Genomic DNA, 72,089 nt, shown 5'->3' with positions numbered 1-72,089 from the left:
ATCCGGAAACCCATTATCCAGAAAGCTCCGAATTACAGAAAGGCCCTCTCCCATTTTCCATTATTATTCAAATAATCCAAATTTCTAAAAATGATTTTCTTTTTCTCTGAAATAATAAAACAGTAGCTTGTACTTGATCCCAACTAAGATATAAGTAATCATTATTGGAAGCAAAACCAGCCTACTGGGTTTATTTAATGTTTTTATGATTTTTCAAATCCAAGATCCAAATTGGTCAAATCGATTATTTGGAAAGCCCCAGGTCCCGAGCATAATGGATAACAGGTCCCATACCTGTACCTGCAATGCAACCATATTGACTTAGTCCAAACTAGATATTTTGCAATGTTGTTTTCTGAAGACTGAACAGCTTTCTCCTGGGATATACGTTAAGACCCAACACAGTTTCTAATCAGAGTGGTGTTAATTATCTAAATGGTCATACTGATTGTAGATAAGTTTTTCATTTGAATAATCACTCTGAATGTACCACTTAGATCAATTAGAAAATGAATTGGTTCTCCTGTGTACATGCAATGTTTTCATTTACTTACAAAAACTCTTTGGGTCAGGGCACACGCTCAGATTCTGGGAGATTAATCGCCCTGCAACAAATTTCCTCTTCTTAGGGGCGGCTAATCTCCCCGAACTGCCTCCCACCAGCTGGAATGTAAATCGCCGGCAGGATAGCACTCGGAGCGTTTCGTTTCCCAAAGTCGCCCGAAGAAAACGTAGCTCTCCTAGTGCCATCCCGCCGGTGATTTACATTCTAGCTGGCGGGAGGCAGTTTAGGGAGATTAGTCGCCCCTAAGAAGAGGAGATTTATCACCGGGCGACTAATCTCCCCGAAATTGAGCTGGTGCCCTGGCCCCTTGGGGCAGATTTATTAAAGGTCAAGTTGTTTTTTCCAAACTTCAATTTTTGAGTTAAAAAAAAATGGAAAAATCTTTTTTTAAAAAAACTCAAATTTTTCAAGATGTATTATACGCCGAAGTTGGAAATAGCTTGAATCCGAAAATCGAAAACCTTTCAAGGTCATGTAAAAGTGAATGGCAGAGGCCCTGTAAATCATTTGAAGATGTTAATACCCTTCATGATGTTTGAGTTTTTTGGTGGGTTTCACTCAAAAACTCGATCAATTCAAGTTTTTTTTTTCACCAAAAACACTGATTCAAGTTTTTTGCATTTACATTTTTTCCTAAATTAGAAGCCAATTGAGGTGTGAAATTATTAGGTTGAATGGCGTTTATGCACTTTATAACCATTTAAATTAAATTCGACCTTTTAACTGAATAGGGACAATGGATTAAAAAAGCATAAATACATTTTTGTGTTACTTCCACACCTGGCATGCATGCTGTTTCACTCAATATCTTATATTTGCTTCGTGCAGTAATTGCACATTTATGTGTTTAAGTAGAAAACGATGCAGAATTCTCCATGCACTCTGATTTACTTAGCTATGGGGAGAGATAAGAGGGTGTAGGGACTGTGCAAATGTTACAGCAGGTTAAAAGCTCTCACATTATGAAGATATTTGTATGGTTATTTTATTTATATGCCAGAGGTGTGACTGCTTATTGTTAATACTATTTGCTCTGTGTATTTATATGTAAACCACTTGCTCTCAGTGCACCATGTACAATTTGTTGCTCCATGTGTTAATTATTTTCCTGGTTCTGTTTCCTAATTCCCATTTAGGTTGAAGTGATTACAGAATTGAGTGTGTTTGATCTTAGGTGAAGCAATCTGTCCTTCTGGACCATAAAGCGGTAATAAAAGTAAAGCCGCTTCCAATATAATTGCTGCTTATAAATGGCATGTCCTTCTGCTAATATAACAGATCTGTTCAAAAGGAACTTTTTTATTCCCTCAATAATTAAGTTAAATTTTATGCCAAAAAGAATACTTAAGCAACAGATAGTTTATATCATATTAAGTGGCCTATTAAAGAATCTTACCCAACTAGAATACATATTTAAGTAAATATCTGAAGCAAAGAACTTTGTCCATTAATTGGCTCATGTGACCTAACATGTTTGGTATGTTTGTGTGCACTGTGAATCGTAGGATCCCAGAGGGTGGCCCTTAGTTCTTAAAATGGCATTTTTCTATTTAGAATTACCCAATGGCACATACTGTACTACTATATAAGTATATTATTATGAAAATTGTTTATTAACATGAAGCAGGGTTTTACATATGAGCTGTTTTAAGAGCTGTAATTTCTTTTTTAAAGAAAATAGGAAATATAAATCCTCAAGCTAATGTTTAGAATGCTCTTCTACATGGACTTTTTCTAGTTATTAGCAGCTATTACACTGTTACTATAATGAATTTGAAACGAAAGCACCGCCTGCTGTTCATTTCCATTGACCAGATACAGTCTGCAGAATATTAAGTTGGTGAGAAGTGGAAAGTCTTGTTATGCTGCGCTGATTACAACTGACTAGTTCATTTGAAACTTGTTTCGAATTCATTATATTAGCAGTGTAAAAAGTGCTATGTTTTGAAAACTAAATTTAAAAAGCTCAGAAGAGCAGGTTGAGCAATTGTATATTCATTTATTTTGAGGATGTGTACTTGCTTTAAGCAAAAAAGTTATGCACCCTGTCTCCAAATTTGCTGTAGTTTTATATAGTTATAATATACTTGAGCCAAGAATATACTATAAATCACATCCTTATAAATGGTGTTTAGTGATGTCATCAGTTACTGTATAATTAGTGCTTAGTGATGTAATTTCTGTCACATGATTCACTGAAACTTGTGTATTATAATAAACAATGTACCCCCTGTTATGCAATATGAGGATATTAGTAGTGATGGGTGAATAAATTCGCCAGGCGCGAATTCTCGTCAGATATCCGTGTTTCGCCGATGGCGAATAAATTTGTGAAACTGCAGCAAAATTGATGCCCATTGCCCTCAATGCATTTAAACCATATAGGCGCACATATAAAAATTGTTGCGGGCATCAAAATTGACGCGCGTCAAAAGAATTTTGACTTCAATGTGTTTCGCAAATTTTCCATCATTTCGTGAATTTTGCAGTAAATTCGCACATCACTAGATATAAGATGTCATCTCAGAGTTCCATGACCTGTATAAAAGAACTCAGCCTCTAGGCTTATGCTTTTATATGGTTTTGAAACTCCTCGATGATTTATAATAACCTTATGTTTTACATAAGGGGGTACATTATTCACTATATATCAGTTTGTCCGTGTAGCTCTTTGCTTACCTTTGGATTAGTAAATATTCTAATTGGCTTCTAACACTTTCCCTGACATTCTAATCACGTGCTTGTGATTTATTTCACTTGGAATATGTTTGACTTGTCTGAGCCGGTTTGATACTTTGACAAATTAAGGTGTAATGAAAAATTTACAGGTCCTCAAACATGACTGATATATTTTATAGGGTTTAAAATGTAATTACACAAGGTACTGGTTAACCTGTGGGACAAGGTTTCATTGGCAGTTCCTGGATTTTATGAGGAGCTTCAAACTCTGACCTCTTTTTTCCTTGTATTTTCTTTGTTCCTCCGCAGCCCAATGTATGGTACTTTATTCATAGTTAATGTGAAAATGGGGGGGGGGTGCTTGCCCTGTGGAAGCTACAAGAAACTGTGAACATACATTTTCTTCCTCACATGGGTCTCACGTTCCTTAAAAATAGCCCCATGCTCAATACAAAGCCAGCACTGGATTCTCCTATAAGTGGAGGACATATAAGAGCCACAAAGACATAAAGTGTGGCCCTACTTAGTGAGCATTTTCAGTATATCATGATAGAATAGGCCAACTTACCAGAGCTTTGGAGCCCTATATTGAATTTGCTGTGGGGCCCAGTAATATCTACTATTGCATTCCATTACACAACATACCCTAGGGTGTTATCAGGAATTTTTGAAATGGCAAATTGTTATTTTTATTCTATTCATACCTTCATTTCTATGAAAGGTTGCTTTTGCAGATACAGGTATGGAACCTGTTATCCAGAATACTTGGGACCTGGGGTTTTCTGAAAACGGATCTTTCCGTGATATGGATCTTCAGTCTACTAGAAAACCATGTAAACATTAAATAAACCCAATAGACTGGTTTTGCTTCCAATAAGGATTAATTATATCTTAGTTGGGATCAAGTATAAGGTACAGTTTTATTATTACAGAGAAAAAGGAAATATTTTTTAATATTTTGGATTATTTAGATAAAATGTATCTATGGGAGTCGGTCTTTCTATAATTTTGTCCTTTTTGGATAACAGATCCCATACTTGTACTTGTGCTGCATACTGTTGCAATGGTTGCTATCCACCAAGGCATTTAAATGACAGTTAAGGAGACCCCAAAGAGCAGTTCAATTTATATTACAAATAGCATGCATCTTTAACAGCATGCATGACCTTGCATTTATGAATACTGAACCTTATTTGGCATTATCTGTCCAATTCAGTTGGACATAATTTAGTGCTAATGCTACTAATGCTAGATACCAATGTGTAAAAGAAACGGATCCGCACACACACCGATTAGTGCAGTCGGGGATTATCCCCTTTTATTCAGCCACCAAACATCGGTAGGATAATAACATTGTAATCAACTAATGCTAGATATACATTTGCATTAGTTGTAATTGGTTGTTGGTTCACAAACAGCTGAGACAAAAAAAAATCCTTATGCTTCTTTACCTTCTCTAATTTAGTTACTCCATTATATAGAGGGTCATTTACTAAGCTGCGGTCAGGCTTTTTAGGGCAAAACTCTATTTATTTATTTTTTTTAACTCAAACTTTTTGAGATGCAGAAAAAAGCCTGAGTCAGAAAATCTGCCTTCTCAGAGCTGCTGAGGTTGTATATAGTCAATGGTAGAGGTCCCACTGGAATAAGCCCGAAAATTCGACCAATTTGGACTTTTCGGACAAAAATCTGGTTGAGTTTTTACCCAACCTGATTAAATAAATAAGGCAAAATCAGTTATGGGAGTTTGTTTTTTATTTAAATAATGAGATAAATTCAGAATTTAGTAAATAATCCTCCCCGTGTCTGTGGAGCTGAAAGCCTTATAATTACAACTAGAAATATGTATTATGCATTTTCTATGTCTGACAGCAGCAAGGCCTCTTTTCTGATTTATATTGGCAAGTTTTCATCACATTAGCTTTAAGGACTATGGTATATGGGCACTGCCCTCCAGTGAAGAACAGTGATGGGCAAAATGCCCCTGTCTGCCTGGCACTATTTCTGATGTTACTGACTGATGGAATTAATGAGAGGCAGAATGCTGCCTGTTTCTTATCGAGTAGCCTAAGCAGTGGTGACAGAGGGTAGGGGTCAACCGCTTCAGAAGTCAAAATGGTGTTGTTCCATTGGCCTAACATTAGTGTAACCCCTACACACTCTCCCAGTGGGCATCAACAATTTGTTGAATGCGCAACTTACATTCAGGCTTTACATAACAACACACTCCATTTCTTTCCTACAAAAGTGTAACAATCCAGCTGTGTCCTGTCCAACCATTAGCCTCATCTTTCCACCTGAATTATATTAAAAGGCTCCCTGTAACAGACTAATATGATTAACCCAGGATAGAGCCCAAAGGAAACAGCATGTTTGGCTTTTTCAAAATAAAACAGAGACTTCCGTGGGTGCTGACATTGCTCAATTGACCAGATGGACAAGTTCATATATCTCACTGCTGAAATACAAGAGATTCCAATGTCTTTTTGGAGGACTCAGGATTTTTCTGCTGCAACCCAGTCAACCAGAAGGATGAGCCAGTGAAGTTGCCAGGCAGGCAAAGATCAGAGCAGACAGCTGAAAGTAAGTTTCCAGTAGGGAATCATTTTCAGAACACACATTTTATAAGTAAAAAAATAATTATTAAACAACCAACTGAAGCCTTAACCCATTTATTAACAGCTACAGAGTGTGACAAGGACCAAGACAAAGTTTTGGGGATCCCTTGTCATACAGTGTCTGCACAACTGAACAAGGTTTTTAAAGGCCTAAACCTTTTTTTAAATAGACGCGTAGGGGATCCGTTATCTGGAAACCCTTATCCAGAAAGCTTTGAATTGCAGGAAGACCATCTCCCATAGACTCAATTTTTAATAAAAAACATTCTATTTTTCTCTGTAATAATAAAACAGTAACTTGTACTTGATCCAAACTAAGATATAATTTATTCTTATTGGAGGTAGAACAATCCTACTTAAGGTAATTGAGATCCAAATTATCCAGAAAACTCCAGGTCCCAAGCATTCTGTTAATGCAAGTTAAGATGAATCCTAACAAATTACCTAAAATTAAGAAGAATCCTACAGGGAATACTACATTTGGCACATTTCAGGTATTTTTGTTATTTAAATTTAAGTAAAAATCCCCTCATATTATAATTTTTACTTTCAAGTACCATATATGCCCTAAGTCTCTCCTCTGAGGGCTGTGGATAATCTTATATCATTTGCTGTAATATTACAGGCTCCGTTGCAAGTCAGGCACAGTAACATGTTTTGTGCAGCTCCAAAATCAGAGAGATTAACATTTTTTCACTTGCTGGGTAACAGAGACGTCTAATGACCGGGAGGGATCCAATGAAATGGAACGGCTGTCAGCAGGAACATCACATCTCTCTCTGCTATGTCAGCTCCTTATTTTATGGGAACTTGTCGGATCTCTTCAACAACTGGTTCATTTATAAAAAAAAATACAGAGATAAATTGTAATGTGTAAGTAACAAATGAGATGGCATAACTGATCTTATCTATCATCTATCTATCTATCTATCTATCTATCTATCTATCTATCTATCTATCATCTATCTATCTTCTTTCTATCTTCTTTCTGTCTGTCTATCTATCTATCTATCTATCTATAATATCTCTCCTGCTTTATCTATTATCTATCTATCTATCTATCATCTATCAATCTATCTATCTATCTATCTATCTATCTATCTATCTATCTATCTATCTATCTATCTATCTATCTATCTATCTATATCTATCTATCTATATCTATCATCTATCTATCTATCTATCTATCTATCTATCTATCTATCTATCTATCTATCTATCTATCTATCTATCTATCATCTATCTATCTATCTATCTATCTATCTATCTATCTATCTATATCTATCTATCATCTATCTATCTTTCTGACTATGTACAATATGCCTCAAACTTCTGGCACTCAACAGGGTAAGATTTGTTGGCATTTACCCAAAATACACAGAAACTGTCTATCCAAGAACAGAACCGTGGAGGTTAGATTCACTGTCCATGAAAATAACACAGGTAAAAGCTATTGTTACTTGATAGCGTTTGTGGCCATTTGAGGTTTGCAGGTTAGAATATAGAAGGTGCCTGCCTCCTATGTCTTATTAATACATCTATTGGTGCTATACAGTATATGCTGCCGGTATTTAGTTTATGGCCATTCACCATTGAACAGACCATATACAGGTATAAGATCCATTATTCAGAATCATGTTATCCAGAAAGCTCTAAATTACACGAAGGACATCTCCCATAGAATGCTGTTTAAGCAAATAATTGTAATAGTGATATTCTTGTCTCTGTAATAATAAAACAATAGCTTGTACTTGATTCCAACTAAGATATAATTAATCTTTATTGGAAGCAAAACCAGCCTATTGGATTTATTTAATGTTTACATGATTTTCTAGTAGATCCATTATTCCAGAATAGACTTCATTATAAGCAAATCATTTTCATTTTTGAAAAATGATTTCCCCTTTCTTCCCCCATCATATATCGCTGGCAGTTATAAAGCTCTAAGATTTCCAGGCGAAGACCAAGCATTTCTGTGGGAAGAGGAACTGCTCTCTGGAACTTCCTGCACAAATTGGCAGCAGAGCTAACAGCGCCAGATTCTGGGATGTCCCGAAAAAAACAGCCATAAACACGACAGAACTCAATGAGCAAATAAGCAGGCAATAAGTATATCAGAGAAATATTTCTCCACTTGTATTTGCTCTGCACATAGACTGCAGTATATGTAAATTTAAACTTATTTTAAAGGGTTTGTTCATGTTGTATGATGTACAGAGTGAAATTCTGAGACAATTTGCAATGGGTTTTCATTTTTTATTATTTGTGGTTTTTGAGTTATTTAGATTTTTATTCAGCAGCTCCCCAGTTTGCACTTACTGAAATGTGGTCGCTATGGTCCAAATTACCTTAGCAACCTTGCACTGTTTTGAATACGAGACTGGGATATGAATAGGAGAGTTCCTAATTAGAAAGATGAGAAATAAAAAGCAGCAATAACAATAAATGTTTAGCCTTACAGAGCATTTATTTTTTTGATGGAGTCAGTGAGCTATCTATCTATCTATCTATCTATCTATATCTATCTATCATCTATCTATCTTTCTGACTATGTACAATATGCCTCAAACTTCTGGCACTCAACAGGGTAAGATTTGTTGGCATTTACCCAAAATACACAGAAACTGTCTATCCAAGAACAGAACCGTGGAGGTTAGATTCACTGTCCATGAAAATAACACAGGTAAAAGCTATTGTTACTTGATAGCGTTTGTGGCCATTTGAGGTTTGCAGGTTAGAATATAGAAGGTGCCTGCCTCCTATGTCTTATTAATACATCTATTGGTGCTATACAGTATATGCTGCCGGTATTTAGTTTATGGCCATTCACCATTGAACAGACCATATACAGGTATAAGATCCATTATTCAGAATCATGTTATCCAGAAAGCTCTAAATTACACGAAGGACATCTCCCATAGAATGCTGTTTAAGCAAATAATTGTAATAGTGATATTCTTGTCTCTGTAATAATAAAACAATAGCTTGTACTTGATTCCAACTAAGATATAATTAATCTTTATTGGAAGCAAAACCAGCCTATTGGATTTATTTAATGTTTACATGATTTTCTAGTAGATCCATTATTCCAGAATAGACTTCATTATAAGCAAATCATTTTCATTTTTGAAAAATGATTTCCCCTTTCTTTGTAATAAAAAAACAGTAGCTTGTACTAAGATATAATAAATCCTTAATGGAGCCAGAACCAGCCTATTGGGTTAGGCGACTGGGTTGCCTAGGGCGCCCGTTCAGCTTGGCCTGGACCTGTTTTACATACTGAACTTATTGCACCAGCCTAAAGTTTCAGCTTGTCAACAGCAGCAATGATCCAGGACTTCAAACTTGTCACAGGGGGTCACCATCTTGGAAAGTGTCTATGACACTCACATGCTCAGTGGGCTCTGAGCAGCTGTTGAGAAGCTAAGCTTAGGGGTCGTTGCAAATTATAAACGGAAAATGAGGTTGGCCTGTAATATAACCTGATGCTACAGGGCTGATTATTAAATTCTGATGCTAGTTGCATTGGTTTCTGTGCTGCCATGTAGTAATTATCTGTATTAATTACTAATCAGTCTTATATTGTGACATTTCTATTCTATGTGTACTGTATATTGTAAGTGGGTCCCTAAGCTCAGTAAGTGACAGCAGCACAGAGCATGTGCAGTGAATCAGCAGAAAAGATGAGGAGCTACTGGGGCATCTTCAAAGACACAGATCTTTACTGCTAAAGGGCTGTGGTTGCCTTGGGCTGGTACAGAAGCCTAAAACATAATGTTCAACATTTCTAGCCTACTTCTTTAGTTAAGCTTTAGTTCTCCTTTAAGGCATGGAGATCCAAATTAAGGAAATATCACTTATCTCCAGGTCCTGAGTATTCTGTATCTCAGAATCACTTTATGGGTCAGGCAGGTAAACTGGCACATTTCCCTGCAGTCAAAGCTCCATTTGCTTGATAGAAGCCAAGCCCAGGCTTATTTGATAAATACCCTGTTAACCACGTTGTAATTTTAAAAAGAAATGTTGGCCTGTTCTACGTTTGGCTCAAATCAAAGTGCGTGCTGTTGCTGGCATGGAATTCAAATTGCAATATGTCTACTGTAACCTTCTCCTTTTCCAATTTGCCGACATTCAGGTTGTGAAATCCTAGTGCTCACGAAACCTCTTGGTATTCTAACACATTCTATCAGGGCTGATACATGAACTGACTCAACTACTCTGAATACTCTATGGCCAATGATACATGATCTTTACTGCATGGAACCCCTTCACTTGACATAAGCAGATCACTGCCACCTATTTTCTAGCTGAGATAACCTTTAAAATGCAAAGACATCTGGAATTCAAGTCAAAGAAAACATGCTTTCACAGAGTGATATTTTATGCTTCCGCCAACATTCTATTATTTATTATATTAGCTGTCAGGTTTAAAGCTATAGCAATGTGTATTTGTCTTTTGTACATAAGTCATGAATAAATGTCAGCTTATTGTGAATAATGAATGTAGGTTATGTAATAACCCTGTTGAACCTATGCTCTGTACAGTAATACAAGCGGGTTAGTATTTAATTGTCTGGGCAGTCAGAATAATGGAATATTTCTGATTGGTCGCTGTCAAATAATTTACTGGGGCAATTTTTTGTCTCTGTTGCTTTAAAGGGTTTTCTTGAGATAAATTCACAAATCTGAATTTGAATTGTTTAACTTTTAGTATCATGCGAGAGTGATTTGTGATTTTTTAGTTATTTAACTTTTAGTTCAGCAGCCCTCCACTTTTCCATCTCAGCAATCTGGTTGCTAGGGTCCAAAGTGCCCTAACAACCATGCATTGATTTTAATAAGATACCAGAATATGGATAGGAGAGGCCTGAATAGAAAGATGAGCATTAGACAGTAGTAATAGCAATTAATTTGCAGCCTTACAGAGCATTTCTTTTTTTAGTGTTTTAAAGCTGGAAGGAGTCAGAAGAAGAAGGCAAATAATCCAAAAACTATTGAAAACTTGACAATTGAAAAGTTGCTTAGAATTAGCCATTCCATAACCATAACATACTAAAAGATAACAAAGGTGAACCACCCCTTTAATCACAAAAGCTCAAATTTAAAAATTCAACATATTAAAGCTACTGAGTTCATGTAGTCAATGGGAGTTGTGATTCAGTGATTTTTTTCAATTCAGGGTTTTGGTTCTTGTATGTTTGGATCTTTGGATGTTTTTTGGATCTTGTAAACACACACAATTTAGTTTTTTTTTGTATTTGGATTTTTTAATAAATAAGCACACATTCAAGTTTTTTTTAAATGTGGATTTACTTGAAGTAGAAAAACCTCTAAAAATATACAAATTTGAATTTTGATAAATAGGCTTTCCAGAGTCAAGGGAGATTCTGGCACCTCTGTCATCTGAGGGAATTTGCTGCTGCCGCCCCCTCCCCCGCGCTCTCACTTTTTTGTGCCTGAGGGGGTCGAGACAATGTCAGCAGAGGGGTCCAGGGGGATTTAGAATGCTAGCGTAGAGCATGCAAATTTCCAGCTTGAAAAACGGAAATTTGGCTCTTAAAGTTTATGGGAGCCTCATTTTTACCACCGCTGGTAGCCAGTGGGTTTCTAAACTCACTTCATTAGTGCAGCGCCCCTGCTTGGAGTATATTCTACAGAATCACAAGTTTCATGCTGGTGATCCAGAACCTCAAGAAGTAATGGTAGCATGGGATCCCCCCTATGAACATGACCCTCTTGTTCATGGATATTAATACTATAAATACCATTCCAGTCCAAAACACTCATCACCAGTTCTAGTTAGTAAAAGATCAGCAACCTTATTTTATTGTATTTTTATTGCATTTATTGCACCATGTATTTAATTAAATTAGAAAGGAAAAAAGGATACTGTAAATTTGGAGATAACAATCAGTCTACTCTTATCTTTGGGAAGGGCATGTATTGAGTCAGACCTCTTGTTTAGCATAACTGCCAAGTTCAGAAGTGAGAATCAGCAGAGATCACAGAGTCAACCAGAATTGAGGCCAAAGGTTACTAATGGTAAAAACAAACAAACAGATGCAGCATAAAGCTACTGTTGGTCACCAGACATGCTAGATTAGTGATCCCCAACCAGTGACTCGTGAGCAACATGTTGCTGTTCGACCCCTTGGATGTTGCTTCCAGTGGCCACAAGCAGGTGCTTCTTATTGAATTCCTGGCTTAAAGGCAAGCTTTAATTGCATAAAAATCAGATATACTGCCAAACAGACCCTCCTGTTGGCTTTAAGTCCACATAGGAGCTACCAATACCCAAGCACAACACTTATTTGGAAGCCCCAAGAACATTTGCTTGCTTATGTGGCTCTCCAACATTATTTTACACTTAAATGTGGCTCAGGATTAAAAAAGGTTGGGGACAACTGCGCTAGATCAATATAAGAGAAGACCTACTGTAGTAACAGGAAAGATTTACATTAAGCAAACCAATTGATAACTGGCTATAGAAACCTTTTAGGGCCCCCACATACATCACCACATAACGCTCCAATTGGATATAATGGCCAAGTCATGGAAAAAGCCAAAGATGGATGAATGACTTATGGATCAAAGAGCCGTGTAAGGTTTGGAGCACTTCTGGGACAGCTATGAGTAACCTCATTATATAGACCCTCATAGTGTGACTAGTGGTATAACTGGTGTCATTGAGCCCCGCATAAATTTAAATTTAGTGCCCTAAAACATTGGTAAGTTGATCTATTTTATCATGATTTACTGAAAATGCCAACTAAGTAGGGCTCCTCTGGGCCCCCCATGTCCACAGGATCTGCTTCCTCTGTAGTTACTCTCCTGGATATAACATTGGACTTGACATTATAAACTTTTAGTGAGATTCACATGATGGCTATTCTGCCCTATAGTAGTTTGCCAATAAAAGGGAACTATCATGAAAATGAAATTTTAAAATTAGCTTCAGCATACTGGAAACTTTCTAAATACAATTAATTAAAAATTCTGCACTGTTTCTGAAATAATCAAATTTATCTTCACTATTCCTCTCTCCTCATTCTGTCTTCATGCAGGAGTTGGGTGTCAGATGAATGATCCAATATATCTTATAGGGGGGCTCCTTTTGCCTAGAAGATGTATTAGAGCTCACTCTATTAAAATCACCAGACATCATGTCTCTCTATATGCAGAATTTGTGCAAAATACAGTTATTTTGTTTGTACTGGAATCAGTTATTTGAGTGAGCTCTAATTCATCTGATAGGAAAGGGAGCCCCCTTCCATAAGATATATTGGATCTGACTATCAATGAATATCTGACAAATGCTGAATGAAGACAGAATGAAGAGAAACAGATGCTGAGGGAGGAATAGTGAAGATAAACTTGAATGCAAAATTTGTAATTGATTGAATTTAAAAAAGTTTCTTACAGTATGTGGAAGCCTATATTAAATTTTCATTTTCGTGATAGTTCCCCTTTAAACATAACCCACGATCAAAGATATTGTATCTTTGTTGGCTTTAAAGGAGAAATTAATATTTTCATTAAGTTCACTATCAACCAAATAAATTGGATTTACATAGAAATACTTTCTTCTATGAAACAATGAAGAACAGGTGAATAACAGATCTCCATATGTAACGCATTTCTCAATATTATGTAGCACTGAAGTGAATTACATTAAATAAAGAGAGAATGAAACAAAAAGCACATCATATATCGCTGGCAGTTATAAAGCTCTAAGATTTCCAGGCGAAGACCAAGCATTTCTGTGGGAAGAGGAACTGCTCTCTGGAACTTCCTGCACAAATTGGCAGCAGAGCTAACAGCGCCAGATTCTGGGATGTCCCGAAAAAAACAGCCATAAACACGACAGAACTCAATGAGCAAATAAGCAGGCAATAAGTATATCAGAGAAATATTTCTCCACTTGTATTTGCTCTGCACATAGACTGCAGTATATGTAAATTTAAACTTATTTTAAAGGGTTTGTTCATGTTGTATGATGTACAGAGTGAAATTCTGAGACAATTTGCAATGGGTTTTCATTTTTTATTATTTGTGGTTTTTGAGTTATTTAGATTTTTATTCAGCAGCTCCCCAGTTTGCACTTACTGAAATGTGGTCGCTATGGTCCAAATTACCTTAGCAACCTTGCACTGTTTTGAATACGAGACTGGGATATGAATAGGAGAGTTCCTAATTAGAAAGATGAGAAATAAAAAGCAGCAATAACAATAAATGTTTAGCCTTACAGAGCATTTATTTTTTTGATGGAGTCAGTGAGCCTGACGGCAAATAATTCAGAAACTTCAAAAAATAAGTCATGAAGACCAATTGGGAAGCTGCTTAGAAATGGTTAGGGATGTAGCGAACTGTTCGCCGGCGAACTTGTTCGCGCGAACTTCGACCGTTCGCGTCCGCCGAATGTTCGCGAACGTCGCGCGACGTTCGCATTTTGAGTTCGCGTTCGATTCGAATACAAATCGTTCGACCATTCGACCATTCGAATTCCTTCGACTGCTAAAAATCGAACGATTTCCATTCGTTCGAACGATTGTAAGCATTCGATCGAATGAAAAGCATTCGATCGAATGAAAAGCATTCGATCGAATGAAAAGCATTCGATCGAATGAAAAGCATTCGATCGAATGAAAAGCATTCGATCGAATGCTTCGATCGTTCGATTCGAATGAAAATTGTTCGATCGAACGATTAAAATCCTTCGATCGTTCGAATCGAACGATTTTAGCGGGTGTTCGAAGTTCGCGAACTGTTCGCAAACGTTCGCATTTTTTTTCCGGTGTTCGCGAACGGCGTTCGCGAACACCAAATCGGCAGTTCGCTACATCCCTAGAAATGGTCAATCTGTAACATACTAAAAGTTAACTTAAAGTTGAACCACCCCTTTAAAAGTAATTTCTTTTCTTACCTCTATTTCTTTTCTATTATAAGGCCAATGCCACATGGAGCATCCGCGTTCTCCTGTGTCTACGTTCAGAGTCACACATAGCAGGCAGATTATTGTAATAATGGCTAAATGGATGATACATCAATGTTTTCATGTGTTCTATACCCTGTGTTCTAACCTCTGAGCCACCTGAGGCAATGCTTATGATTCCGCCCCCTCGCTCCCCAGCATTTTACCTTTCCTGCACCAGAGCTGGTCCAGTGGGGGAAGGGGGGGGAACATCGCTAGTGCAGAGAGTGCAATTGCATTTTCTGAACTACAAGTGCCAAATTTCTGGTTTAATAACCCAAAATTTGTCTCAGGAGTGGCTATTTGCCAACCAATTTGTGAGACAATGCTCCAGATCCAGATCCATATATTGGACCCCAATGATTAAAGCACTGACCTCTCTAGATAAATATCAAATATGGACATAAAACACAAAAAAAATATTTATCTACATAAATATACATGTATACAAATATCCAAAAATAAATACAGTGTATATAGATAAAATATGGCTAGGCAATGACAACTGTCAGAGTATATCAAACATACACCACGTTTTTGTTATTAAAGTGAAATACACAATATAATATAATAAATAAATAAGATAAAATAAAGAGATTTAAAAAAAAACCCATATATATAGATATATATATATATACTGTATATATACTGTATATATACAGTATATATATACATCAACGTGTTTCGGTTCCTCTTGAACCGTCAGGATTCTTGACGAGGATTCAAGAGGAACTGAAACACATTGATGTGGGGGAACATGTGAAAATGTAAATACATTCACCACTGATTAGGTCTGTGAGTGCCTCCAATCACTACAATTATATCTATATATATATATATATATATATATATATATATATATATATATATATATATATATATATATATAGATAATGCAAGGATCAGCACACTCGTTTGTAGAAAAGCAAAGTGTATTTTATTTCAACACAGCATTGTGTCCAACGTTTCGGTTCCCGTTTTATCCTTGATAAAGGTTCCCAGGAGGAACCGAAACGTTGGACACAATGCTGTGTTGAAATAAAATACACTTTGCTTTTCTACAAACGAGTGTGCTGATCCTTGCATTATCTGTATCATTAATTTGATCCTGCACCTCAAACTCATACAAGTATCGAGTGCTGATACCCACAGGACGCATATATATATATATATATATATAGATAGATAGATATAGATATACAATCCATCCAAAAGTCGGCACTCTCGAAAAACAGAAATAACTTGCCTGGGTGCAGTATCAAAAACCAAAATAATCGTCCATCAATTAGAAACTGCACTCACAGGTCTTAAGTATGTTTAAAAAAAATTAATTTATTATCAAATTATATTATATTACCGGCCAATGTGATAATAAATACATTTTTTAAAATATACTTAAGACCTGTGAGTGCTGTTTCTTGTTTCTATTCGATGGACTATACACACATATATATACAGTGGTGTGAAAAACTATTTGCCCCCTTCCTGATTTCTTATTCTTTGCATGTTTGTCACACTTAAATGTTTCTGCTCATCAAAAACCGTTAACTATTAGTCAAAGATAACATAATTGAACACAAAATGCAGTTTTTAAATGAAGGTTTACGTTATTAAGGGAGAAAAAAAACTCCAAATGTACATGGGCCTGTGTGAAAAAGTGATTGCCCCCCTTGTTAAAAAATAACTTAACTGTGGTTTATCACACCTGAGTTCAATTTCAAAGGTTATAAAGCTATTTCTAAAGCTTTGGGACTCCAGCGAACCACAGTGAGAGCCATTATCCACAAATGGCAAAAACATGGAACAGTGGTGAACCTTCCCAGGAGTGGCCGGCCGACCAAAATTACCCCAAGAGCGCAGAGACAACTCATCCGAGAGGCCACAAAAGACCCCAGGACAACATCTAAAGAACTGCAGGCCTCACTTGCCTCAATTAAGGTCAGTGTTCACGACTCCACCATAAGAAAGAGACTGGGCAAAAACGGCCTGCATGGCAGATTTCCAAGGCGCAAACCACTTTTAAGCAAAAAGAACATTAAGGCTCGTCTCAATTTTGCTAAAAAACATCTCAATGATTGCCAAGACTTTTGGGAAAATACCTTGTGGACCGACAAGACAAAAGTTGAACTTTTTGGAAGGTGCGCGTCCCGTTACATCTGGCGTAAAAGTAACACAGCATTTCAGAAAAAGAACATCATACCAACAGTAAAATATGGTGGTGGTAGTGTGATGGTCTGGGGTTGTTTTGCTGCTTCAGGACCTGGAAGACTTGCTGTGATAGATGGAACCATGAATTCTACTGTCTACCAAAAAATCCTGAAGGAGAATGTCCGGCCATCTGTTCGTCAACTCAAGCTGAAGCGATCTTGGGTGCTGCAGCAGGACAATGACCCAAAACACACCAGCAAATCCACCTCTGAATGGCTGAAGAAAAACAAAATGAAGACTTTGGAGTGGCCTAGTCAAAGTCCTGACCTGAATCCTATTGAGATGTTGTGGCATGACCTTAAAAAGGCGGTTCATGCTAGAAAACCCTCAAATAAAGCTGAATTACAACAATTCTGCAAAGATGAGTGGGCCAAAATTCCTCCAGAGCGCTGTAAAAGACTCGTTGCAAGTTATCGCAAACGCTTGATTGCAGTTATTGCTGCTAAGGGTGGCCCAACCAGTTATTAGGTTCAGGGGGCAATTACTTTTTCACACAGGTTTGGATTTCTTTTCTCCCTAAATAATAAAAACCCTCATTTAAAAACTGCATTTTGTGTTTACTTGTGTTAACTTTGACTAATAGTTAAATGTGTTTGATGATCAGAAACATTTTGTGTGACAAACATGCAAAAGAATAAGAAATCAGGAAGGGGGCAAATAGTTTTTCACACCACTGTATACATATCTATATTGTGTTTTTTTTTTTAAATCTCTTTACTTATTATATATCACTAAGGGGGTTATTTATCAAAGTCTGAATATATCTCAATATTTTCTAAAACAAACGCTGACCAAATCTGCACGCAAATTTTATTTTATTTGCGGGAAAAAATCGTTGCGTTTTTGGAAATAACCCGGAGTTTTTGGAGTTTTCTGGCAAAATTCTGAATTTTTGGGTGAAAAATCCGAAAAAACGTAAAAATCAAATGAAAAATCCGAAAAAATCGTGAAAATCTGATTTTTTTCCCTCAAAGCTAATTTTCAGGAAAATGTACCGTAATTATAAATAAGCATAAAAAAACCCGAGCGGATTTGATCGGAGTGTGTAGCAGAAAATATTGAGATAAATTTGTACTTTGATAAATAACCCCCTTGATGTGAATATATATATATATATATCTTTGAAGCCAGAGGTTTTGGCTCCACATGAATTGGGGGGATGTCACATCACCTTTGAGTATCATAATACTTCCTACCCAGTGAAAATGTTTCACCCAGAAACAGATAGATAGAAAATTACTGTTCTGATATCTGTGTCCCAGTCCATGATTATTTCTGCAGGCAGCAAGAGACAGAAATACATCACCAGCTGTATCCAAACTTGGAAGTTTCTTAATCCTAACCCAGGTATAATCTGATTTATGCTCTGAGAAACTTCCTGTTTTCTGGTTCCCAGCTATGTTTTATTTTTTACTGTCATGAAAGCAAAGGTTCAGACTGCAGAAATAAGACCTTTACTGAAGTTTTACAGCAGCTTCACATTGGCATCTCCTAAAATAGAGAAAAATTTCTCTTCTTTGGGCAATTTGCCGCTTTATCAAGATAATAAAAGCAGGCCACATCGGAAAAGAATGCAGATAGTTTAGAGGATGAAATCACACGGATCAGCTATTATGAACCTGAATGGACACATGGAATGTGCATAGATAAACACTGGTTGGTGGGACTTTTGCTCATCACTGTTGTTTGGCTGCAGTTTCAAATGACAGCACACATGCATGGCTGCCTCCTCAAGTCTGCTTTTCACTGTGTGTATAGGGCTTTGGGGGAATTTAAACGCTAAACCACCAATCATGCAGTTTTCAAGTGTTGTAACTTTTGCCCACGCCAAATATTTCCAATTTTAAATGGCCAGTAAATATCATAATGGTTCATTTGATTTACCATACAGTTTATTTTTATCCTGTACATGTTACTTTTACGCCAATGGCAGGTGGGCAGCAAAAAAGCATACTTTAGCATTTCTGTATTGAAATCCGCTGTGTGTGTGTGTGTGTATGTGTGTGTATGTGTGTGTGTGTATGTGTGTGTGTGTGTGTGTGTGTGTGTGTGTATGTGTGTGTGTGTGTGTGTGTGTGTGTGTGTGTGTGTGTGTGTGTGTGTGTGTGTGTGTGTGTGTGTATGTGTGTGTGTGTATGTGTGTGTGTGTATGTGTGTGTGTGTGTGTGTGTGTGTGTGTATGTGTGTGTGTGTGCTCTGAAGGGCTGATCCTGTGTTTGGCAACACGCACACATGTCAAGCGGCAGATCAACCCTTGATATTGTATGGCTTTCTGTGGCCTTGTATGGAGCAATCCCAACAGCCAGCCTGACAAATATCTGTGTGGTAATCGTCCAGATATCTAGCAGACAGAGAATTACATGAGGTGAGGATCTCTTCCTAGGCTCCTCCTATCTTGACACGTGGTTTTGGTGGCCAAATCAAGTAATCTGGTTGTTTGTTGACCTCTCCAAACAAGCTGATCTTATAGTATATGTCCTGCTTTAGTTTTCATCAGATGTAGTATTCCATAGAAACCAAGGAGAAGTGTGTCTACCTCTAGACTCACACAAACCACCCCCTAGCACCAATTCTATACCAAAATTTCCTATACCACCACAGATGTGGCTTGTGGGCAACATGTCACTCCTAAAATCGTGTGTCTTAGGCCCAGGCCTTTGTGTCCTTCCCATAGATCTGACCTGTCTACAGCATTTGCCCAAAACACTGTCCTGCAGGCGCCACCAAGCTCAGCTAGTGTGTTCCCTAGTTGCATGTACCACCAAATCTATGTAGGCTTGTCTTACACTAAGGGGGATATTTATCAGAGAGTGAAGTTAGAGATCACCACAGTCCGCTAGAGTGAAATTCCGCCACTCTCCATTCATTTCTATGGGATGTTTAGAGAGTATTTATCAATGGGTGAAAGTGAAAGTTCATCCTTTTATTAATACGCCTTTCAAAATCCCATAGAAATAAATGGAAAATGGGGGAATTTCGCTCTAGCGGACTGTGACGATCTCACTGTGACGATCTCTAACTTCACTCTCTGATAAATATACCCCTAAGACCAGACTAGGTAGATAATGTCGGCCTCCAAAGAACTAGGGATCATGTTAACTGCCCCCACCCCCAAAAAAACTAAATTTCCAGTTCCTCTTGATTTACTTTCAGCAAAGGTTTCTTAGCAAACAAGCTCTCAATTACTCTTACTGGTATATCTACCCTACTAAACAGTTCCAACTGGTTATGCACTGGAGGATTACGCAGTACATTTCGTTTTTTTATGAGCAGGGATGGGTAGAAAATGGAATCAGCGGGATTTAATTGTGTCTGTCATTTCAGTCTTGGGGACAATGATGAATCATTTGTTTTACTTCAGGCAAGGCTGACATATAGATTTCATTATGAATCCACAAAATGTTTTTGTTTTCAGATATTCTATTTAACCAATACACCCTCTATAATGTATTGACAGCTGCTATGACGACTGTGCCAGTGTTTTGCGCGGTTTACATTTTTAGTATTACTTGTTGTTCCGTATGAGGAAACTGTAATTGTATTCATTCCTTCAAGACTCTGTGTAGGATGCTCTATATATACCAGAGCCGAATAAAAGAAAGCGCCTGCTGATTTCTCTGGTTTATTTTGCTGTCACAGAAGGGAAAACCCTTTTCATAGAATTCTACTTTGGTGAGCACTTGGAGAATAAAGGTTAATGAAAGGCATTTTTAGTTTGCAATAGAAGCTGAAAATGTTCTGCGCTATTCATTGATGATGACTATATGATACTAATACCATCATGGTTGCCTGGTTATGAATATATAGGTATGGGACTTGTTATTCAGAATGCTCGGGACTTGGGGTTTTCTGGATAAGGGATCTTTCCATAATTTGGATCTCCATACCTTAAGTCTACTAAAAAATAATCTAAACATGAAATAAACCCAATAAGATTGTTTGTATGCAATAAGGATTAATTATATCTTAGCTGGGATCAAGTACAAGGTACTGTTTTAGTATTCTCAGCTTTTTGGATAACAGGCTTCTGGATAATGGATCCCATACCTGTATGCTAGTGCCACCTGAAGTCACATAATGTATCACATGGTGCATAGCCCAAAAGCCAGCCATGAGTTTTACTGTTTTGACAGAGGACCTAAGCTGTGTGGGTATGCATAAAGGGAAAGTATACCTCCTCTTTTGACATGAGCTCATTCTGTTGGGTTTGTATAGAAAAAGGTGCATAAACACTGAAATGCCAAATAAAGATATCAATGTTTTTTTTTTTATAAACAATCTGTGGAATCAAGTATTGAAAACAAAATACACATTTATTTATTTTTGAAAGTTTATATATATAAAGAACCCAACACCTATTGGGTTTTGTAATAAAAAGCACTGCTTGCCCAGGTGCAGTAACCTATCAGCATATAGCATTAACAGTCACCTGTTTAAAAGCAAACATAGTATTGGTCTGTAGGAGTTACTGCACCTGCCTGGGGGTAGATCTCATACCCCTTCTCCTCTTAGATTGTAAGCTCTTTTAGGCAGGGCCCTACTTACCTCTTTCATTGGTTATTGGTTGGGTTTGTATGTAAATCTTTGTGTTCAATGTATACACCCATTTATTATATAGAGCTGTGGAATATGTTGGTGCATTATAAATATGTTCTATTAATAATAATAACAGTGATTATGATGATATGATAAAACCTGTCCTTTTGCTGTGCAGACGGGAGGACATGGCAAAGTAATAGAGCTGCTCACCCTCCCCCCAAATAAATGGGAAGTCAAACCAGCTTCACCAGAATAGATACCAAAATAAAATAAAATTGACCATGACATTATATAAGCTTGGAATTAGCCTGCAACTTGTGATCAATAAAACAGCTCCAAAGCGACTGCAAGTATAACTTTTTTATTAAGGTATCCAAAATACATATATATTGTCATATATAAGTCATCTGCTAATTGAAGTTAAGACAGGTGCCAAAGAAGCACCGATATTAAGACATTTTATATTAGCTCTATAAATGTAAGATTTGTATATCTCTGTTAAAAGCTGTGTTTAAATAAAACAAATGTAAAATGTGCATCAGTTCACATTTCTAATACATATCAGTGTATGTACCTAAATTCAAGTTTCGTTGTTGAAGAGAGAATCCTACTATGATTCTTGGAACTCGAGGGGGGAATTCACGCAAGTGGAACTTTTACGGGGTTGTTTCTTTCCCATTACAATATTGCTCTTCATTCAGAATTATAAATGGCTGTTTTTTTACGAGAGCAAAAACATCACGTCAAATCTAAAAAGTTAAATGATGTTGTAGTAATCTGTCATCATACCACATCTATTTTGGTTGCTACTACACGACCATTTTTTTCCTCGTTTGACGTTGTGTGTTTTGGTGAATTCCTCCCTAGGATCGAGACCGTTTCCTATCTTGTCAATATAACAGTGCAGCATTTATTTTAGCAAGGGGATAAAGGCAAATGCTAAGCTAATAGGGATATATTTGCTTCGTCCAGACGCCCTTCACATTTCATTAATCAGCATCTCACTTGAGGGCATATTTATCAAAGGGTGGAAATAGAGCATGCCAAAGGGAAATTTCACAGCAGCTTATTCACTTACAAAGGCTTTTTAGAGACATATTTATCATACAGTAAAAGTTCATTCTATTTTCACCTTTTGACAAATATGCCCTAGAAATCCTAGTGAAGTGAAGATAGAAATGGGGAGGGTTTCCTTCCTAGTGAACTGTGACATACTCTATTTTCACCCGTTGATAAATATTAAGGAACAAGAGATACTCCTAATGCGCAGGCAGCGAATGGAAATTGAGCATTTGAAAGTAGCTGGAGGAGTCTCGTCCTACTGGAATGAAGCTCTAATGTGACGGCCCTTCAGAGGCTGAGTTGGGCGGAAGTTGTCAACCATGGAACAAGGGGTATCTCCTTCAGCATTAAAGAAAAGGCTGCGCAGCTGTGTCAGCTGAATAAAAAAAAGAAAGAAAAAAATTAAATTTGCTTCTTAGTTGCGATTGACACATAAAATTAAATTTAGTTGCATGGATTGGCCTAACATTACAAGGTACTTAGATGACTCAACCAATATTTTAGCCCCTTTCCTTCTCATCTGTATTGTAATGCCACTTGGTAACCTCCCCATGCCACTTGCATGTGCTGAAAGGTAGCCTTAGAGTGTGTAATAAATATTTTTAGGGACCTCCAGCATCACTGGGACCCTTTTGAAAATCAGTTGCTATATATTTACAGTATGTACATAAGGGAAGTCCAATATGAAGCCTAGTTGTTGTTGAACTGCCAACCAAAACAGTTACAGGTTATTTTCCCTGTTAGATATGGGCCTCAACCCTCCTACATTGACAGGGGCCCTATGATCTCTAACTCTGGCTGCACAGTGTACTCTATTGTATATACTCAGTGACATGCTATACGCTGATAGCCAGCAAGTCATCTGCTCCAGAGGCACCCAGTGTCTGTATTAGATAACTGAGGCCTCCTCTAATAAAATATGAAAGTCACCTTGGATACAGAATTTCAGACACACACTCAAATGCTGAGTTTTTATCACTAGCAAAAATATTTTCCTAATTCATGGTTCCATTTTTATAGAAAACATATTAGGGTCCGTGTGTATTCTCCATGCATTCAATTTCATGCTATACTTTTCTATTAAGAATCCTACATCTATAGCATAATGAATACGCAGAGAAATGTCGCCCTAAGCTTCTATACTATATATGTACAGTATATGTCCCTGTGTACATTACAGATAACACATACAGAAACAGCAACTTTATTGTAGAGAAAAAAAAGCAGAAAAAAGCATAACAGCTAAGAGTTAATCATCTATGAGGCAATATGCTGGAAACAAAATGGAAATATTCATACAACAGTGTAATCTGATTTATATAAGGCAAACAAACGGAACACAGATACTAGATGACTTACATTTACTATTACTCTCCTTTGGTAAATAAAGGTGCATGTGTCATGTAACTAATACATCAACTACGTGGAAGTGTTGGTTCAAAGGGTTTAAGATACAACTTTTCAGGGATTTTATAACAGATTTTTTTGTCCAGACTTATGTATGAACTCTACTCCACCGTAATAACAGCCTCACAGTCTGCCAACCAACTATGCTATGAGTCTAGCAATGTTTATTCAGAATATATGGACATATACCCTGTCAGAACCATCTCCCAAAGACTCATCCCACATTCCAATCTGGACTATGGCATTGGAGTGGATTTCAAAACACCTGCATCTCTAACATGCACCAGGTTTAAAATATGCAAACTTGTGAGGACTGTATTTAAATTCCAGCTTTTCAGGGTGGCTTTTCTTCTTATCCATACTAGTTTTTGGCCTACAGAACGCCTGCCCTTCATTTATAAATAGCCCACTCAGGAGTATGGGGTGTGTCTACATGGAGACTAGACTGGCAGGGACATTCCATCTCTTCCTAACACTTTTGAGTCACTGGGCAAGTCTATAGGCAATGATATATTTCAAGCAATGATCTTAGCTTGACCACCCCACCGTATCCCTGAATTCCAAGGAGCATAATGCTCAATGTAGAAATTGAAGGTGTATTTTGTGAAACTGGTTTTTGTTTTTGATTTTTATGTCATTGTGTAGGAGGAGACATTGTTAACATTCTTTTAGCTTACAAAAAACCCAGCTACATACACAAAGTCTTTCCTAATAGCATGCTATGGACCCTTTAACTGGTGGATGCCGTACCGTGGCCTTCCTTAAAATAGCATTTTGTCTTCAAACCTTTAATTGTATAGGGGGAACGCATACTCTAGTTTTATGGCTGCCTCAAAAGAGGCTATGAGCAAACTTTGAGAATGTGTCTATCGTTCACAAGGTGACTGTTGTTATCCTTAACCACACACTTAGGGGTTATTTATCATAGGTCGGTTTTTAGAGTTTTTTATACCTTGAAATAACTCACAACTCGAATGATTTCTAATTTAAGAAAAAAACTCAAATGGAAAAAACTTGATTCAGCGAGTTTGGGGTTAACAACCTGAAACTCGAGTGAATCGAGTTTTCATCAGAAAAAAAGAACTCGAATCTCTCTAGTTTTCAGGCAAAACCTTCCGAAACAACTGAAACATAATGGAGGCTATTAACATCTTCATATGGTTCAAGGGTCCTATGACTCCTATGTGACCTCGACAGGTTTAAGATGGTGTATTTTTGGATTCAAGCTATTTCCAGGGTCGGGGTATAATAAAGCTTGAAAAATTCTAGTTTTTTTTTAAAAACTCGAAAATGTTTCCTTTTTTTTTAACCCAAAAATTATTCATGGAAAACACAACCCGATCCTTAATAAATCTGCACTTATAAAGCCATGCCCACTAATGATTTCTTTGGTATAAAACAAGGTGAATATATGCAACACTGCTCTCACTCCCCTGCTTAAGCTCAGCTTGTCCTAATAATAATACACACAATTTATATATAACATATAAGTGAGGCATACCTGCTGATTGCTCACAGTTATTGGCTCCTTCAGGACATGCCACATCACACACTGGAGCAGTGGGGGAGTAGTTAAAGATCCCTTATAGGTCCAAAAATCCAGTGATTTGGGAAGTAGCACAGAAGGATCAAAATCATTAAAGGCTGCTTCATTTCCCTAAAAAAAGAAAATAGCCGGAATGAGTTTTGTTAATTCATGTTTGTATGGAGCACCTAATTGTTATTCCCTTCCCTGCAGCCTGTTCAGACCTCAACTGCTCGTACAGATGGTTCCTAGAGTGTTGTTACATGATGGCAAATGCAGGAGCTGCGTGGAAGATTTAAACAGCTGTCATGATGAAACAATCCCCACTCGGATCCTTGCTTTTGCAGTGAATTTGAATGAAAGCAGTAAAGAAAGTAAAAGAAGGAATGGGGGACAAAACAAAACAGGGAGGGAGCAAAATGGTACTAGAAAAAGATAAGGAGTTGGAGACATAAAGGAGAAAAAATGGAGAATGACAAATAAAGCTTAAAGTAGATTATGAAAAAGAATAAAACTATGTGCAAGCTTTGAGTAAATGCCATTATGCTAAGTTGCTTGGGGGGAAAAGTATAATAAAAAAACAAATTTACAGAAATTTAAGTTCCAAATATAAAACTAACAAGTGCTGTATAATATATTTGAGATATATACAGCTGTATTAAAAAAAGCAGTTACCTTATTTGGTATTTGATTTAGTGTATCAAGCACTTTCTGCAAGCCTGGATGTGCTTCTCCCACCTATAAAATATTTAAACGAAAACAAGCTTTTAAGCATTCTTCCATTTATTTATAGTGTGAGAACTATTCTGTGTCACAGAGCAAAGATACATTTTTCACTAGGGCTCCATGTTAGTGTAACACTTCATGATCCATCAGATTGAACGGTAATCAAGAGAGTTCATTATAATAAGGTGCTTAATTATAATTTTACCTACAACAAACACCAATTATCGATTGCTGTTTATACCTACACAGGTGCAATGGAGCACTTCCTTTGCTATATTAGCCCCAAAAGGTAAATGTACTAGCACCCCCACTGTGATTCTTCAGCTGTGCTTCTGAAATATGGGTTCTCAGGTGCTGCTGTAGTAAGACATCCGTCATCATTTGCCTCTAGACTATACGTTGGAGGATTCTAGGAGTTACATTCCAGCAACATGAATGGACTCAACATCCAGAGTCACTTCTATTCAGAGTGCTGGGGGTCGGAAAACAATTTATGTTCTATGCGTACTGCTTAGTAGAAGAAGGATACTTTACTCTGAGTTTATTAAGTGATTTATGCATTTTAATTTTAGAACTTTTATTAAGAATTGAACGGGTAAAATATGAAGCAGCATTAAGAGTAGTAAGTAGTAAGAGCAGGAATGGGTGTTCTCATTGTGTTCAGGTAAGCAGAGAAATTCTCTACAAAGGCCATTGGAATATTACAGTGTATTCTAAGACATAATGGGTGCTGTAATATTGCGGTCTAAGCCACCCACCCCTGACATGTTTAATGCAAATATGGGTAGGATAACAGTTCTATTCACATGTCATATTAAAGAGCAATTAGTGCTGTACTCTTTATTACAAGAAAATTAAACACAAAATTATATGTATACATACAAAGTGTAGAAGGAATCTGTGATTAAATCTTTTTCTTACCTTTAAAAAGACTCCAACCACAGCAAGTCCATCACAGTGTTTTACGGCTTCTGCCATGCTGCCATATTTTGTGTTCCAGTGAACCAAATGAAGCTGAAATGAATAGTAGAAACCCATATAAGAAGCACAAAACACACAGTACAGATCCCCCTTTTCCTGGTTCCCAACCAGTGGCCCATGAACAACATGTTGCTCACTAACCCCTTGGATGTTCCAGTGGCCTCAAAGCAGGCACTTATTTTACATTCTTAAGTTAAAGGAGAAGGAAAGGGTTGCAGCACTTGGGGGTGCCAAATGTTGGGCACCCCCAAGCGATTGTAGTTACTTACCTGAAACCCGGGCCGGTGCTCCTATCAGCAGAAAACTGCACCGGCCGGGGTTATACCAATGAGTACCACGGAACGATCTTCTTCTGTCTTCCTCCTTTTTCGTGCATGCGCAGTAGAACAAAAAGCCGAACTTTAAAAAGTCAGCTATTTCATTCAACTGTACATGCGTCTGCCCCGGGAAATTTGAAGACAGAAGAAAACCCCTAAGTGCTGCAAGCCTTTCGTTCTTCTTTAAAGGCAAGTTTAGTTTCATAAAAAAAACAGGGTTACTGCCAAAAAAGCCTTCTGTAGACTGCCAGCCCACAAAGAGGCTTCCAGTAGCCAATCACATGTCATATTTGGCACCCCCAGGGACTTTTTGCTTGCTTATGTTCAACCTTTCTTACATCTGAATGTGGCTCAGGGGTGATATAGGTTGGGTACCCCAGCCCTATGGTATTCTTCATCACCTAGGAATTGGTTTCAAGAAATAACCACTTTTACTTTCTGGAGTTTTTCCAATGATTATGGGATTGCTCACTGTCCCCTCTGTTCTACCTTTCCCCTCTTGTTCCATTTTCCATCCTTTATTGTCTTTTGCTTGCTTTTCCACCTTTGCTCTTCTCCCACCTTTGGCAGCTAGTTTTCCTGTTTATCTTTGATGGGCATTTTATACACATTATTACATTTCCTTACCTCTGCTTCATATTTGACTCCATTGACTGTATGCTCTGAGCCATGACCATCACAAGATCCCCAGTGGAAGTGGAACTGCTTAAGGCGGTAGGGTTCAGTCAGTGCTCCCCCAGTAAGGACTGCAAAAACAAAACAGAAGAAGAGTAATTAATTACCACGTGTTAGAGATTCAGGCTTTATCTGTGACGTCTGGTTCAATCTAATCCATTTAAATACATTAGCAAAGTCCCTATCAAGCAGGGGAAATGTCCTTCCATGTGTGATATAATTAAGGGCAAGGAGACTGGTTATTTTCTCTCAGCTGTGTCATCTAAGTTTAAGAGATCCTCTTTTAATCTCAAAATGAAATGTGCCATCTTATCCCCCTTACAAACCTAAATAGAGTTTCTTGTGCAGGAATACCTATCATATGCACAAACAAATTCTTCAAGCAGCTATGTATCCATTCATGATTCATGATTTATAAACATCTTCAGAATATGTGAAGTATTCCCGCCAGTTGAATCTAGTGTTGGGCTTTTGGAGACACGTTCCATTTAGGCCAGACAGTAGCCCAACAGATGAAGAACACCAAGAATGTTATGTCAGATACCAACTACATCCTCATAGAATTTTCTTGATTCTGGCCTTCTAAGGACAGTATGTTACTCCAAACCAGGGATCCCCAGCCTTTTTTACCCGTGAGCGACAGATGTAAAAAGAGTTGGGGAGCAACACAAGCAAGAAAAAAATCTCTGTGGTGCCAGATAAGGGCTGTGATTGGCTATTTAATAACCCTATGTGGACTTGCAGCCTACAGGAGGCTCTGTTTGGCAATACATCTGGTTTTTATGCAACCAAAAATAAGCACTTGCTTTGAGGCCACTGGGAGCAACATCCAAGGGGTTGGAGAGCAACATGTTGCTCACGGGCTACTGGTTGGGGACCACTGCTCTAAACATATATTCCAGCCTTCCCTACACCAGTTAAGTAGTATTTATATGGAGAATATAGAGCCCTGCTCTGTAGGTGATATTGTACTTCTTATTTGCCTGCTTTGCTACTCCTATTGATGTGAATGTGTGTGTGTGTGGTTGGGTGGGTTTGTTTATTTACTATTTGAAAACGATTCCATTAGGAATATGGCTAGAATCATGATTAGTAAGTGGCTGCAGAGGAAATTTCGAGCTTGATATCTAAGAGCTCAAAACTATTCTATTATGTCTCAGCATTCCTTCATGTTATCTTTAGATGACTTACAGGACCTAATAACAATACTCATTCAGCTATTACAGATTCATACATGAGATTAAACATTTTAGTATCCGCTGGTTATGTACAGCTTCCTACAGTCCATGAAATACTGCTCTAGCAAAGGCATTCTTAGGCAGGACTATGACATATTTGAAATCTTTAGATGCCTATAGAATCATCTATTCTAAGCGACTTTTCCGTTAGCCTTCCTTATTTATTTCATGTGGGTTTTGATTTACTAGCCTACCCATGCAACCTATTTCCAGCCATGCATCTTAAAATGCTGTCTGGTTAGAGGGTCACTGACCCCAGCAACCCAAAACAATTTTGGCTTCAGTTTCACTGTTATTCTTATTTTTCTATTGTTTATGTTTCTATTCAGACCCTCTCCTATTCATCTTTTATTCTGAATAGCAAACTGTTGGCACATTGGTAGAGTCAAAATTTAGACCAACTGCAAACTGTCTTAGGCAGGACTATGGAATGCTTGAAATCTTTAGATGCCTATAGAAGTATCAATTCTAAGCAACTTTTCAGTTAGCATTCCTTATTTATTTCATAAGCTTTTTGATTTACTAGCCTACCCATGCTGCCTATTTCCAGACATGCAGCTGAAAATGCTGTCTGACCCTAGCAACCGAAAAAAATGTTGGCTTCGGTTTCATTATTTTTTATTATTTAATAATTCTGTTATTCTTACTTTTCTATTGCTTATGTTTCTATTTAGACCCTCTCCTATTCATCTTTTATTCTGACTAGCAAACTATTGGCATGTTGGTAGAGTCAAAATTAAGACCAACTGCAAACTGTCTTCATCATACCTCGGGTCATCTTCCATTTTAAACACAAAAGGATGCACACTATAGTAATTAGCATAGATTTGTTGCAGCTACCTGTAGATGAGCAAAGTCAAGGTGACATACAGTACACTGTTAGCATTATATATATATATATATATATATATATATATATATATATATATATATATATATATATATATGTGTGTGTGTGTGTATATATATATATATATATATGCCTTTTCTTATGATGTATAAATAAAAATCTTTGTTAATAATCGGAGTGCGTGTCGCAACATTTGGATTTTGATTACCTCAACATTGACACGGCACCCGGCAATTGCTTTAACCAGATGAGCGAGTGCGGACGCCAGGGACAGAGTATATATATATATATATATTACTACTATTTACAGGGCAGAAGGCCGTTGTTGAAACACACACACACAGTCTACAATAACTGCATGAGCCATAGAGTGTATTATTATTGAATGCAGCATTTTCTCATTTATACCCAGAGCAGGGGTTCCTGTCTCTATCAGTCTGCTGTCTGACTGTTTTATCTCCCCATCCTGCTGGCGGATCTAGCAAATATCACACAGCGGGAGTTTCCTGCTTGGAAGGTTTCTAACCAACTTGAAACAGAAAACAAAGTGTCCTTGGAACCTGTAAAGCATAAAACTGAACCTGCGACCCTAGTGGCTTCAGAACTACAGCTCCCAGAATTCTTAGCCGGCTGTGGTAACAGGTTGACTGCTATGACTCTTTAAAGGGATTTTGTCATAATTTTTATGATGTCGTTTTTTTTTTCTTAATTACACTGTTTACACTGCAAATAATTCACTCTACCATATAAAATTTAATTCCTGAACCAGCGAGTCTATTTTTAGTTGTAATATTGGTGTTTATGCTCCATCTCAGGTCATTTTGCCTGGTCATGTGCTTTCAGAAAGAGCCAGCACTTTAGAATGGAACTGCTTTCTGGCAGGCTGTTGTTTCACCTACTCAATGTAACTGAATGTGTCGCAGTTGGACCTGGATTTTACTATGAGTGCTGTTCTTAAATCTACCAGGCAGCTGTTGTGTCAGGGAGCTGTTATCTGGTTACCTTCCCATTGTTCTGTTGTTAGACTGCTGGGGGGGAGGTAGGTGGGTGATATCACTCCAACTTGCAGTACAGTAGTAAAGTGTGACTGAAGTTTATCAGAGCACAAGTCACATGATTGGGCGCAGCTGGGAAACTAACAATATGTCTAGCCCCATCTCAGATTTGCTCTTTTGAGACATGGATTTCAGTGCATTATTCTTTATAATGGCTGTTGTTGTTGCATGCTATCCACAGGCAGGTAATATGACTAACCTAAGGCTTAAAGTAACTACACAGAAACTGAATTTCTGTTCACACACATACATTATAATTTTATCCAAGGCAATCCAGCGTTGAGATTGTAATAATAATTCTACACATGATAAACTCTACTTGACATATATGGCTGTGGTTTGTGAGATGACTAATTTCTTTGTATCCAGTGGCTGTGTGTGTAGCCCAGGATAACATCTCATTGTTTGGCTAAGCTCCGCTGGTAGAGCAGTCACGTACAGGCCTGACACTTTTGTTCCTCAAAATGCGAAATACACAGGGTGATAGAGTGCAAAACCGACACGGCAAGAATGTTTCTACCAGAACAGCACAGACTGTGTATATTCTAAAGGTTATTGCTTCTGCTACAAAATAATCATATTTACAAGACACAGGTTCACATAACAAACATAATCAGAATGCGTAAGCCCATACTGCCCTGCTGTATGCCATAAGCTAAACAAATAAGAACTGACCGGGCTGCAGGTGGCACCTATACAGCAACTGACATTTAGTCACTACAAGAGCAGTAACAGCAATAAAATGCACTGAGCTGCCTTAGTTCAAGGTTTAAAGCCAATTTCAATGTTTTATAGAGCCTCTGTATTTATTAGAAAGCCACTAAAGTCACTACTTGTTCTGCAATATAATGTACATTACCCCCATGCCAATCACAGATACAACGGCAAGGCTTTCCCAAACTCAATCTCCATGCCCTGTGTCAGCCTGCATTGGGGGTTATGGGACCATGATCTCCATTAGCACAATGAACTGAAAGAAAACAATGAATGGAGCTCATGGAGGTTCTACAGGGCTTGGGTTTAATGAAAATAAAGTCAATTCTTATATTTAACTGCTATTTACGTGGCTCAATGGAAATCCCAGCCAAAGAGAAGTTATAATTAGCATAATTCATTGGCTGAGTTTAGAAATAGACTAATTATTATTGAATAAACTCATCTGTGTGTCTGATACTAGGAGAAACATAATCCCAGTGAATTTATCATATAACGGTGAAACGCAGATATTCTGTGCAAATTTGCGCCAGGCAAATAAATTTGGCCATTACTAGTTGTCTACCTTCATCATACAGTTTTAACTTGCAAACTTTGTTTGTATATAATATGATTCTGTCTGTCTAAACTGTCAGTTAAGTGTCCATACCAATGCAGGTATGGGACCTGTTAAACACAATGCTCGGGACCTGGGGTCTTCCTGATAATGGCTCTTTCTGTAATTTGTTTCTTTATACCTAAAGTCTACTAGAAAATCATATAAACATTAAATAAACCCAATGGACTGGTTTTTCTTCCAATAAGGATTAATTATAACTTAGTTGGGATCAAGTACAAGGTATTGTTTTATTATTACAGAAAAAAAAGGAAATACTTTTTAAATATTTGGATTCATTTGATAAAATGGAGTCTATGGGAGACGGCCTTTCCATTCCAGATAACAGATCCCATACCTGTACTTATTCCTGGATGCTAAGGTCAATATTGGCCCAATTGCAAAAGCACCACCAAACTAGTTTAAAATGGCTAAAAAATTGGGAATTTGGGACATCCAATCTATGAACCTCCAATCATTAGCGTATGAATGATTAAGTGTCTCTTGATGACATGAAACAAGTAAGGCTTTTTTGTTTTTATACATTATGTAAAATTAAAATTTTGTACTATTTAAGCTACAAGCTCCTGTATTCTAATTTGGTGCCTGCTTGTTGCTCAAACTTGAAGCATGCTTTTCAGTCACCAGCCCCACTGACAAGGATACCCCTTGAAAAACTAAACGTTGGGTTCTAGGGGTTAAACCCACGTGAAAAAAACCCACCTGACTGTGCCTATCTGTATAGCACATGGCATATGAACAGCACCGAATGAGTTAAATGAAAATGCAGCAAAGTGACTATTAACAGAGAGGATCATGTTGGTAATTTCATTTTGATGTTAAGCAGCAGTAAAATGGACTCATTACATGGAGGGCAGCATTATAGAAAGGCAATTAGCTCATTCGATAAAAGTACAAAGTAGAAGAATAATTGAATAGCACCAAGGCAGGATAATTATGTTGTAACTTGGGGTTGGCTCAGATAAAAATCTATTATGGAGGGAAGATGAAAAGCAACACCGTTGCACACTTGGCAGAAACCTTTCCACCTTAGTCAGCAAATTAAACAACAGTAATTGCTCAGTTACAAACCTCCTGCAACCTCAGTAGTAGGGTAAATTGGGCAGCCTGATGTAGGAGGAGCTTATCTTAGTAAACTAAATGAGCTTGTGATAGGCTCAGAGCATCTGGTCAGTTTCATTTAGTCCTGAGAACTGTCCTGACAATAATGAAATATTTGAAGAAAAATTTAATAAAAAATCCAAAAAGACCAAATGCTATGTATGTATACAGATATAATTATAAGTTATTGGTGTAATATACATAGGCTTTTCAATGTGCATCTCCACTGTGATTTTACATGGGTATTTTGCTCAGTATTAGATGCTGAACTTGAAATGGTCCCTGTGTGTACAGTATATAGCCTTTGGGTGGGCTAAATAAATCACTGGTGCATTCAAGTAAAAGCAAGCCTGCCTATTTATAGACCACCCATCACTCATACTGTTATTTCTCAAGGCACATTACCAAAAACAAGGAAATCAATGGCTTTATTGTGCTTGCTAAGGCTTATTTACCAACACTGGGCAAATTTGCACCTAGGCAGTAACCCATGGCAACCAACTAGTGATTCCCTTTGTACAGCCAGCAGCAGGTAGGACAATGGAAGAAAGAAATTTGATTGGTTGGCATGGGTTACAGACCAGGTGAAAATGTGCCCATTGTTAGTAAATGAGCCGACTCATCGTGCAAAGATCCTTATGCTTCATTAGCCACTGCTGCTCCATTGTAACAGCATATTTGTTGTTGCTGTGGATATGAAAGATAAATGCAAGATTTCCTACGCAAATATTTGTCTCTCTTGGGCCCATAAATGTCAAACATGTCACTTGCAATCTCGTTATCCAAGCTCATGGCAGGAATGGTTCCATTCAGAGATATCCAACAGCACTTGTTTCAATAAAGACACCTTTATAATCAGTGAGGGCTGGTTCTATAGATTGCACAGCAACGTATCAGGCCCAGCACGGCCCTAGGGTGCAACACACCCCACATTCACTCTTTGTTCCTATAAAAGAGGGGGTGGTGTTGCTACTGCAACCTATGCCAGAAAGAAGTATGGCAGTAAAATTATGGGATCTGTTATACAGAATGCTTGATATTTTCTCCAAGGACTTGTGTCCAGGTTTTTGCTGCACTTTCTGCTGTGCACTTTAATTAAAAATCCAGCATGAGGTTCAGAGTGCAGTGCTGGTAAGTGCAACTGTAAGTCTTGCTGTAGGGCTGCTGGTAAATCCAGGACTCTTTGCAGCCTGCACCCACCAATGGTCCCTAACTTGTGTCTATGAATGATGTGCAAGTAAGGTGATGGGTAGAGGAAGAAGGGACCCCCTAAGTGCCTTCCCCCACCCACCTCATATAAATGAGTCACTGAACTCATGGAGAAGGGTGCAAGATGCAACAACATGGTGGTTTACACCCAGGGTCAGACTGGGCTGGAGGGACACCGTGAAAAAACCTGGTGGGCCCCCGGCTCTCATGGGCCCCGCCAGCCCAGATCTACACCCAGATCCCAGTTCTGCCACTACCTCCCATTTTCAGGTGGTCGCGGCAAAAAAATAGTGCGTATGCATAGTGCGTGCACACAAGCGAGGCGGCGCAGAGGTGCAGCGGAGGGGGGCCCGGGCCCCAGTCCGACCCTGCTTACACCTATTTTTTTGGACTTTGCACCCTCTCCTTGATGGCTAATAAATGACCTCTTATGTCTTCATGCTCTACTTTCACTTTAAATGATATTCAAAATGAGACTAAAGTTTTTGCCAAGTGAAGAAGATAAGTAGGGCTCTCTTTCCTACCCCAGAATCCTCAAGGAATAGCAATGTGCAGGGACAGAAGCCTATACACTCAGTGCTGAGCTGAGCATTTTGGATCCAATGGGATTTCCATTATTCATGAGATGGGAACAAACGCACAACAGAGACAAGAACATTTCACAGTTCTTTAAAATGTGACCTATATGTGTCCCACAATCCGACGCCTCGGAGATCAAAGTGCCCGGGAAATATTTATCATATTGAAACAAGTGTCTGCCTGAGAAAGAAAAGCCCCATGTTAATTCTGAGGCTAATACATATTATTTCTAACCCCTTTAACTATATGAGTATTAGTATATTAGTAAATGATCCCTATATTATTTGACCTTTAGTTGCAAATAAAATAATTTTGATTTTCCCATGTTGCACTGGGGCCTCTACATCCGCAAGGGAGTGGTTTAAAGAGGTTGTTCACCTTTGAATTAACTTTTAGTATAATGTAAAGAGTGATATTCTGAGAAAATTTGCAATTGGATTTCACCTTTTATTATTTGTTGGTGTTGGGTTTTTAGCTTTTTATGCAGCAGCTCTCCAGTTTCCAGGGTCTAATTTACCATACCAACCATGCATTGATTTGAATAAGAGACTGGAATATGAATAGGAGAGGCCTGAATAGAAAGATCAGTAATAAAAGTAGCAATAATGATACGTTTGTAGCCTTACAGAGCATTTGTTTTTAGATGGGGTCAGTGACCCACTTTTGAAAGCTGGAAAGAGTCAGAAGAAGAAGTCAAATTATTCAAAAACTATAAAGGAGAAATAATGAAGGCTGCTTAGAATTAACCATTCTACAACATACTAAACGTTAAGGTGAAGCACCCCTTTAATGCACATTGTTTCTTATTTCTACCATAGCTGCAGCACAGGAATAATGTGTGTGTACAGGTATGGGACCTGTTATCCAGAATGCTTGGGACCTTAGGATTTCTGAAAAATGGATCTTTTAGTAAGTTGGATCCTTATACCGTAGGTCTGCTAGAAGGTCATGTAAACGTTAAATACCCAATAGGCTGGTTTTGCTTCCAATAAGGATTAATTATATTAGTTGGGATCAAGTACAAGCTACTGTTTTAATATTGCAGAGAAAAAAGAAATAATTTTTAAATATTTGAATTATTTGGATACTATGGGAGATGACCTTCCTGTAATTCAAAGCTTTCTGGATAATGGGTTTCTGGATAACAGATCCCATACCTGTATATGTAATTATGTGCAATACAACCTCCAAAGTGCAGACACACTTACAGTATCAATGTTATACTTACTTATACCGAAGATGGTATAACTCCCAGCATCCTGTTTGTGAGGATTAGTTAAGGATGATGGGAGTGTTTGCAGCAGCAGCAGCAGGAATAGCCTATAATCTGCAGGGTTCTTTCTACCATATAAACTGGTAAAATCACTATTGCTTTAATCCAAAAATCCTGGTCACTGGAGGAACTCAGGGCTTAGCAGGGAATCACAGACCTTTAGGGGCCAATTTAGTTAAGGTCGAATATCGAGGGTTAATTAATCCATCAATCGAACGATTTTTGTTCAACCAAAAAAAGATAGCTAAGCCTATGGGGACCTTCCCCATAGGCTAACATTGACTTCGGTAGCTTTTAGGTGGCGAAGTAGGGGGTCGAAGTTTTTTTTTAAAGAGACAGTACTTTGAGTATCGAATGGTCGAATAGTCGAACGATTTTTAGTTTGAATCGTTTGATTCGAAGTCGAAGTCGTAGTCGAAGGTCGAAGTAGCCCATTCGATGGTCGAAGTAGCCAAAAAAAACATTCGCAATTCGAAGTTTTTTTCTTCTATTCCTTCACTCGAGCTAAGTAAATGGGCCCCCCAGCGTACAGAGTTCTCTGATTATTAGCCAGCGGAGTGAACACAGTGTCTCCCAAGGGTCTCCTGGGCCCAGGTCCACTCAATAAATCAACCGTAACATTCTAGTGAGGCCGACCTGACTCGTATTTGGCAGATTTATAAATACAAATACAGAAAGAGCCAGGCTCCTCTGTGGATTCCCTGCTAACTCCCTATAACTACTCTATTTAAGTTCTACTCTAATGGAAGTGCATGAGATGAATTTACAACAGCCACACACAGTCATCATACATACTGGATCAGCACACAGTATTACATTTCCTTGTGGATAACACAGGGTCATTGAGTCGTAAAGGGAAAGTTGTCTCAAAGATGAACCTATTCTACACGAATGATTTGATTTATTATGCTGCTTCTTTCAAGGCTTCAATGTCAGCTGCTCTCTGGTTACAAGGGCTGCAGGGATCATTGATCACAGAAGTTACACACAGGGAAATGAACAGCGACCGGGGTGCTATCAGAGTATTTTACTCAATCTGTTGCAGCAACTACATATAGATTGTATGTATATGCATGTATATGTAACAGGTTATGCTTCAAATAACCCCATGGCAACCAATTAGATGTTTGCTTGCAAACATGAGGCCGGTAAATGCTGCCTGCTGAGTAGTGGACCTGGAGCAAATTTTGCACCTTTTAATAAATTAACCCCATTTTGTGCAGAGAGGAGCAGATCAGCAGAAAAGTGAAGTGGGGGTTAATCGTGGTGCACAGCGACAGCTACATTTTTTGTCTCGTCTATAGTTCTGCACTTTAACCCCTCTGTGCTATATGGAGCTTACAATCTATTTTTAGTGTCTAAGCCATTAGGCATACCTCCCAACATTTTAAAAATAAAAAGAGGGACAAAAAAGTTGCTGTGCGTAGCATGGCAATTTTTTTTGACTATACCCATTTTTGTGGCCACACCCCCTAATTACCGTGTTCATTTTACAAAATTTGCCAGGTTATGAAAGTTTGAACATATTTCTGTGTTTTTTTCAGTTATTACAGTTTTTCTAATGAAGGTGAATTGCCCTTTAAGCTGTGAGTCTAACTTTTCCCAAGGGACCTGTTATCTTATATTGTTACAATTACTTATTTGTTTATCTAGATTGCTTAGCTAGATACATATGAATTGTTACAAATGTATCTTATCTTCTGTTGTGGCTGTTCTGGGCTCTCTGCCAAAAGCCAATTAAGTTAGAAACGTTGTTTCTATTTCTGGCTGTTCAGTGCAGAGAAAAACAGGACTTTCCAGTATAAATGAGGGACTGCAGGTTGAGCTGTCAAAAGAGGGGCTGTCCCTCTAAAAACGGGACAGTTGGGAGGTATGCATTAGGTGCCAAACTGAAAGAGCCAATGAGGTATATTCACAGAGTCTAGTCTCCTAGTTGCTGCCCTTATCAATGGTTTAACTCATTCAACCCTAGATCATTCTCTGCTTATAGGGGCACAAGCAACCTACAATCTTTCCAAACTACAACTCCCAGAATCCCACATTCTACAACACATAACACACAAAATAGATTGCCTATATCTGACCTAAATCAAGCATGTCCAACCTGCAGCTGGCTGTTAAACTGCAACTCTCAGCACCCTACATTAAATCAGCTTGAGTGTGGGACATTCTTGAATTCAATTTTGCACTGAAATGCCTTGTTAATTGACATAACCGCAGCAAACAAGCTCAGAAAGAGAAGGTATATAGTTATGGGCGAATTTGCAATAAATTCGCGATACGGTGCCGGTGTCTCGTTTTTGACGCCGGCGTCCGTTTTTTGACGCCAACGCCCGCTTTTGACGCCAGTGACAATTTTTTTTTGACGCCGGCGAACTTTCGGCAGCGAATTTTCGAGCCCCTTTCGCAAATTTATTTGCAGGCAGCGAATCGCCCAAATTCGTCACTATATATAGTAAGTATAAAACATGTATGAGCTCATGATTATTCACCTGTATATAACAACACCCAGCTAGGGCTGAAATGCCTTGGGCCATTCAGTACAATAGCACGGGGATAATAAAGGTTCTCCCTGTGTTATTATAACGGCATACTGGATAAATAACATTTTCCCTTTAGTCTCTGCTGTGCTGCCAACACAAGGCCAGGAGATTTAGGGGCACAAGCACTTTACAGGGGTGATAACTTCATTTTATTAATAAACTAAAATAACCAGTGATTTTCTGGAATGTGCAAAATTAATGCTGTTCATTATTTCAACAATTTAGCTGGACCAGTAGAACAAAACACTGCCACAGGGGAGTCTGGGTACTGAATGGGCAAGTGAAATGTCAAAGCTGCGGCGCTATCTCTGCAAGTCACGGGGGAATAAAGGGAAGGATGAATATGGAACGAGGGGAACATCCATCCTGCGTGCCTAGTTCTGATGTGGATACAGTGCATTAATATGGAAATTACTTGTTAAACAGAGGAAAGATCCCCAAACATTACAATAAGACCAGCAGTATCCGCACACATTATGAATTAACTACTATAATCTCTGCAAATGCCACTGCCCTTATACTGACATTACAGCAGCCAATTGCTGGCAGTTTTGCTTGGTAAGAATTATTCCACTTGCTTTTACTGGTCCACCACCTCTGGTGGACAAGTAGAAAATAAAGCTCACTGCTGATCACCAGACAGTGGTGAGCTCTAATATCACACTTTGGTAAACATGCACCTTAAAGGGGGTGGTTCACCTTTAAGTTAACTTTTAGTATGTTATAGAAAGGCTAATTCTGAACTGCTTTTCAATTGGCCTTCATTATTTATTTTTTTATAGTTTTTTTTAATTATTTGCCTTTTTCTTCTGACTATTTCCAGATTTCATATGGGGGTCACTGACTTTTTATTACTCTCTCCTATTCATATTCCTGTCTCTAATTTAAATCAATGCATGGTTGTTTGGGTCATTTGGACCCTAGAAACCAGACTGCAAACTGGAGAGCTGCTGAATAAAGAAAATAAATACCTCAAAAACCACAGATAATAAAAAATGAAAAACAATTGCACATTATCTCATAATATCACTCTCTAAATCATCCTAAAAAATACTTTAAAGGTGAACAACAGTAACACCAAAAAATGAAAGCATAATCAAGTAATGAAAATATAATGTACAGATTGAGCTGCACTGGTACAACTGTGTTTGGTTTATAAACACTACTATAGTTTAAATAAACAAGCTGCTGTGTAGCCACTGGGGCAGCCATTCAAAGCTGAAAAAGGAGAAAAGGCACAGGCTCCACAATGGAGTATACTACTCTGTAGTATACAATGGGATTCTTCAGAACTTATTTGTTATCTACTGAGTTCCCCGTGCTTGAATAGCTGCCCCATTGGCTACACAGCAACTTGTTTATATGAACTATAGTAGAGTTTCTGAAGTAAACCCACAGTTTTACCAGCGCAGGGCAACAGTACATTATACTGTCATTCCTTTAAAACACTTGGTGTTACTGTTCCTTTAAGTAAAAGATATGATTTTAGGGGTATATTGATCAAGGTGAGATGAGGGAGAATTCCTACATACATATTAACAGAGAGCTGTGAGATTGCTGAATCTATTCACTTATATTCACCTCTTTATACAACTTAGCGTTTTCTGAATATTTACAGACAATGAAATGTTGTATTTTCCCTTTAAAAGATCATTTTCCAGCTAATGTGGTACCTCTGTAACATGTAGCAGCAAATAGAGCCATGCAGTTGACAAGGTTGGAAAAAAGACACAACATCAGCCTCTAACTCAATGAACAGAAGTAAAGGCAACGTCTATTGCAGCTTCACCACATTCCCAGGAGAGGGGGAGACAGAGGTGAATAAAGAAATCTCCTCATCTATTCCCCCCACCCTGAGTATTGGATGTAATTACAAATGGCTATGACTAGAAATGAAATAAAATTAATTATGACTGTCAACCCTTTTTTTAGCCTAGATCCTGCAAAGAGGGTCCCTTGACCTCCAGCACCCAACACACACACTTATTTAAAGGACAACCAAATCAGAGCAATCAATATACATACTGCTTGTATCTAATTGAAAGTCGGTGTAATCAGACAGCAGGGGGTGGGGATACAAGGTCACTAATTATACATGTATTCATTAAGTGCTGATACTTTCTACTATACACATATGACTAACTTAACCAGTGCCCTTCAGCAGTTGCAAACAGCCAAGTCTGATGGGATTTGCAACTGCCAGAAGATCAATAGATTGAAAACGATGTGTTTGCCATGAATTCCTGCAGGCATGATCAATTTCGTAATGGAGAACTACAACTCCCAGGACCCGTATATTCATTTTAAGGTGATAACACTTCTAGAAGGTGTAGTTCAGCACTGTCGGTTCTCTATCAGAAGAGATCTGCATTGTAACAAGCACCGAAAAGTTATTGGGTCATTGTGAGTCACGCTGATAGTGTGAGCGGAATACAGTAGCAGGCTGGGGAGTGTGTGCATAGCATATCTCCTGCACAGAACAGATAACAGCCACCTTGAAATGAGTCTCTGACTTTCACTGTTACACACAGCTATTCACCAGAAATCTCACCTGATTTGTTTTCAGAGTCGTCGAACTCCACGTTGAAGGCGTGTCCATTGTTCAGGATGACTTTGGTGGTGGATGGGTCGTACTTGATGCTTATGGGTTTCAGATGGTGGTCATGCTTGGCTTCGGCAGTTACAATGTTAATAGGGGACTGATATTCTCCTTTTGCCAGAGGGAAGGCATGGTGCCAAGTGCTTGGTCCTATGGAAATATACAGAATGGAACATTAAAGCCTCCCTCTGTGGACTAAACAAACTATATGTCTACTGTATATCATGCAAACTATTGTTGAAGTAAATGAAATATACATACAGTAAAAGAGGAAGTTCTACTTAATACCATATGTTGTAGGATGGAAATCACAAGTTATTTAGTAGGAAAATAATCCTTATTTTTTGTGTTTTTTTAACAGACCATAGCAAGCTGTTCACTTTGGTTAATGTGGGGAACTATCGCGAAAATGAAAACTTAATATAAGCTTCAGCATACCGAAATAAGAAAATTTCTAAAGACACTCAATTAAATATTCTAAATCATTTCTGAAAGGATCAAGTTTACCTTCACTATTCCTCTCTCAGCATGTTTCTCTTCATTGTCTCTTCATGCAGCAGTTGGGTGTTATAGTCATTGACAGTCAGTTCCAATATATCTTATAGGGGGGACTTCCTTTCCTAGCACTCAAATAACCGATTCCAGTACAAACAAGTAACTGCCTTTTGCACAAATTCTGCATGTAGAGAGACAGGATTTCTGGCGATTTTAATAGAGTGAGCTCTAATACATCTTCTAGGCACAAGGAGCCCCCCTATAAGATATATTGGATCTAACTGTCAATGACTATCTGACACCCAACTGCTGCATGAAGAGAGATTGAAGGGAAACAGATCCAGAGAGAGGAATAGTGAAGATGAACTTGATTATTTCAGAAACAGTACAAAATTTTTAATTTGTTGTATTTAGAAAGTTTCTTATTTCAGTATGTTGAAGCGCTTATATTAAAAAAATATAGTTTCCCTTTTAAAACTAAGCCAGTGGGTAGTGGTGCTACAAAATGACCTACAGCCAGGGGATGCAGTACTACCAAGTAACCTACAGGCAGGAGCTGTTCCACTAAGAACCCTACAGCTCAGGGCAGCAATACTACGAAGTACCCTACAGCTGCTGGAGCAGTTCCACTACAGGAGGGTTTCCCCTAAGTAACCTATTATCTATTATCTATATAATCTATTGCCACTGTGGAAAGAAACTCTACCTAGTACCTCTAGATGCCCTACAATTGCACAAGGGGTTCCACTAAGTAACCTAAATCCCGATAAGCAAGATCCCACCAGGTAATCTATAGCCACTTTGGAAGAAAAGTTGTATTTGGCTTCTCTACTCCCCTTGGCTATAGACTATATGGTGGTACCTCCCCCAATTGTTGTAGGTTACTAGGTAGAGTTTCTTCCTAACAGCTGCAATCATGGTTCAACTAGTACCCTACAAATGCAGGAAGGATTCCACTAAGTAACCGAAATCCTGATGAGCAAGATCCCGCCAGGTGAGCTATAGCCACTTAGGAAAGAAATTCTACTTGGTAACCTACAAGCATTGGGGAGAGGTGCCACTACAAAGTGTATAGTCAAGAGGAAGCAGAGCAACAAAATACAACTTGACTTCCTATTATTTCCTTTTCTTTTTAACACAATTATCTGAGGTTTTAGGATAGGGGAGAAAGGGGTAACAGCATAAAGGACATCTCTTCCTGTTCAGCTGGGTACATTTAATATGAACAGCAAGGAGGTAACTGAACAGCAACACTCAGGACCCCATTTATAGTTTGCAGGTGGGGGATGCAGGCATTTGTCATTTATCAGCTGGAGGACCAAAGGTTGGATAAAGTTTCTCTTAGTTTGATACCCCTTCCTTCAAAGGAGCGGAAGTATGAAATCAGAGCTCAGCTTGGAAAAACCCACTCACTTTCTATACTTTCCTATGGGCATATTTATCAAATTGTGAACTTTAACGTCCCACTATTGATTAATACACTTCTAAAAAATCACATAGGTATAAATAGAAAGTGGGTGAGTTTTTTTGTGCTGAGCTCTAATTTCACACTTCACACTGATATACTGTAAGGGGCAGATTTATCAAGGGTTGAATTTCGAAGTAAAAAATACTTCGAAAATTCGACCATCAAATTAAAATACTGTAACTTCGAATATCGAAGGCGGAGGATTTTTTTACGGAATTTGGCCATCGAACAATCGAAGTAAAATCGTTTGATTGAACGAACGATTAAATCGTTCGAACCGAACAATTGAACGAATCGAACGATTGTACTTCGATGTGTGAAGACTTAGAAAAATGCATTAGAAGGTAGGTCCCCATAGGCTAACATAGCACTTCTGCAGGCTTAATTTGGTGAAGTATTGAAGTCAAAGTTTTTCTCAAGAGACAGTACTTCGATTATCGAATATTTGAACTATTTTACTTCGAATCGAATTCAAAGTAAATTCGAAGTCATAGTATCCTATTCAATGGTCGAGGTATCCAAAAAATTACTTAGAATTTCGAATTTTTTTACTTTGAAAATTCACTCGAATCCACTTCGACCCTTGATAAATCTGCCCGTAACTGTCTCAATGTCTCTAAAGCTGAGCTGGAATTTCTAGGAGAAAACGAAATGATGTACAATAGATGCTCTATATGTTAAATGATCCTTCATGTTACATGTTAGTCTCTAATTCTGCACTAAGAATTCTCCTTGTGTGCAAGGAGCACCAGCAAGGGATGCAAGAGCTTTGCTACTTTATAGACCATTCACAATCAACAGAGAAAAATAGAAATCAAATAAATATTTAACAAGGATTTTACTCATTGTATCATTCCCTTCTTCTTCTTCTCTATCAGTGACCCGATAATATAAGCCAACCAGAAGGAATGTCAAGGTTCCACAAGGTCAGAATAAGATAACAGAGCTCCCTTGTAGCCAGTAGCTCGGGGAAATTAATCAGTAGCTCTTAGCAAAGTTAATATTGAATTATTCCCTGAAACAGGCAAACAGTATGTACAAACGCTGCTAATTCACAGATCCTTCTATATGTGCCCATCCCACACTGGCATGGATTTCAATGAGGACATTATCAGGAAGAGGTATCATTAAGGCTGAATTATTGAATAGATTGCTAGAAGAGGGTTTAATAAGCACAATAAGGATAGGATATATACCTGTCCTATTAAACTACCAGATATTTTCTGTTCTGTCAAGGTCACACAGGCAGAAGACAGAAGAGAGATCCCTGCCATTCAGTATACTGTATTGAATACAATGTATTGCTACAACACTCACTGCATCACATCTACCTGATAATAACACATAATACACACATTGCAATAGTTTGAGTAAAGTTTGAAACGTATGATAATAATGCAATTCTTGGTGCGAAACAGATGTATTCCTTTGGAAATAGAAAGTTAGAGTGACAGATATCTGTAAAGCGCTAAATTACAATACCAATACAATACCATGTCCCCTTAGTGGGAATCCCCACTGCAGCAATCTGCTAATGAATAAAAGAAGGTTACAGGGCTGATGAATGGGCCACTCAGAGATGTGACTAATGAGACACAACTTCAGTGGGATCAGGGGGAGTTTCTTTCCGAGCTGAGCTTTCCTTAATGATTTGGCATCTTTGAATATCAGGTCATCACCTGTCCCCGTCAGTCCAAGTCTGCTAAACATGCCCCACTTGCTCCCATCACTCACCGTTGTCAGGACCGTATCCCCAAGCGTGTGCCATTCTGTTGTGTAGAGTTGTGTGCTGTCAGCTCGCTGCCTTGTGACAAGTGTCCCTTCTCTGGGTGTCCAAGTGCTCTCCACCTGGCTTCTTGCCGTCCACTTTTATAGGATCCCACCAGCTCCATCTCCATCAGAACACAGCAGGTGGGTTTGGCTCTGGGAGCTCATCCTGTTTATGGGTGGAGACCAGTATTAACCCCCTTATCGGCCAAACAGGGAGATAAAGGGTTATCATTGTGTGCCAGCCCCTTCTCCAGCCCTCCTCCCATTCATTATCTCTCAAAACTCATAACTATATGCACAATAAACATACAGCGCTGCTGTCTCTTAGCACCCACAACAAGACAGGCCAGATTCTCTAGTACGGGCTGGTATAGTCCAAGCCTGTCCTGGCAAAACCCACCCCAAGGTAAACTCATCATCACCAAGGCAATTCAGCAGCAGCAGCTCCAGACTCACATTGCACAACAAAGGCACCACAAAGCATCACAACACACAGACTGACAACATGTCAACACCAGCTGCAAGGCACACACACACATCTACTGGCTGCACAACCCTTGCCCAACATTGCATGGCCCTCCTTGCACTGCACACAAATATATACAAACATTGACACAAATATCTATGATAATATACAGTATATATATATATATATATATATGTTACATACACACACCTGTGATGGCACCCAGAAAAGCGGAGCAGAAGGAAAGGAAACTTCAGTGACAAGATGAAAGTTACTTGGCAGCACTGCTGCACTGACTATAGGTAACTTGGAGTTTGAATTGGTAGCCCCCTTTTCTATCTGGCAGCAGTTTACTTGGTGGCACTGTCACTAACACTGGCACAGCTCTTCCCTCACTGGAGATTGCTTGACAGCACTGCTGCCCTACAGATGTATATTATTTCTTGCCAGTGCTCCTTCCCAGGTTGTACATTTTTAGGGGTGACTCTGCTGTCCCCTGCCTGTAAGTTATTTAATAACACTGTTGCCCCCAGTCTGTAGATTTGTTATGACTCTGCTCCCCCAACTGGTGGTTACTTGTGGCATCACTACCATTGACTTGTGGCATCACTACCATTGACTCTGGGTAAGTAGCTGGTATCATGCCGCCCTGCTTGTACTTGATGGCACCATGAAGGTTAATTGCCGCTCCCCTGAGTACAATGTAAACAGTAGTAGTGTCCCCACCCCAGGCTGTAGGATAACAGTGACCGGCACAGCGCTGAGCTGACTGGGATACCCGGGAGACAAACAGGATTAGTGCAGGAGAAGCAGCAGGACTTGGCATCAGCCCATAGGAACTGGGGGTTTCCTTTTTGCCCAGTTCTCCCTATTCCCATATAGCAGTCCAGACAGACCCCCCAAGAGCGAGGGCTACCCCCTCCCCATGAGTCCAGCAATGGTTTCTCCCTGCAGCTGCCACACGTCACACCAGTCGCATCTTCACTGCGCCCCCTTTGCCCTTCACCCTGTGCCCCGCCCACACGCACCGGGGTCCGAGCGCAACGGGAGACAGTCGGATCGCGGCGGAACTTTCACACATTCCATGCGATTTCATCGAGACCGAGGTGTTAGAAAGACCTGCCAGGTGCAGCCTCCTTCTCCATGACCCCAGTCCAGCCGCGACCCGGCGCACCTCTCGTTCCTTCCTTTGGATCCTGAAATATCAGCGAATGTTACTCGTATCAATAAATCATCCATTGACCTTGGCAGCCCGAGACACGGAGCCGACTCTCGAGTGTGTGATCTGGATTTTTAATAGGATAGGATTACAGGGAACCCGAGGTATCTGCCGCCCCCTAGTGACCACACAAGAGAATACAATGCAACAGAAAACTAGTGAAGGGCCCAATAAATCGTGCGAGCCCCATTCAGCCCCATCTAAAGGTGGCCATACATACACTATAAAATCCGATCGTTTGGCAAGGTCGACAAATGAGCGGATATGCCGACTAAACTAGGTGGCCATACGCGGAGAGATCTGCTCGTTTGGCAATGTCGCCAAACCAGCGGATCTCACCCCGATATGCCCACCTTGAGGTGGGCAATATCGGGCTGAACCGATCGTGGGCCCTAGGGCCCAACGATCGGATCCTAACGATGGCTTAACAGGCGGTCAGATCGCGGGACAGCATCAACGAACCGACTGGATTTTTAGTCCTGTCCAATCGACATCTGGCCGACTTTTGGCCAGATATAGGGCCCCATACACGGGCCAATAAGATGCCGGCTCGGTCTGTCGGCAGCTTTTATCGGCCCGTGTATGGCCACCTTAACTGGGCGATACCGGTTGAATCCGAACAATCGGATTACGATACTACGAATGGTCTCCGACGGGTCACAGGACTGCATCAACTAGCCGTTGTGGTCCTGGATCGTACAAACATGACCAATCGATATCTGGACGATTTTTGGCCTGATATCGATCGGGAGGATCTGTCGGGAGCCCCCACACATGGGCAGATAAGATGCTGAATCAGTCTAAAGGAGCAATATGCCTGTGTATGGCCACCTTAAAGGTGATCCTTTAGACCAATTCAGCAGTTTATCTGCCCATGTGTGGGGGTTCCAGACAGGTCCTCCCAATCAGTATCAGGCCAAAAATCGTCCAGAAATCGATTGGTCAAGTTTGATTTTTTGTGCGATCCAGAACCGCATCGGCTAGTTGATGTGGTCCTGTGACCCTTCTGAGCCCACCCGTACTATTGTAATCCAATCGTTCGGCCCCAGGGCCAGGGTTCGGATTCATCAAATATCCCCCAGTCGTTAGTGGGCATATCGGGTTAAGATCGGCTCATTTGGTGACCTTGCCAAACGAGTGGATCTTATAGTGTATGGCTACCTTTAGACTGTTACCTTGTCTGGAAAAAACCTGATCGCTTCCCATATGTGCATTTAAGGGCAGAGACATGCGTGGAGATTGGGGTAGATTTGGTAGTGGGTGACTAATCTCTCCGAATTGCCTTCCCACCAGCTAGAATCTAAATCGCCAGCGAGATGGCACTTGGAGGCGGAGCACTTCGTTTTCCCGAAGTTTCCTTGTGAAGCAACATCTGAAAACGAAGTGCTCCGAGTGCCATCCCGCCAGCGATTTAGATTCTAGCTCGAGGGAAGGCAGTTCGGGGAGATTAGTCGCCTGAAGAAGAGGCATATGTCGCCGTACGACTAATCTCCCCGAATCTCCACGTGTGTCTCTGCCCTTACTGTATACAAATTGAATGTGTCTTTTTATGTCCTTTTCTCACTTGGAAAGTGGGTGAGATTTTCTGTGCTGAGCTCTAATTTCACACTTTGATATACCATCCCCAATGTCTTTAAAGTTGGATTGGGATTTCTAGGAGCAAACAAAAAACCTTGATGTACAATAGATGCTCTATATGTAGGGTTGCCACCTTTTCTGGAAAAAATACTGTATTTCCTATATATTTATCTTTTTTCCCTATTAATAACATTGGGATCCACCATCATTTTCCGAGTTATCTGCTGCCCCCTAATGACCACACAAGAGAATACAATACAACAGAAAACTAGTGAAGGGCCCAATAAATCGTGTGAGCCACACACAACCCCATCTAGGGTTGCCAGCTTTTCTGGAAAAAATACTGGCCTTCCTATATATTTATCTTTTTTCCCTATTAATAACATTACGATCAGCCATTATTTTTACTGCCCAGGCCGGTAAAATACTGGCCAGGTGGCAACCCTATCTATATGTTATATGATACTTTATGTTACATGTCAGGGGAGAGACACACACACCCAGTGATAAATCGCCTCTTCTTCGGTGCAACTAATCTCCCCAAACTGCCTGCCGCCATCTAGAATCTAAGTTACTGGTGGGATGGCACTTGGAGCGCTTTGTTTTCCGAAGACGCTGGATGACTAATCTCCCCGAATCAGAGCGTGTGTCTCTGCCCTTAGTCTATAATCCTGCACCAAGAATTATCTCCTTGTGCGCAAGGAACACCAGCAAGGGATACAAGAGATTTGCTACTTTATAGACTATTCACAATCATCAGAGAAAAATAGAAATCAAATAAATATTTAACATGGATTTTACTCATCATATCATTCCCTTATTCTTCTCTATCAGTGACCCAATAACACAAGCCAACCAGAAGGAATGTCAAGGTTCCACAAGGTCCGAATAAGATAACAGAGCTCCCTTGTAGCCAGTAGCTCGGGGAGATTAATATGCTTCCTTTATATGCATTTTACTGTATACAAATAGAACGTGTCTTTTCATATAGTCCTGTTCTCACTTGCTGATGATGCTGTATAATAATTATTGACATGTCAGTGTATGTCTTCCTAAGTAAAAATGTATATGTGAGTGGATAGATAGGTCTGTATAGATATGGGTATATTTGTATACTGAGATTCATATGGAGGGGTTGATGGACTTTTGTTCTTCCAAAATAAATATGTAACCCAACCTATAAGATAATATTTATTGATAGATTCTACATTCTATTAGTAGGTGCCAAATGCAATAAAAAATAAGAGGAATGAGATATCATTGCAAAATGGCATTGCTGCGGTGGTTCTAAACATGATTAAAAAGCAAAATTCTAAGTATTTGCGTTGCTCTCTAAGTAATGCTTATGCCTCCCATTCATCCATAGCAATAAACTGCCAAAGCAGAGCTTCCCAAACTGTAGATTTGCCCACTCCTGGGGTGAAGAAGGAAACAGTGGCTGGGGTGTCCTAATCTGATATTCAGATTTATTGAATGGAGATACAATCTCATTCACTGTGTTAGCTATTACTGGAGCACAGCAGGAGACCGTAATCAACATATATTTATATCACTAACCCTATTTGAGGATGAACATGGCCTAACCAAATGATGGACAAAAAATTAGAGATTGACCCCAAATGTCTTAAAACCTCTGTTCAAAAGGAAGAGTAAAAAATGGTTGCTTTTGTAGACAAAAAACATACATGGGGAAACTGTAACAAAGGCTTATGTGCCTATTGAACTATGAAAATTCAGTCACCACCACTTGGTGTCTGTATGGATGGGCATTTACTTTTGTAAAGAATACATTCTTTAGAATACATATCTGAGGAAATAACAGAACTGGTGTTTAGCAATTTAGAGTTATGAGTGGAGATTAAAGAAAAGAACAAATGGTACATAGTATAAAGAAATGGGTGTGAACAACCAAGGGCTGCAGCTCATATCTAGTGTGGAATGTGGGGCTCTGTGGTCAATGAAATGGACTTTTGGGACAATGTGAAGCCATTGTGAGGGAACCCGAAGCCTAAATCAACTGGAGTCCTTAACCCAGTGCATCCAGGGCACATACCTATGTATCAAGGTATTTAACTGGCATGAAATAGGCACATTTTACAGGTGATAAATAAACACAACGAGCTTGTGCATTTGCATCAGTAAAACTTAAAATGTTAAACTTAGAAAGACCTGGGTAGAGCATCCAATAGATATTCGTCACGGGGAGCAGTAGATGAGATCTGCCCCAAATAGAACCTCATCTTCTGACCTGCTGTGTCCTTTACTTCTACCCTGTGCCACAAGCAGTTATTGGAGTCATCTACAAATGTGCTGTACATTGATAGCTAACTAATGATATAATTGATGTTGCATGTGCAGCCATTCAGGGTTAGGGTAGAACTACACGTCGATTTTAAGTGCGATACCGGCCGTTCCGACATGCTGAGATGAATTGCAGGTGTCACGTCGGATGTGCCGAATCTAAGGTAAGTAATAGGAATGACGGACATTGTTGCTGTGTGCATCCGACACAACACGACTGTCGGATGTGAACGCTGGATGTTGCATCTGACATTCCTATTACTTACCTTAGATTCGGCGCATCCGACGTGACGCCTGCGATTCATCTCAGCATGTTGGAACGGAAGCTACCGCACTTAAAATTGGCTTTGTAGTTCTACCCTAAAAGTGGCCATACATTATTGGATACGCTCGTTTGGCGTGGTCGCCAAACGAGTGGCTCTTAACCCGATATGCCCACTAATGGCTGGGCGATATCAGGTGAATCCAAATGTTCGGCCCCGGGGCTGAACGATTGGATTACAATGCTGAGAATGGGCACCGACGGGTCACAGGACCAAATTAACCAGCCGATGTGGTCCTGGATCACAGAAAAAAGATTAAACTTGCCCGATCAATATATGGCTGATTTTTGGCCTGATATGGATCAGGCGGACCTGTTGGGAGCCCCTACACACGGGCCTTTAAGACCGAAAGGATTATTAAGCCTGGATTGGTGCTTTGGTTATAATTATTGCTCAATATGTGGGCTATGGAGTCATAGACACAATGCAAGTCCACCATTATGTGCTACAACACATTCTGATATACCTTTTATCATCCAGTTAGTTGGATAGATAATTGTGAGACTCATTGTTGGTCAGTGGGCTATTGGCTTCAGGTCCTTAGGTGGGACCCAGACTGGCCAGTCAAACCCTACATAGAGTGTGCACAACTAATACAAGTTTTATTTATCATTTATGTATCTGTTACAGATCTTCTGTGTATTTCTATTATAGGTAATTATTATTATAGAACAATGAGCGTGACTGATCTATTACACTGTGTATTCAATGCTTTACACCAAATTATTTAACTGAATAATGGTAATGAAACATGTTCCCCAGAAATATGACCATGCAAACAGGTTGGCAACCAAGGTTTCGACAACACTGAAGCCTGTATTTTTGTGCTGCAGGACTTTAAGTGTAATGTCCCTAACCTGACCTGTCCTAACAGTAATTACCCCAACAATACTACTGACCCACAAGTTGCCATGTATAGCTTCTAATAACAATATAGGAGAATGTAAACTCTGCTCCAGGTATATACAAAGGAGGAAGGCAGTCCTTTAAAGGGATACTGTCATGGGAAAAAAATTTTTTTCAAAATGAATCAGTTAATAGTGCTGCTCCAGCAGAATTCTGCACTGAAATCCATTTCTCAAAAGAGCAAACAGATTTCAATTTCCCAGCTGCCTCAAGTCATGTGACTTGTACCTGCACTTTAGGAGAGAAATGCTTTCTGGCAGGCTGCTGTTTTTCCTTCTCAATGTACAGTAACTGAATGTGTCTCAGTGGGACATGGGTTTTTACTATTGAGTGTTGTTCTTAGATCTACCAGGCAGCTGTTATCTTGTGTTAGGGAGCTGCTATCTGGTTACCTTGCCATTGTTCTTTTGTTTAGCTGCTGGGGGAAAAAAGGAGGGAGGTGATATCACTCTAACTTGCAGTACAGCAGTAAAGAGTGATTGAAGTTTATCAGAGCACAAGTCACATGACTTGGGGCAGCAGGGAAATTGACAATATGTCTAGCCCCATGTCAGAATTCAAAATTGAATATAAAAAAATCTGTTTGCTCTTTTGAGAAATGGATTTCAGTGCAGAATTCTGCTGGAGCAGCACTATTAATTGATTCATTTTGAAAAAAATCTTTTTCTCATGACAGTATCCCAGTTTAATTATTACCTTGTGAAGAGTCGGAGGCGTGAATTACTTTTAACGACTATTTGAAAATGTAGAAAAAGATAGTAAAAAGCCCCCGCACTCTCAAATGTATTAAATTAAATATCTCAATTATACCGTGAACCAATCAATTGAATAAATATGTAGTGCTTGTGCTAATAATAAAATACTTGCTTAGTTAATTAAAAACCTTCTAATGAATTTAATTTCATATTTAACAATTAACAAACAGCAAGTTCAGAAAAGCATGGAGTTGCTTTTTCTGTGTATTAAAAATTGCTGGTGCCGAAATTTAATAGGCAGCAGTTTCTTTGGGACTTCTCCACCTCGACACTATTTTCTCTTTCCTAATTAATTTTCCTTGAATGACGGTTCTGGTTCCTTTTTTAACCAATTTTGTTAATGAATTACCTTTTGATTATATAACGCACCAGCACTTGCATAAATTTACCTACTTTGACCCACACACAGTCAGTGACTGTAACTAATTCAGCACTTGCACTTTAATAACTTATTGAAATTTTGAATCAATTGTTAACAAACTTTGCATAAAATTAATAATAAGTCGGCACCAGCTATTTTTTAATGCACAGAAAAATCAACTCCATGCTTTTCTGAACTTGCTGTTTGTTAATTGTTTAATATTTAATTAAATTCATTAGAAGGTTTTTAATTAACTAAGCAAGTATTTTATTATTAGCACAAGCACTTCATATTTATTCAATTGATTGGTTCACGGTATAATTGAGATTTTTACTATCTTTTTCTTCATTTTCTAATCTGCTCCAGGTATAGTAACCTATAGCAACCAATCAGAAAGTTGAATTTACTGGTCTACTGCAGCTTAAATAATAGAAGTGAACATTTGATTGCTTTCTATTGGTTAGTAGACAAGGAGCAAACATTACAACTTTTATTGTATTGACCCTTATTTAAAAAATTTTTTGGATTAGGTTTTGTATGCAAAGCAACACTACATACAAAAATGAGGTAGAACCTTGTGCTTGATGGTATGTATTGTATGGTAATCAGTAACCAAATATCACAGCACAGGCATATGTGGCACATGGCACAGGTACAGCTACAGCCGGCCGCCAAGCAGACCCCCCACCAGAGTGTATTTGTCTGCTGATTGCACAGATTTTATGGAATGCTCAGAAATATACATGCTAAATAGTTCACATTTCCACATTGTACTAAAACTCAAAATACCAATGCTTCTTTATGCAATTGCTTGGATCACTCCCCGTGCTGCACACATGCTCATAAACAATTACCCAACAGAAACTGAATGTGTGTCCCTTTTGAGCTCCCTTGTGATCTCCTGAATGTTTGCACTTTGCCCATTACCATTATTTATGATATGCTACTGATTTATACTAATATTAATTCATTGATGATGCACTCTACATATACATATACTGTACTTGAACACACTTGGTATTTCCCATCATGTGAAGCTTTTGCAAACACTGGAGGTGATTTGAATGATGCTCTTTGGGTTACTAGGGTTACAGTTGGTGCAAGGAAGACAGGCAAGGGAGAGTAATATAAGCAAGGTGGACAGCAGACCCAAAAAGAGGTCTATCTAAGCCCCCTCTACCTTGGGCCCCTTTGCTGGGTCACTTGTATTTTCCAGTGAACATGATTCCCTTGCAGTGCGCACTCAACAGAACAGCAGACAGCGGTGTGATTAAAACATCTTCAACGGACAATCCTCCTAACGCGTTTGTGTGAACACACATGTACTCACATGCCTATGAGTACGTGTGTGCTCACACGAAACACATTAGGATGATTTTCCGGTGAATAAAGATGTTTTAAACACACCGCTGTCTGCTGTTCCGTTGAGTGCGCACTGCAAGGGAATCATGTTCACTATGAAGTCTCCCCAAGCGGTGGGATCAGGGTGCTGAACCAGAGACGTGGAGTGGTGAGTGACCTGTTCACATCAAATTCTTACTGAACTGTGAAGTTGAATTTTAAGCGGAAGGTCCAGGGCAGCTGAACCCGGACCCACTCACTCACAAGGTGACCGGTCGCATGATTTATGCCTGTTTATCTTAAAGGACTTGGAATGTAGTAGGGTTGGATCACTCCCTAATTGGTATATTGGATATTTCAGTTCTATTTTCCCCACTGAATACTATTGGTTTTTGTAATGCTTCATTGTTTTTAATAGCCATAAGGTATGGTGCTTTGTATTGTGGAAAGAACCCCTAGCTGGAGAACCCCAGGCCCCAAAGATTACATTGCTGAATATGAAACCACTGTATTTCATCAATAAGGTTGACACCATTATATTGCATTGTTTAATGCATCTGTTTTCATCACAATACAGCAAAAAAAGTGCCAGACAAGACACATGTAAGCTGTGAGGCAATTCATCATGACAATGACTTATGTCACATAAAATATACATGTATATCTTTTTTTTTAAGGTATGCATTTAATGAAATAGATAAAGCACCACAGACACAAGCTGATGGGCAAGCAAACATGACTCTTCAGACATATGAAAAGACAAAACAGTTTGTTACAAGATGTACTGACACTAACAGAATGTAAAGACTTGATAAGAGCCCGTAGAGGAGAGATATCATAGAGTTGCACTTGTTACACAGCACAGGGGGATAGGAAACTGATTGATTTGGGGCTCAGATGCTCAGAACAGATGATTCAGCTGATAGGTGTCCTCTTCCCTTATTACTGATTACTGTATACACTGGCGTGAGTTCCATCTCCCATAGACTTCATTTTATCCAAATAATCCACTTTTTTAGAAACGATTTGCTTTTTCTCTGTAATAATAAAACAGTACCCTGTATTTGATCCAAACTAAGATATAATTAATCCTTATTGGAAGAAACACCAGCCTATTGGGTTTATTTAATGTTTACATGATTTTCTAGTAGATTTAAGGTATCATGACCCAAATTACAGAAAGATCCATTATCTGGAAAACCCCAGGTCCCGAGCATTCTGGATTACAGGTCCTGTACCTGCATATTGGTACACACCCATCACTCCATCACCCCTGCTCCTGCATTTTTGCTTTGTTATAAATTGTGATTTCTTGTCCTTAAATATAAATATTGGATCGCAGTCAGGCCCAGGTTTGTGGTAAGGCCACAAAGGCCCTGGCCTAGGGCGGAAAATATTAGGAGAAGCATGCCGGATGCCAGGATGCCTTAGTCTTCTGCCATGCTTAGGTGAGTTATGTCTCCATCTTGTGAGGCATCTTCTTATATTTGGGAGGTTTTGATCTGTCTTCATTGAGTGACCAAGTACATTTATGGGGAACTACTGACTGAGAGATATGATCTCAAAATATAATCAAGGCTCCATGCTTTTTTCACAGTGCACCTTTCTCCCCCATATTTACATCTGAAGGCACATACATTTACTGCTGGCACTTAATGGCATACAAGCAAGCACAACTTCTGGCTGCCATGTAATGATGATCTATAGTACTATAGAGAGCCCACATACACCCATTACGTGCAACTGGAATAAGGGTCCAAACCACAACTGCTCTGCCCAGAGACAGAGATGTTTATTCTATGTGCACGATAGGGAGCCTATTTATAAAAAAACTGTGTAAAATAAAATGTGAATTTATGAATGTGTGTGTTTTATGCAATGTGAATATCAGATTTGCTGCTGTTATTTAAGACTTTTGTACATACAGTTAGGTCCATAAATATTTGGACAGACAACTTTATTTTCTAATTTTGGTTCTGTACGTTACCACAATGAATTTTAAATGAAACAACTCAGATGTAGTTGAACTGCAGACTTTCAGCTTTAATTCAGTGGGTTGTAAGTTCCGGGAGAAGTTGCTCAAATAAAAAGTGCATAAAAAATGATGCCATTTTTACCACATGGCGATTTGAGTCAAATTATTCTGCAGTTTTTTTTACACCACAGAATAAATCTGCCCCTAATAGAACACATAGAAACATTTGTTGGAACATCATAGGGGTGAACTGTGCATATTCTTTCAGATTATTGACAGGGTTGTGCCCTTTGTCTAAATATTAGTTCCTTCACACCTTGTTAATTTATCAGATAACAGTTTGTGATAACTTCATTACTCATGCCCTGCCTGATAAGTAGCTATGTATATTGAAATATAAAATCAGTTTCTTAAGCCAAATGAACTTTCACTACTGGCTGTGACTTCCAACAACCCCATTAATGTACAAGGCAGTACAACATAATGGTTCCCTTCGTCAGCTACTTATCACCATGTTTACTCTGAATCATTCAAATTTCAAGACAGACAAAGGACAAGGCAGGTAGTGGCTGTAATCCAAGATTCTGCCCAAAGTTCAGGAAGCAGTGTCGGCAGGGTTGGACTGGCCAGACCCCCTCTCCCGATCTCCTGGCCCTACAAAAAAAATTAGTGGTGCCGCGCGGCTCCTTTTGCGCATGCGCGACGTCTCATTTGGGGGTCCGGAGGGGGGCCCTTGACAGCAGCCCTCGACAGGAGTCCCGGTGGGCCCCAGGCACCCCAGTCCGACCCTGGGTGTCGGACTGGTCCACTGGAATACCAGGAAAACTCCTGGTGGGCCCATGTGTCAGTCGGCCCTCTTGCATCTAACCATTTAGCCTATATCATGCTCATTCCCTATTTCTTTATGACAAACATGGAAGAATATAGTAAGTAGAGATGAAAAAATAGGAGAATATAGAGGTTGAGTGAGGAAAGAAGGAATAATAGTTTGAAAAGTGGGCCCACAGTCTAAGGTTTTCTGAGGGCCCTTGGCATTCCAGTTCGACACTGTCAGGAAGTGACATCATTAATGCATATTAACTACGAAAAATGTAAACTACAATTTCCTGCAGCAATGCTAGAAATATGGTAAATATAATGTATTACAGGGCATACCTCCCAACTGTCCTATTTTTAGCAGGACAGTCCCATTTTTGACAGCTCAACCGTCCCGGATTTATACTGATATCTCCATTGCTGGAGAATTCCATACCAATCCGCTGAACTGAAACCGATCAGATGAACAGAAGAACATTTTTAAGATTATTGCACAAATTCAGTTGCTTTAGACTTATTGCTACTAAATCCCCCTTCTTCCAAATCCCCACTGAGGTGCTGAGTCCTATTCACAGCATTCTCACTCAGTGGAAATGCTCTTTTGGGATTTGTTAAAGGGATTCTGTCATTCCTACTGTGGAATTCTGCATTGAAAACAATTTTTAAAAAAGAGCAAGCAGATTCTTTTTTTATATTTCTTTTTGAAACTTGACATGAGGCTAACCATTTTCTTACTTTCCCAAGTGCTTTCAGCCATGTGACTTGTGCTCTGATAAACTTCAGTCTCTCCTTTCTGCTGTGCTGTAAGTTGGAATCATATCACCCACTCCAGCTCAGTGGGCCCTGGCCCTTGTGTGACCCAGGGTCTCTTGGTAGAACCCAGTAACTATTTATTAACACTTGTAAGTAAATCTCTGATCACCTAGTAAGGTGATGATAAAACTCGCCGCATACACTAACTTTTACATGTATAGACAGTATCAGAGCATACTCTAAATATCACCCAGGGTAAATGTGGTTGATTGTGCAGTATTAATAGCCACTGGTTATTTATGTACCTGTTTACTGAATCACCACCACTTACATCTAGATGTACCATGTGTTCCATACCCCTCTCTATGTTGCACTTGTGTTAATGATGTCAGAACGTTTAATTTGGGTGAAAAGGATTTTTTTACCTCACCAGTTTCATTACCCTTTAAAATTACTGTACCAGCCTTATTTACAAAAAAATGCATGATTATCATGTGTCCACTAGATGTCACTCTTTTCACTTGGTTTATGCAGAGGATATTCTCACAGTCATTTACAGTGCGATAGACTTACGGACGAATTGCAAGGGAGTAGTCATCTGTCCAAAACTGAGAGCAGAGACTGAGAGTAATACTAGGAGCAATGTGCAAAGTGCCCAAAAATGGAAGTGTATTTTGTGGTCACAGCCTCATTGCACCCCCGCCTAATGATTTTAAAAATTAGTGGTGAGCACAACTTTCCCTTGTTTGTTATAGTTTATACAGGAGCAGTGACCAGCTCCATGTTGTAGCTCCCACCCTTCCCAGCTATAGTCAGGTGATCCCACTGGTGTCTAATAAAAGGGCAGCCAAGTTTGGGAGTTTTAACCTTGAAAGCAGCGAGTAAGTTGCAGGTAAAACTTAGTCCCTTTGTAAAATGTATAATGAAGCAATAGAATCAGATGAAAATTGAGCATAGGACTGGCCAGATATGGGATGACTTTGACGTAGTTGGCCAGCTTAAATATATTGCAATATATGGACAAACAATCCCTGTTTTGTTTAAAGGGTAAGGCATTTCTTAGTAGCAGTATGCACAAAATGTCCTAAATATATTGATAATTGGTTGAGTGAAGGACCTCTTATATTTGTCAATTGCATACTGTCTTTAGTATGTGATGGAGATGCAGTATCCTGACAGCCAGTTTCCTTCTATATGCCCTATATTATTGGACTGGTCAGTCACAATTGTCCTGTTACATTGGTTTCTTATAATATCAGAATGGTTCACAAATACAGCATAGTTCACAGCATATTGTATATACTGTATTGAGCATGGCTTCATTCATTAAATGGGTGCTTCACCTTTAAGTTAACTTAGTATTTTATAGAATGGCCAATTCTAAACAACTTTTCAATTGATCTTTTTCTTTTTTATAGTTTTTTTTTATTGCTTGCCTTTTTCTTCTGACCCAATCCAGCGCTCAACTAGACAATTGCTCTGTAAGGCTACAAATGAATTGTTAGTGCTACTTTTTAATTACTTTTTAATGAATTAGTCCCTCTCCTATTCATATTCCAGTCTCTTATTCAAATCAATGCATGGTTGCTAGAGTAATTTGGACCCTAGCAACCAGATTGCTGATGGTGGCCCTGAATGATGGTATGGCTTCATTGCTGCATAAATAATTATTTTACATTATTTGCATGCATATTCCTGAGCATTTCATTAAAGCTGTGCAGGCAGCAGACAAAGTTATCTTAGTAGGTCTCATAGACTTGGGGGCTGTAGCTGAGAATGTGGATTGGGTTCGAAATACATACATGGCTAAAATTAATGCTAAATAATATAGGCAATGAGGAATGCAAAAGTGATATTATCCATTCAATAAATGCATGATATATTTCTATGGAAATGTTTAAACACATACAGTATTTCAGTTATTATTCTGAAGGACACCATCCTTTTTTGAAACTGCATTAACCTTTGGGCCAGGGGAGAGACTGCATTTGAGATGGTTAATCACAATCTCTTCATTAGCGAGTGACATCATGATAACAGGTTACAGTGGGTAACAGTAGGTAGCAGAGAAAAACACAGTCTTCATTCTGCAAGTGGTACCATCTACTTCAAACAAATACAGGCATGGGATCTATTATTTGGAATACAGAGCAAAAATGTAGGGCTACCCGGCACTCAGAGGGATCCACAGGGGGAAAAGTATAGGTTAAAAAAAGTTATTGATCATAATTAAAAGTACAAATGCATCTACATCGGCCCAAGCAGTTTCGTACCCGCATGGAACTTAGTCATGGGCTAGTTTGAGAGATGAGTTAGTGATGTGTGGGTTGAGAAACTCTCAACCTGCATCTGACCCTAACCCGCCTAAGTAGGACCCACACCCAAATCAACCCTATTCTTGTCACGTTCGGCACCCTAACTACAGAACCAATGCTAGGCTTCCTGGTCTCGGCTCTTGCTTGTGCCTTTAACAGCCGCCTTTCACCTCGGGAGGAGCCCTCAACTAATTGGATGCCGCAAGGTCTTACTAAGAGAGGAGCAAAGCTAAAGGTTCTGGATGAGCAAAGGGGCACGATCGTCTCACCAAGGATACTGGATGGAAGAAACACAGCTTGGAAGACAGACCAGACAATGCAGCGTGGACAGACAGGCTGGGCCAGCACAAGCAGAGTTAAGAATAGCCAGACAGGCCGGAATCAGGATTGGAGAGCGTAGAATAGTCAGGTAGGCAAGGGTCAGCTTGGAGAGGTCACAATAAACAGGCAGACGAGGGTCAGGATACAGAATTCAGAATAGTAAGGCAAGGTAAGGGTCAATAACCAGAAGATCAAGCAGGATTCAAGTAGAATTAAGCACCAGGAACTAACAGATAGAACCTAACAATGGGCAATGTGTTGGGTACTGAAATCCCTTTAAATAATTTTGAATTTCGCGGCAATGCACATTTACGCATAAACCCACGCACGCAATTGGAGAGCTGGCTCTGAACAGAAGAGGACGCATGCAGCGGGCATCCCCGCCGGAGGCCACTAGACCACCAGGGTAAGCTCCTATCGTCGTTACAATTCTGTTATACAGTATATCCGCAACAAAAGAGGGGCACTATTAGGTTGCAGGGACAGAGGGCAACAATAGCAGTAGGAAGAGCTCGGCCCCCACCCTCCTGCGGCTCAAATATTTTGTGCAAATGTCGGATTGAACTCGTCTGACCCACAGGCTTCGGTCCCGCCTGCACATCACTACTGTGAGTCCATCTGAGATATCAAAAAAGATGAGCACTTGTCTTAAACTATAGCCAGTGAATAATTAGAATAGATAAAACATTATTAAGTACTAAAAATCCATTACAAATGAAAACAAAAGTATAGAATATTGTAATCATCTATAATGATTCTTTTACAGTTAGAGCTGTGTTTTTTTTACAGTGAGAGCAGTGAAGATGTGGAATTCTCTCCCTGAATCACTTGTACAGGCTGATACATTAGATAGCTTTAAGAAGGGCTTGGATGGCTTTTTAGCAAGTGAGGGAATACAGGGTTATGGGAAATAGCTCATAGTACAAGTTGATCCGGGATCCGGTCCAATTGCCATTTTGGAGTCAGAAAGGAATTTTTTGAAGAGGCTGCAAATGAGGTTTTTGCCTTCCCCTGGATCAACTTAAAGTTGAACTTGATGGACAAGTGTCTTTTTTCAACCAAACTGTAAACTATTAACAACCCGTTATGAATGAGTGTCAAATTTGATGATGTAAGCCCTTCCAGGTCACGGGTTCAATGCCCAATTATAGGATTTGTTTGGAACATTCCTGGGTGCTTGATAAGTTCTATTCTACTGATTCCTGGATTTCTGACCCTGCCTGAACCTCGACTTTGCTACTATCTGCCTGCCTTCTGAACTTCTGCCTGGATTTGACTACGCTTTGTACCCTAACCCTTGTCTGTACCGTGAACTTGGACTTGGACCCTTGAGCTTCCTCCTTGGTCCTGACTACTCCCGCTGGGAGCCGATATGCCCCGTGACATCATCCTGATCATCTACAACGGGTGATACCTAGCAATTTTAAATAAACAGGAAACCCTAAGAACACAAATAAAACAGGGTCTGCAAGTGTTGTATCTCTCATCCCTAGACATTTGTTTTTCCCCCATTCACCTTAATGATAAACCTTTAAATGAAACTTTCATTTCATGGCCGGCACTACCAGGCATGGAATAAGGGAAAGATGGGAGGTTTAAAATTTGGCATATCCAATCCCCACTTGTTCCATGTGCTCTAAGAGACCCCTTCTTGTTTCCCTCAATTCCACCCTCCCCCACTCCTCAATTGTACAAGGGATGGGAAGACAAGTACATAAACTAAAGCTGCTCATACACATATTGATACAATCACACAAAGTGCTTTCCTGTGCTTTTATGCCAGCCTATAATCTCATTCAATATCCACGTAGTAAGGATATCAGTTGGTTCAGGGATCGAGCATGTTTAAAAATGTATTCCTATATCCTTGCATAAATGCCTAATTGCAATGATAGCGCTATAGCTGAAAGGAATTGTGCTGACCCCCTGTGGCTGAATTGAAGTAAGCTATAGAATATCAATACAGAATTATCAGTATTCATCATCATCATTTATATATCTACAAAAGCTACTTTACAATAATAACAAACTACAAAAATAACAAACAATTACAATAATAACAAACAAGGAAGCTTGAATCAGTTAAAAAAAACGAGCCTTGGGGATCAGATAAGGGTTTGTCGTGTTATCACTGTATTGGTGTGGGTTTCTTCTCACAATGCAAAAATTTACTGGTAGGCTGACTCCTGTAACATGTTGGTGCTAGAAAAGCATAATAAAACAATGTAAATTTCCTTTAGACTACCTGAAATAAGCAATTAGTATGCCATGGCTTAAGGCAGAGTTTCTATTATAAAAACGTACTACACTCTGGGTTTTTACAAAACAAAACAAAATATAAAGGGAGTCCTGGTTTAAACTACAAATCATTAGAAGTCAATGGATCTATGGTTTTATATATGGAATCTCTAAATGTTTTCTAAAAGTCTCAAATTTTATTAAGAGGTACAGTGTCCTTTATAACTAACAGTTGTAGATCCATGGCAAAATATTACTTTCAAAAAAAAAAGTAAAACTTTAAAACTTATGAAACCAGATCCTCAATTTAATTACATGCTATGAACCAATCCCATTCAACTAACTCCCCTGACAGTTCTTCCACAATCGTACACAAATCCCACCACCTGCAGTCTCATCTTCCCTACAGTTTTCTCTGCCCATGTATGTTCATGCCCTCTCCGTGTCAGACATTTGACCAGTTTTTCCTCCAGATACTTATAGTGATATTGGTTAATTCCCAGCAAGCTGCCTTTCATGCTCAAGCACCCCAGTAATACCACTGTCCTGTTTCCTCACTACCATGGTGCCTCTTCCACTCCCTGATATACTGTATAATTATTCTCCCCACCAACTTATTCATGGTAAGTGCTAAGCCTCCCCAACTTTCTTTATTGTCAAAACAGCTGAGATAGCAGCATTGACTTGCACAGACATGGGAGAGCTGGGAGAAGATCAGCACTCATTGTGGCCATACTGTATAGTTATATACAAGGTCTACTCAATGCTCAGGACCTGGGGTTCTGGACATGGGGTCTTTCCGTAATTTGTACACCATGGGGCAGATTTACTAAAGGGTGGAGTGGCAAATGCTAGCGTCAATTCGCCAGCGTTACTAACGGTTACAGTGAAAGAGATAGGCGCTAGTGCTCATTCGCACTCTATCGCCAGGCGACAATTTGATCTGGCGAATGGACTTTACTCCACAAATTCACTAAAATGCAGATTTTACTGAACGTTACCTCTTTCGCCAGACTTGCCTTCGCCAGCTCAGACCAGGCGAAGTGAACTGGAGTGAATAGATCTTCCTTAATCTTCTGTTACTTACATCATATTCTGTGAGTGGAAAAAGCATCAAAGTTCAAAAAACACTGGCCTGCAAAAGTCCTGAAAAACTTTTTTGGGTAAGCGGTTTCCCCCATACATTTTCTAACATATGGAACATATACAGTGGGCTCATGTGTAGGGCATTATAACAACTCTAATGTATTTATTAAGGTTCCCTGGACATGTGTAATTAACAGTGGACATGTAATGTATTTGCTGCAACATATAACATAAAGACGTCCATTCAACTTTATTTGCCGTATGCAAATTAACCTGAGCGCAAGACCTGTAGCGAATTTGCGCTAGGCAGAAATGAACGCTAGCACATCTACGCTCTCAATTGCTCGCATTGCCCAAGTAACGCTAGAGAAAAGTCGCCAGCGTTCAGCGGCAACGACGAAACTCCGTATATTAGTAAATTAGCGTTGTCTGAGCAAATTTTCACCTGGCAAAGTGTAGCGTTGGGTGCGAAGTGGTTGCTGGTGACTTTACGCTGGTTAGTGAATCTGCCCCCATATCTCAAGTCTACTAAAAAATTATTTCAACATTAATTAAACCGAACAGGATTGTTTTGCCTCCACTGAGGATTATTTATATCTTGCTAAAGTCTTAGTAAAGTACAATATTCTATTTTATTTTTACAGAGAAACTGGAAATCATTTTTAAAACATTGGAATTATTTTGACTATGGGAACTTCCCATAACTAGAAGCTTTACGGATAACAGTTCTCATACCTGTACTTGTAAGAGATAACAGTCTGAAGAAATCATTGACAAACAGTGTGCATAAGGATACAAATAATTTTATTCTGCTATATAAAGAAATGTCTAGATCTCAGACGTGCTTAGACCATTTCACTAAGATTTATATAGCTGTTATTTTCTCACAGTTGGTCTATTTCTAGCTAAACCAAGAAATAAACCTTGAATGTCCTTATGTATCCATTGTACTCAAATCTATTCTTGGCCTCTGTTCATATTCCAGACAGTTATTAAGGATGGTTGATAACTGCTCTTGGATTGGGTTTTATGAAGCAGTGACAAACACTTTAAACTAAAAGAAAGGACAAATTAAATTTACTCTTATGGTAATATTCAGGAGGCTGGAATATGTGGGAATGAAGCCAATATCCCTGCAAAAATCAACTCTTTACATGATTAAATATGAGGTTGAACAAGTTCTGCAAGTACAGTGACAATGTTCATCATTACAGGTGTTTACTGGATGCAAATAACAGGATTAATCAAATGACGCTCTGACTTCTCTTCCTTTCAGAGGCTGTGGAGGGCGAAAGTTGTCCACCATATGGCACTCAATTTCACCTTCTATAGTTGAGTAAACACTCCGGAATTTTTCCATCTAGCAAAAGGCATAGGAGAGATCATGAAGATATACAGTCATATGAAAAAGTTTGGGAACCCCTCTCAGCCTGCATAATAATTTACTCCATATATATTCCAACAAGACAATGACCCTAAACACACTTCGAAGTCTACAAAGGCATTTATGCAGAGGGAGAAGTACAATATTCTGGAATGGTTGTCACAGTCCCCCGACTTGAATATCATAGAAAATCTATGGGATGATTTGAAGCAGACTGTCCTTGCTCGGCAGCCATCAAATTTAACTGAACTGGAGAGATTTTGTATGGACAAATGGTTAAAAATACCCACATCCAGAATCCAGACATGAAAGGCTATAGGAGGCGTCTAGAGGCTGTTACATTTGCAAAAGGAGCTCAACTAAGTATTGATGTAATATCTCTGTTGGGGTGCCCAAATTTATGCACCTGTCTAATTTTGTTATGATGCATATTGTATATTTTCTGTTAATCCAATAAACTTTGTCACTGCTGAAATACTACTGTTTCCATAAGGCTTGTTATATATTAAATGGAAGTTTCTACTTTGAAAGCTCAGCCAATGATAAACAAAACTCAAATTAAGAGGGGTTCCCAAACTGTATAGACATATAAAGGATAAAGAAATGCCTACAAATTCCACATCTTGTAACCCATAGTAACTAATTGCATGCTTTCAAATCAGACCATATAACAGAGCACACCACTAAGGGTTATTGGATACTATGCAAATCTTGCAACTTATGTCAAGTCCGAGGGGCTGTGTGATAACACATTCAAGGGACCATATATAGTGTTTATTAATAAGTTCTTAAACTAGTTTATGTTTTTTTTCTAAGAATGGGTGGGGGAATATATAGGACATTGGATATTAGATATATTGAAATATGTTCCTAGCAGTATCGGTCTCTACTCTACATGAGAATGTCTGATCCCTTTGTTAAACACCACTCAAGTGCTCCATTACAAGACTGTAGATTCGATTCTTAGCCGGGGTTTAAAACACGGAACCACAGTTTATTACAAAGAACCACAACTAATTTACCTGCTCTGGGCTGACAGTAATGGGTTCTGTCAGGAGCAGCCAAGTAACACATTCTTCACAAGGTGGGGTTGTAAATGAGCCTTGATATGTCCAGTAATCCCGAGAGGAAGGAAACAAAATTGTAGGATCAAAGTCTGTAAAATGAGCCTTCTTTCCCTAAATATATGCAAAGATCACATCAGTATTTTCTTCAATATAAGACATGTTTCAGTATAAGCAGTCTCATAACCTTTAAATCATATTAATTATGTGAGAGTGTGTTTAGAAAATGCATATGTACAGGGACGTGTGCATTTAAGTTACATTATTGGGATGCAAAGTTTTTCCTGGCGGAAATGGGACTGATCTTCCCTTGCAACCAGATAGACATGACAGCTGAGGCCAGACTGACTATTGCCTGTAAAAGTGGTGTGCTCCCACACCTATGGCTCTTCCTGGTGAATAAGAGGAAGCCTGAGAGAGAACCATGGGACCCATGGAGCGTGAGATAGAGGCTGTTTCTGAGAGTGAGAGATGGAGAGGGCCAAGGGGCCTGTGTCTGGAGAGAGGCAGTGTTCAGGAAGGTCCTGCCATGAAGCTGACTTGAAAGTAGGCTGTGTGGCCTGGCTGATATATAGAAGTGATCTGTGAACAGAGAGTAACAGGGTGCTAACCTTGTGGTGGTCCAGACTTTGGGAGGGGCCCTGGGGTAGTCAGAAAGAATACAATCTCATCTGCGAGAGAGACTGTTCTTTATTTTAATACAATATGAAGATAAGTACCCTGTTAAAGGAGAATTCATCCCTTTAACAAAAAACCCATACCCCGCACTCTATGTAGACCCCCCTCCCTCCTCCCCCCAGCCTAACTGCCCCCCCCAGGGAAATGCCCCATACTTTATACTTACCCATCAGCACAGATTCAGGCAGCGGAGTTCCCCGCAGCCATCTTCCAGGTCTTCGGTAAGCTGACTGGGAAACTGGTTTCGGACAACTGTGCATGCACCGAAACTCACGAAAATTGCCGATGCGCCTGAAGAAGACACGAAGACCTGGAAGATGGATGCGTGGAACTCCGATACCAGAATCTGCGCCGAGGGGTAAGTATAGAGTATGGGGCATTCCCGGGGGCAGTTAGGCTGGGAGGGAGGGGGGGTCTATGTGGGGTGGGGGTACAGGTTTTTTGTTAAAGGGTTAAATTCTCCTTTAATGTGTTTTGTGTGAATAATTAAAGGCAAAGTCTTGTTTTTTTCTGCATTTTTATGTCTCAGTTTCTTCTCTGTATAAGAAATATATATATATATATATATATATATATATATATATATATATATATATATACAACCTGGACTAATATGCAATTGTTTCTGCAGCAGGCTGGTCAAAAGCTTGTCCCATAGTCTTTCTATTGAGGTATGATGCTTGAACAAGAAGCCATAAGGGACATTGCCTAGCAATAAGATGACAAGTTTGGAATCATGGAATTGTGGACACTATAATAAGTAGGTAGGACAACTACCTAAGTTTACTCATAGCCTCATATAGAAATAACACAAGACAAGACTGTGAAACAAAGGTTTTCCCTTGTACCAGGCACAATTCTGTGGAAAAAAATTAGGTGACTCTAATGTTTGGTTAACAAATACTCGTTCTATTTTATTTTGTGGTTTCTTTTTTTACGTGTTTTCCTTTGAGTTTGCAAAGTGATGTAAGACAATATAATCATAATGTCACATGTAATCATAAATTGTGGTTTCGTTTTTTAACAATTACCTTGTTCTTGATGCAATCCAGTGCTTCTAGAACCAACTTCAAAAGGGGTTTGGCTTTCCCAATCTGTATTTAATATATGCAGAATTTTACGTATTATCATTATAAAAGTTATATTATCATTATGTTCCAGACTTTTAATCGACAAATTAAAATCATCTTGTGATCAACATATACAGCTGTCTCTACATACATTCACGGGCTGGAAAGTGGTAACAATCATATGTACCAGCAGTCCCAACCCAACACCTGTGTTCATAGTAAGTATCTAGAAGTAAACAAACATAAGCATATCTGTTTTAAAATTGTATTTTGATAGTACCATCTGCAGCATATTTACACACTCTCACAGTGACCATACATAAAGCACAAATTACACCACTTTTTATCTCCAGTGTTTAAATGCTTGGAAATGGTATCCATCATTATAATCATTATTTCAACATTTTTTACTTATACATGAAAACAGTCAATCAAGAGACTGGAGTAAAGGTTTTGCAGCCCAGGCCCAGGCTTGTGTTATGTTCAGTAGCACAGTGTGCACCAACCACAGGAATCTAAACATTAATCTGAACATTTATAGGACTGTGGGGCAGGGACCTTCATCCTTGTGTCTTTTAGCTCTGGGGCATCTTTAATGCAACTCCACTCCACTGTACTACTGTATGTCATTATTTGTATATATTATTGTAATAGTCTCTTGTTTCTTCTATTATTTTATTGGTCTGCTGGTCAGTGCTGTGCACATAAGTAGCATTATATAAATAAAAACATACATACATGTTTATACATAGTATGAAACATGGATTATGGGAGGTGCCAGTGAAAGAAAAATACTTAGAAAGAATGAATATGGATCTTTCAAATATATAAATTACATTTAGACTGTAAGTCCCATGGGGTAGGGTCCTCAATCCTTTTGTCTCCTTGACACTGAGCACTTAGAGTAGGACTACATGGACGATTTTGGATCGATCCGACGCGCTGAGCAAAAACGCCGGCGTCAAATCAGATGCAACGGAAATAAGGTAAGTAAATGCATTGTCGGATGAAGTCGCAGCGTTGATCTGTGACGACACGACTGTCGGATGCAGACACAGCAACATGTTGCGGCGGATCAAAGCTGCGACTTCATCGGACAATGCATTTACTTACCTTATTTGACACCTGCGTTTTTGCGCAGCGCGTCGGATCGCTCCAAAATAATAATACACTTATTGTTACTTATTAATGCAGTGAACCCTTGTTTGTTACTACTTATTTATTGGTTTGCCCTCTAGGAGCGCTATAGAAATAAAAATATACATACATTTGTTTGATTTGCAGTAAATGTGGGTCATTTATAAACACAGGGCAAATTTGCACCAGGGCAGTAATCCATGGCAACCAATCAGTGATTAGCAGCAGTGTGTCCTGCACTGAGATATAGACTCTCTTTAGCAGTCAGGTCCCTATGACCACCATAAGAAATAAGAGCTTGTAGGAAATTTAACTTACCATCAATATGTATAGAGTGACAGCCCCAAATGTTGCAGTAAAGTGCAAAGGCCTGTTACCCTTGGTTTAATGTTCAGGCCTATGTAATTACCCAGGTATCCCCTCCCCAAATCTCTCCACTCATAGTTAGGCCCCAGTCATTTCCCAACATGAACCATGGGGTTACTTGAACTAGCACGTAAGTTTCTATTTGCAACTGCCTGCCAGAGGAATAGATCTGGGTTAGAATGTTAAAGAGAAAATTCTAGCACTAGGATACCCCAAGCATGTGGTTGGCTATTTTTAGCTGCATGCTCCACTGAGGCTTTTAAATTAAAAAAAAATGCCAGTGGCTTGGATTTTGACTTTTATTTCAGGCCAAGCACTACATTATGAGTATGATTTATTAAAGGGGTTTTTTCACCTTTAAGTTAAATTTTAGTATGGTGTAGAGAGTGATATTCTGAGACGATTTGCAATTGGCTTTTATTTTTTATTTGTGTTTTTTTTTTATTTATTTAGCTTTTTGTTCAGCAGCTCTCCAGTTTGCAATTTCAGCAATCTGGTTGCTAGGGTCCATATTACCCAAGAATATGAACAGAATGGAATATGAACAGGGAGGGTCTGAATAGAAAAATGAGTAATAAAAAGTAAGCTTTATAACCTTGCCAATGGTGGTAAAACACAGATACAGAAAGTTCATGAATTACTTTTTAGAGGTGACTAACTGTCCCCCCAAAAAACATTACTCTTACCTTTAAAAACACGGCTATTATGGCCACACCATCGGGATGCTTCTTTGCTTCTGTTATGTTGTCGTATTTTGAATTCCAATGAATAAAGTGCATCTTAAAGAAAGGTAACGGTGTAAAATGCTTAAACAATATTTGGAACAAATAAGAATAAATGGGGCAAGTGCTCACATTATGATATAACAGATACTTTAAGGGATACTGTCATGGGAAAACATGTTTTTTTCAAAACGCATCAGTTAATAGTGCAGACTTCTGCACTGAAATCCAAACAGATTTTGTCATATTCAATTTTGAAATCTGACATGGGGCTAGACATATTGTCAATTTCCCAGCTGCCCTCAGTCATGTGACTTGTGCTCTGATAAACTTCAATCACTCTTTACTGCTGTACTGCAAATTGGAGTGATATCACCTCCCTCCCTTTCCCCATCAGCAGCCTAACAACAGAACAATGGGAAGGTAAACAGATAGCTCCTTAACACAAGATAACAGCTCTCTGGAAGATCTAAGAACAGCACTCAATAGTAAAAGCCAAGTCCCACTGAGACTGAGTCAGTTACATTAAGTAGGATAAATAACAGCCTGCCAGAAAGTAATTCCATCCTCAAGTGCAGGCACAAGTCTGTGCCTGGGGCAGCTGGGAAACTGACAAAATATCTAGCCCCATGTCAGATTCCAAAATTGAATATAAAAAAAATCTGTTTGCTCTTTTGAGAAATGGATTTCAGTGCAGAATTCTGCTGGAGTAGCACTATTAACTGAGGCGTTTTGAAAAAAGCATGTCTTCCCATGACAGTATCCCTTTAAGGATATTACTAAATTTGCTTTGTTGACAACTGTCTACTTGGCCAAAAGTGGGGACATAAGGGGGCAACGTTTCTCAAGTAACCCATAGTAACTAGTCAGCAGGGGGCATTAAATGTTCAGCTGTGTGAAAGGCAGTGTCTGCTATTACATAACACCTATAGAATCATATAGAGTCGCATGTGGTTTCATCCACAATGACCAGCATACCATGATGTGAAACAGGTATGGGACCTGTTATCCAGAATGCTTGGGACCTGGGGTTTTCCAGATAACGGATGTTTCCATAATTTGGATCTTCATACCTTAAGTCAGGTAGAAAATCATGTAAATATTAAATAAACCCAATAGGCTGGTTTTGCT

General features: G+C 39.1%; 2 protein-coding genes across 4 annotated transcripts in view; both read right to left on the bottom strand.

Moving 5' to 3' along the window:
* Positions 1-21,925: 21,925 nt before the first annotated feature.
* On the bottom strand, positions 21,926-47,435 carry ca2.L (carbonic anhydrase 2 L homeolog). Of its 3 annotated transcripts, none has more exons than XM_041565270.1 (8): positions 47,278-47,435; positions 45,748-45,949; positions 42,003-42,200; positions 28,226-28,344; positions 27,222-27,314; positions 26,250-26,312; positions 25,551-25,706; positions 21,926-23,018 (listed from the first exon to the last, which is right to left on the bottom strand). In XM_041565270.1, the coding sequence occupies exons 2-8, from the start codon at positions 45,779-45,781 to the stop codon at positions 22,899-22,901; spliced, it is 783 nt and encodes a 260-aa protein (XP_041421204.1). In that variant the 5' UTR covers positions 45,782-45,949; positions 47,278-47,435; the 3' UTR covers positions 21,926-22,898.
* Positions 47,436-65,324: 17,889 nt separating this feature from the next.
* Positions 65,325-72,089, bottom strand: part of ca3.L (carbonic anhydrase III L homeolog) — a 9,680-nt gene continuing 2,915 nt past the window's right edge. Inside the window, exons 4-7 of the mRNA XM_018268105.2 lie at positions 70,923-71,015; positions 68,695-68,757; positions 66,944-67,099; positions 65,325-65,897 (exon numbers count right to left, since the gene is read on the bottom strand). Of these exons, the coding sequence (XP_018123594.1) occupies positions 65,778-65,897; positions 66,944-67,099; positions 68,695-68,757; positions 70,923-71,015 (432 nt within the window). The 3' untranslated portion in view covers positions 65,325-65,777. The remainder of the gene's footprint in view (positions 65,898-66,943; positions 67,100-68,694; positions 68,758-70,922; positions 71,016-72,089) is intronic.

This window comes from Xenopus laevis, chromosome 6L (assembly GCF_017654675.1).
Source record: "Xenopus laevis strain J_2021 chromosome 6L, Xenopus_laevis_v10.1, whole genome shotgun sequence".
Lineage (NCBI taxonomy): Eukaryota > Metazoa > Chordata > Amphibia > Anura > Pipidae > Xenopus > Xenopus laevis.
The sequence above is the reverse complement of the archived record's forward strand: the minus strand, read 5'-3'. Positions and strand labels throughout refer to the sequence as shown.

What these genes read in the sequence shown, in the direction of transcription:
- ca2.L (XM_041565270.1), bottom strand. Translation starts at nt 45,781, where the DNA reads ATGGCACACGCTTGGGGATACGGTCCTGACAACG. An exon ending in CGACTCTGAAAACAAATCAG is followed by an intron (nt 28,345 to 42,002) that starts GTGAGATTTCTG and finishes TTGTTTTTGCAG; the next exon opens with TCCTTACTGGGGGAGCACTG. An exon ending in TAACTGTGAGCAATCAGCAG is followed by an intron (nt 23,019 to 25,550) that starts GTATGCCTCACT and finishes TTTTTTATTCAG; the next exon opens with CTGACACAGCTGCGCAGCCT.